General features: G+C 37.2%; 5 protein-coding genes, 2 long non-coding RNA genes and 3 pseudogenes across 8 annotated transcripts in view; 3 read left to right on the forward strand and 7 right to left on the reverse strand.

The window, feature by feature from the left end:
• Nucleotides 1–4,281: 4,281 nt before the first annotated feature.
• Nucleotides 4,282–9,056, reverse strand: LOC131786250 (uncharacterized). The gene is made up of 5 exons (XM_066161500.1): nt 8,721–9,056; nt 8,444–8,599; nt 7,009–7,176; nt 5,114–5,700; nt 4,282–4,504 (listed from the first exon to the last, which is right to left on the reverse strand). The coding sequence occupies exons 1-5, from the start codon at nt 9,016–9,018 to the stop codon at nt 4,397–4,399; spliced, it is 1,317 nt and encodes a 438-aa protein (XP_066017597.1). The 5' UTR covers nt 9,019–9,056; the 3' UTR covers nt 4,282–4,396.
• A 5,085-nt stretch (nt 9,057–14,141) lies between these two features.
• Nucleotides 14,142–18,353, reverse strand: LOC131787246 (uncharacterized; annotated as a pseudogene).
• Nucleotides 18,354–20,423: 2,070 nt separating this feature from the next.
• LOC136278032 (neogenin-like) lies at nt 20,424–23,992 on the forward strand (annotated as a pseudogene).
• Nucleotides 23,993–32,246: 8,254 nt separating this feature from the next.
• Nucleotides 32,247–37,198, reverse strand: LOC131786244 (uncharacterized; annotated as a pseudogene).
• Nucleotides 37,199–41,708: 4,510 nt separating this feature from the next.
• LOC136278033 (uncharacterized) lies at nt 41,709–43,192 on the reverse strand. The gene is made up of 4 exons (XM_066161201.1): nt 43,036–43,192; nt 42,806–42,903; nt 42,458–42,524; nt 41,709–41,864 (listed from the first exon to the last, which is right to left on the reverse strand). Exons 1-4 carry the CDS (start codon nt 43,111–43,113, stop codon nt 41,709–41,711), a joined length of 399 nt encoding a protein of 132 aa, XP_066017298.1. The 5' UTR covers nt 43,114–43,192.
• Nucleotides 43,193–48,122: 4,930 nt separating this feature from the next.
• On the forward strand, nt 48,123–49,363 carry LOC136278089 (uncharacterized). The gene has a single exon (XM_066161337.1). It carries the CDS (start codon nt 48,238–48,240, stop codon nt 49,249–49,251), a length of 1,014 nt encoding a protein of 337 aa, XP_066017434.1. The 5' UTR covers nt 48,123–48,237; the 3' UTR covers nt 49,252–49,363.
• A 6,190-nt stretch (nt 49,364–55,553) lies between these two features.
• Nucleotides 55,554–58,571, forward strand: LOC136278156 (uncharacterized). The gene is made up of 3 exons (XR_010716223.1): nt 55,554–55,647; nt 56,008–56,089; nt 57,554–58,571. It is a non-coding gene; the product is annotated as an uncharacterized lncRNA (long non-coding RNA).
• Nucleotides 58,572–60,896: 2,325 nt separating this feature from the next.
• Nucleotides 60,897–62,044, reverse strand: LOC136277949 (uncharacterized). The gene is made up of 3 exons (XR_010716111.1): nt 61,954–62,044; nt 61,616–61,682; nt 60,897–61,024 (listed from the first exon to the last, which is right to left on the reverse strand). It is a non-coding gene; the product is annotated as an uncharacterized lncRNA (long non-coding RNA).
• A 6,980-nt stretch (nt 62,045–69,024) lies between these two features.
• LOC136278195 (uncharacterized) lies at nt 69,025–71,185 on the reverse strand. Of its 2 annotated transcripts, none has more exons than XM_066161619.1 (5): nt 70,884–71,185; nt 70,464–70,626; nt 70,252–70,349; nt 69,906–69,972; nt 69,025–69,408 (listed from the first exon to the last, which is right to left on the reverse strand). In XM_066161619.1, the coding sequence occupies exons 1-5, from the start codon at nt 71,075–71,077 to the stop codon at nt 69,301–69,303; spliced, it is 630 nt and encodes a 209-aa protein (XP_066017716.1). In that variant the 5' UTR covers nt 71,078–71,185; the 3' UTR covers nt 69,025–69,300. The 2 variants fall into 2 exon arrangements, with proteins under 2 accessions (XP_066017716.1, XP_066017715.1); XM_066161618.1 differs by having other exon boundaries at nt 69,025–69,503.
• Nucleotides 71,186–71,536: 351 nt separating this feature from the next.
• LOC136278209 (uncharacterized) overlaps nt 71,537–71,679 on the reverse strand; it is a 7,890-nt gene continuing 7,747 nt past the window's right edge. The window contains exon 5 of the mRNA XM_066161670.1: nt 71,537–71,679. This exon is cut by the window's right edge and continues 117 nt beyond it. Coding sequence (XP_066017767.1) covers nt 71,564–71,679 — 116 coding nt within the window. The 3' untranslated portion in view covers nt 71,537–71,563.

Raw genomic sequence — 71,679 nt, forward strand, 5'->3', positions numbered from 1 at the left:
AAAATTTAAAACACAAAATAAGTAAGACATAGTGTAAAACTTGAGGTAAAAGTCACTTTTCCTCATAGGTATAGGTTAATCAAGATTAATTGATAGCAGAAGTTAATTATTAACATGTCAGCAATATTTCCTGAAAATGTGAAAGAAAAAGAATAAATAATGATTTTTTTATGAATTTTTATGTGTACCCGTGTCATTCCAAAAAAATTAACAATAATTTGTCCACATTCAGTTTTTAATTCATATCTCAACAAACATTTACAGGAATAACGCCTACAATATTTCATTTTAAAGTGTATAGAATGAGCTTCTCAGGAAAAAAAAAATTCATCATTGAAATCCAGGACTTTCCTAAAAAGTAAAATTTAAAAAACAAAGTAAGTAAGACATAGTGTAAAACTTGAGGTCAAAGTCACTTTTCCTCACAGGTATAGGTTACTTAAGATTAATTGATAGCAGAAGTTAATTATAGAGCCTCATCTGAATCACGCGTGTGTAAGCGTGGTTATAATCAAACTTCAATTAAAAGAAATCCATAACAACGTTCATCTGTAAGGAAAACTGGGTAACTCATCGTTATGACGCGTTTACATATCATGATCTTAACTATGGAAATTGCAAAGTAGCATTTTGTCATGTCAAAAAAAAAAAAATGATGTTCACTTAATCGGTAAATGAGCTCTTACTCTTGAAAAAAAGCGACATCATGCGAACGCTATCTAACATTTTCTGATAGGACAATCCAAAATCTCCCGTTGCTTTTCAGTCGGTGGTTAAAGTACTACGTTCCATTATTCGGCGGTTTTCCTTTATAGATGATAACGTCAACAGCGCGATTGAAAGCCGGCGAACAAATTTGTTCAGTCAACTCGAATTCTTTTCCCGCCTTAAGAAGGTTTTCCGCAGGGGATACATTTCATCAAACTGCGGCTACCTAATTTTCAGAGAAAATTTTCTATCGGCAATGATATTGTAGCCGCATATAACAACAGAACAAGCAGGATGAAGCCGGTGTCTCGTTTGTTTTGTTTTACGAACTGAAGCGCGTGGTTCATTAAAATGGCATTTGGAAGTCTTGCCATATTGGAAACAAAAATCTTCCGTCAGCTCTGTTCCTTAAACACATTGTAAAATTTCGATTTCAATAGCAGTGAAGTATCTTAAATTATAGGAATAAGAGATAATTTCTCTTAATCATTGATAAATATTGTCTATTTCAGTTCAATATCACTCCGCACGATGATTGCTCACATCGCTTGAACGCATTGTTCTATGAAGTAGCCCAAAAAAAAAAACCAAAAAATTAAATGGCAAGGAAACAAGGTCTGTTAGTAACCAAAGCTTTGAGAAAGTAGAAATTAAGATACGGGTCAAGTTATGCAGCGATAAAACTTTCAGGGTAGAGTTGGACATCTTCATAAAACTTGATGGCATAGGAGATGTATATGGCCATACATCCAAGATAATTCAATATACAGCATCTACCGGGCATGATCGACTTGAACTGAAACTGTGGTCAAGGACTTTCATTTTGCGCTGCCCCTTGCTAACAAAACACTGTATGTCAATACGCTGTAGTATCTGCACTAAATGGCTCTTAATTAGTAGAAACGACATGCTTTTGTTAATTAAATATAGGTCAGCTGGTGTGGGCGAGTTCTTGGTGTGACGTGATATAGCATGTAAGGGTAATCACATGAGTGTGACCATTCTAACCATTGTAACCATTCTGCAAAATTAAACCAGATTTAGATGTGGTAACGATAAGTATGTTTATATTCTTTTCTTTATCAATACCCTCATTAAATATAGTTTCATAAATTTCTGGCGAAAGAAAAGATGTCAGGAAGTCTGAAACTGATGAAGAAGGCTGATGCTTTTCCAATTAGAAAATTTTTGTATCCTGGCACATTTTTTAAAATAGATGGGACGATTAAATGCAAATACAAGTCCTGAAAGTATGAGTTATTAACTGTTTGATATTGCTTGAGACAAGAATATTCGAACGAGTCAAGGGAAATTTAAACCTATGTGCATATGGACATGTATTTGAAAGTGATTGCGGTCACCTCGTCTGTAAATTGGGTTTCCGCCTGACTATCGCTTAAGCGATGATAACGCTTGACAAAAAAAAACAAAACAAAAAAAAAGAAAAGTATAAATAAATAAATAAATCGATGCGTAATATGATTTTGATGAATTAAAGCTTTCAATCGAGTAAGATATTTACATACAAGCTAGATTCAGGAATTTGGGGCGTTTTTCAGTTGACATAAGTTCAGACTTCATGATTTTCAATCAATCTTAATAAAGTCACGCAATCCATGTATTTATTCAATTGCATACAAATCTATTTTTTATATATTTCTCTTACCCCATTTTCTGGAAATATTTGGGTCAGAGACTCTTTTCCCGAAAGATTGTACAATTTATGTCGTGTTCGAAATTCTTGTTAAGATTCAACACTGAGTTAACCAGATTTAGATCTTCAGCCAGCCATCATAATAAACGAAGAGTGATTTGTCAATCTAACAAAAGTCATTTTGTGTCTCACAGGAAAGCGTTTTACGAGGCATACAGTAGAGCGAGGCAAGTGATCGGATGATTCCTATCGGACTCTGAAAAATTTGGTCGAATGAATGCGATCTCGACTTACCCACGCCTCAAATCTCGAGAAGTATCTTTTCTCACTAATTATTTAGCCCGCGTGATACGATGATTCATTTCCTTATGTTGAGGTCCTGATCATATCTGTCTACTTCTCCCCGGGATTTCTGATTTGTTGTGTAACGTTGTTAACTGATTTAGGATGTGCTTTGAAAAGGCTCCACCTAAGTCTGACGTACTAAATTTTCTATTTTTGTTTTCTCCGATCTATTGTCCTGGTTGTTCATAATCCTTGCAAGTTGCTGGCGATAACTTGAGAAAAATGAGTTTTTTTGTTTTTTTTTTGAGAAAACGGTAAAATTAGCCATGGACTAGAAACAGGGATGTAGGTGGCGAGGTCAAGCATTGGAAGAGGGTAAAAACGATGAAGAGTGTTTTTTTATTTGTTACGAGAAAGAAAGAAATATGAGTCCGTATTGAGAAATCGGCTGAGCAACAAAGAACTTGCTAAATGGGCTGGACCATGGAGTTTTCACGAGGCTCGCATTCACATTTTTTGCAACATGTTCGTGATAGATGAATAGCATTTTGTTCTATTATTCCAAAATCGAGTTTGAAATTTCCCATGACCCAGAATCTCTGATCATTGGCTCGGGCTTATCCATCGATAAACCATTGATGATCGATTATAGTTGCTATTTTGCCATCCAATGGTTAATTTCCTTCCTTTTCATGATGATAAAATGAAAATATTTTTACTGTGAAGGATATTATATCAACTAACTACTATTTTTAGGCGGTTAGAAGATTTCCATGAACGTTCAATATTCTTTCGCCTATTTTGCAGGACAGCAGTTGTCTTTTTAAGTTGTCCTTTGAAATTTTGAGCTGGAATTTGGCGCTCAGCCGGCGAAAATTGATCTCTTACACGTACCAGACGTTTAATTGCCGTGTTACTCAAGCCGGTTACCCGATGTCCTTTACACGAATAGTCAGTTTGGAAGATAAATGATCTCTGATCTCGAGCTCTTTTACATATAAAACACATAAAACATTGCCGGAGTACCTTTCCGTCCAGAATTTACTAGCAGATAGTTGTGTTGTTTTATGGTACACCATGCTATGATCTTTGAAAATACCAACGTTAAAACGAATATTACAATTTGACATATTTAACGCTGCAGTTTAATTAAAAGTCATCAGTCCTTGAGAATTTATAACTTATTTATAAAAGCGAAAAGAAATTAACGATATTTCAAAGTTTTATACTTTACCAAGCAATTATAGTCTCTTGAATTCATTCGATAGTTTGACTGTACAAAGAGAAAGCTTCCCTGGTACTTAACTTAAAACCAAGTTCACAATACTTTGAACTTTTGAAAGGTTGTCCTTCAGTACGCCCTGGCGCAGTAGCTGGTCTCCAACTAATCGCTATACAAACTTATCCCTTGTGAGTAACACTGGTTTTTTTTCGGTATTCCATGTACCTTAAAGTGAATTATCCTAAATATTCTAGTACACAATATTTCATATTTTTACAAATATCACAATACCATCCATTTAAATTATTTTGACTTAAAAGGCCGTTATTTGTAATGACAGAACAAATGATTACCGATAACTGTTTCCCCGAAAATTTATTATTTTTATTTAAGGTTTAAGTCAATTTTTTTATGTTCTTCATCAAGTTATTTTAGGATTGAAAACGAACAGAGTTCACTGATGTTTGCCTTTCTTTTTTTCCTCCAGATTCTACCGTGATATCATCACGCTTGCTGTCTCGGCGTCATCAAGTTGGGCGTACACTGTTTTGGGACTGCTCTTTGACAAGCTTTGCACTGCTTTCTCGGGAATGGACCAGACTTGTGTACACATGATCACTGTATGGAGGGGGCATCTAGATCAAACATAGAAAGTCGATGATATCTTATAAGCAATTCGTGATACCAGTGACGCTAAATAACTTTAGCAACATAGCAGCTAATGAGGAAAAAGCGAAATGAATACAATATACAGGATCAGTCTTGCCTTTTTGCTATGATTTGTTTTAGGTCTTATTTTTGTTCGTTTGTCTGTTAGTTTTGATATACTTTTTCAGTTTTTAAAGAAACCTTGACATACTTAAAAGCAAGTCAAGCTGCCGTATTTCAACTGCTCGCTTGACGTCTTCGCTTTATATTTTGTTTCAAGATCAGTTCCTATTTCAATTCACGATTCATACACAAGAGTCGGTGTGCAGCTCGAACTAGGAGCCCGGGTATTTAATGCCGTCCGACAAAGTCAAACCTTAAATACGCTATACAACAAAAGACTCAATTAACACCATAGCGGCCCACGTGCTAACACACCAATAGGAAAATATTTATATTCTTTGTCACTGCCACTTACAGTTTAGTTTTGCCGAATGCAAATCCATTTTTTGGTAGATTAAACAGCACTGAATGCAAAACAGAAAAACAACAACAACAAAAAAGTTTTCTTAGGATTTGTGAAATGTAATTATTACCTGTGGCTTTTTCCTCTTCTTTTTTGTCTTGTCAACAGCTGCATACAAATAGTCGATGCTCCCGCCAGGCTGAAGTCTCTCGCTCTCTGCAGTGTTTATGTTGTTTTGGAGCCCTGAATCAGTTGGATGCGACGAACGACCGATACAATCGACACAGGACCCCCGGTTCAAAGGTAACCCACTTGTTCCTTCCTGAGGGCGGTCTGATGATTTTTTGAGAGTGCTTGCTTCAGAACTGGCTCTACCTTTTCTTTCTTTATGAACAACAGCATAAACATGATCCTTGTTCTCTCCTTTTTTATCGCACAAAGCGGGTGGCTGCTCTAATCCTTTCTCACCACTCACCAACACTGTGTTGACTGACCTTGACTTTCGATTAGTCTCATCTACGTCATCATACTCGCACTCTTTTTCGCAGTCGCTCAATGTCTCACAGATGGCCGGCCTAAATTCCGTTTGCGAAAGGGTTAAGTGTACAGTAAGCTCGGCAGAGCTCTGCATTTGTTGAACAAGCACAGGATCGAACGATTGCAGTTCGGAACTAATGGGCATCTCGTAGGTGCAATTGACCCGATCGTGAAGGTGATCTGAAGGTGATCTGTAAGTAAAAATGATATTTTCTATCACTTAGCGGGATAAGGATATATTAGGATATATTTATAAAGCTCAAATTTTTGTAGTTTTGCTTTAGTGTAGCGTCGTATTCTGCCCTCGAACGTAGATTTCAGGAAAGAAGTAACATACTGTTAAGGATCTAAATCATATGCACACTTTAAAGGAAATTGCACAGTTTTTGTCTGTGTTATTTTAACGATAATCTTAAAATCCAGGGCAACTTTGACTCAAAGCCCAAATAGAAAGTGTTCTGACATCACTTAAAAGCTTATCATGGACACTTAATTTTCCGGATGATTTATTTACGATTCCCTTGGCTTTCCACGTTTAAAATCTGGAGGAATAGGATTAATAAGTTTATTAAAACACAACAAAACAAAACAAAACAAAACAAAAAAAAAACAAAAAACAGTTAACAGAGTACTTAAGATTAACGTGCACTACTATATACTACTTGCCGTGATGTTATTTCCATGATAAAACACATCAATATCGTCGTTGCCGTTGGAAAAAAAAAGGAAGAACGTACACGTTAATAACAAGGGAAGATATCATGTAAACAACCCTCAGATCTACAATCTACGCACCCTCCCCTCCCAAAGTGTAACAGGTAGGGGACAGGATCTTATATCCAAGTGGGTGTAAGGTATTTTGTTCCCCCTCGGATACTCTTACCACTTTCTCTGGAAGATTTTGCCTAATATGTTAACTGTTTGTTCAAATTTTTACCATATTCACTGAAATTGATCAGAAAACTAGAGGTATTAAAAGACCTCGGTGAGTTACCTATAACGCATGCACACAGGGAATCAAAATCTTAAAAAACTATGGTAACTACTCCACATTTTCTATCTTCCGAAAAGCCGAAACACAATAAAATGCTTGTTGAAGAATTCGCCTTAAACACAAAGGATCAAGGTAAAGTCAAAACAACACTTAAAGAAAGGCGAACGAGCCGGCGAAATGCGAGACAAAGGCACATTCTATTATGCCATTTTTGAAAACTGAAATCTCTGTAGGAGGGGGAGGGTATAGATAAGGAACGAGTGTAATGAGGATGCATTCCGTCATGAAAATTATGCCATTTGATGGAAGAACTAGCCTAGCTAAAGGCTTCACATCAACTAGGAAGTGCACTATACCAGACAAGGGAATAAAATTCCACTTTGTGCTTCGATATTCGGCTCATCATATTAAAAAAATGAATAAATAAAAAATTTAAAAAAAGAAAAAAAATATATATATATATTGCAAATAGGCAAATAATTCAAGAAACTTGCCTCGGTTCTTACGACTTTGGTATCGCCGAAAAAACAATATTCCGAGTACGACTGCAATTGCCAAGAGAAAAATGACCAGAAGCGCTATGATGATCCACACCAAGTTTAACTTGCCAGTTGAAACATTTCGCGGAGAAGATTCACTGACGGTATTCTCAAACGTAGTCCCTGAACGAGAAAAAAAAAAGGAAAAATATCTATCTAGCTTTTTTTGAGAGGGGAAGGCTGATTGAACCCAAAAAGGTTCAAATGGACACTAAAACGAAAAAAGAAAAAAAGGTAGATAAAGGAACGTTAATAACCAAGTGAAGTAGAATGTTGCTTTTCACGAACTGTGATCGATTATTGAAATATCAAAGGTTCAAATTTTCTATAAACTACTGAGTTATTAATTGTAAAAATCGTTACATTCAGAACTACCCGCGAACCTATTAAATACCTCAATTTATTTCACTTCTATATGCTCACAAAATACCAATAGATCGAAACCTAATTGTTTGATCTTATATTTCTTTACCTAACACTCTACGAAGTGACTCTCCTTATGATGTCGTTTATATCAAGGTGGTATATAAAGCCTTACGCCTTTTTCGGGAGTTAATTAAATCGCATTGGATGCTGTCTGTATTAAATTGATAGCGAACAAGTCTCCAGTAATTACATGTGGCTGGAAAATAATAAACAGCAGTAAGGTAGATGTATGCACATTTATTGCTATCGTGTAATCCGATGGTCAGATTCGAGATGATCGCAAAAATGATCTTAGAGTTCTTCACTAGCTGGAACGGAGTTTCAAGTGATAAGTTAAACCTTTTACGATTACATTATTCAGTAGTCTTTTGATCCACTTAAACGCCAGACGTAAATGTTACATAGTCCTAAAAAGGGAATTCTTTTGATTCTCTAGTGTCGCTGCACATTTCACCTCAGCATATTTCAAGTAAGGTTTATTGCGACAAAGCGGCTATACGTGTGTCGCAAGTTGCACTCAGAAGTAGTTTTCGTCTCAAACAAAGAAAGAAACATGTACTTGTACTATGCTGAAAGTCGCCAGCAGAAAACTCAGACGCGATTTAACCTGTGCATAGTAAAATACTCAACTGACTTTGTTCTAATATCTCCATCAAAGTTGCCTTTAACAAGCTGCTGATTTAGATTTTCTGAAGTACTTTGAGATCTCTATATGATATATCATGATTAGGGTTACAGCTACTGCCAAACATAAAGAGGGAGGGCTTGAGTATTTGCCAAAAAGCTCCAAGGATTTCCCCCTCTCTCATCCTCCTCTAATAATATAAATTATATATATCTAATGTTTCCACTCTCTTAAGGTGGGCAGAGAGGGGAGTTTGGAAGGCGACATCAGACGAGTGCTACGCATCTAATATGGCTAGATTCATGTTAAATGTCAAATTTCCGTCGAAGTAAACCTTACCTACTGGAAGCAGCTTATTCTGAGTATGCGTCGATTGAGTTCTGAGTAAGGTGGACGTTGTCTTTGTCGTCAACGGCTGGGTGGTTGATCGAGATCTCGTTGTTCTCTCACTGAAAATATCATCATTTTCTGAACTGTTAGATATGGTGGAACAATCTAGCAAGAAAATATGAATACGAGTTACTCGCCTCAAAATAAAAGTTCACTTACACCTTTTTTTTTTCTTACTGCGATTTTTAATTGGGTCAACATAGATTCGGCATGATCATGAACTTACTGACTTGATTTTCACAGATGTATCCTGGATCGTCAGCATAACTAGATGCTTGGCACTTAATGTTGTTATACTTTCCGTTTTTCCACATCTCTACGCAGTGTTCTGTTTTAAAATTGTTTGGTTCTCCATTATTCCAACGCCATGTTCCAGCTGACGTCCCGTTGACCCAGGCAATTCTTTCATTCAACCAGCTCCACGTATGAGATCCATCAAATGTTTTCAAGCCAATGAACCAACGTGGCTTTGTTTGATTTTTGGTTAAGTTATGAACAAAGTGCCATTCTTTTTCAGTTTCCATAGAGACAAGTAAACCATTCCCTTGATCCCTACATTTTCTCCTGGCTATACTCCAGTCTTTTAGTTCCTGGTGGAAAGTATACTTGGAGCAGACCGTAACTATGGGAGGCCGACCAATAAAAGAGAAAAAAGACAAACAAAGAAAACGGTCTATTTACTTATCTTTTACTTGCTTAATTTTTATCATTCAAGAATTAGAAGATGTTACAACCCTCGGACACACACAAAAGTTAAACGTCTGTCATGGTGCAGTAGGGATTGGGTGAACAAAACTGTGAATTTCCAAGATTAGATCACTGCATAAGTCAAAATCATCTGAGGGGGTGGCACCCACTTTCCCATCCCCTTCAGTCCTATGTTTACTGACATAAAGGTGAACTTGCAGGGGGTTATCCATTAAATCCTGTACGTAGCTAAATACTACGGCTTTTATGCCATAACATGACTGCGCGTTAATCTAACTCCCAGAAAGACAAGTATTTAGACGAAAAGATGGGTAGGTGTGTAAATATGATTCGACTGAAAATAAATAATTAATACGAATATCTAAGTACAAAACTTACTCGAAATAGAAATGAACTTAAAGTATATTGCGTAGCCAAGTCCGGAAGTAAAACACTTTGACAAAAGTAGCACGTGGCTAGAGAAAACTAACGAAATGACTGACTTAGTTCAAATCCACTAGCAATGGAAATTATCTAACGAAAACAACGCTTAAACTGGCGAGAAATAAAACGCTACCGGCGTAACGTAATTCTTACATAACCTCACGACAAAACGCGAACTTATTTGAATAGAAATATAGCGTACAACGATAGTTCAACTGGAAAAAAAAATATATGTATATATATTACGATTTCGCAGTTACGCGGCAATAAACAGACATGCAAATTCTAGCTGCCACAGTGTAAAGCTTTAACTGTTCCATCACAAATGATATTTTTTTGTTTTTTCCCGTCGACGCCGGTCGCTTTTTCTTGCCAAATATGTACAAACCTAACGTACTTTCAAATAAAAGCATTGAAACGGCCGGAACGGAGTCCCCAAAAGAAAGAGACATTTTTACAGTGTACACGTTTGAGGGCGTTTAGTTCATATTTTACGAGGATGAATTCAAAGTATGTTTAAATACGTTAGAAAAAATTGGGCTAACCATTGGTGACATAGTCTTCAGTAACATTAGTAGCACCAAATGTAAAAAGAAATATGATACAAATAGTATATTCCAGATTAGCGCAGATGTGATTGAAAATATTCAGTGAGGTTGAAATTGAAATTTTTTAAGGTGTTTAAGAAACAGAGCTGACTGAAGCGGAATGAAGCTGATCTGTAGAGTATCAAGTTATGATGATCAACTCATATCCCTTGAAAGTTTTTTTCCTAACCATCTGTCGACCCTGTTCGCTTTTCCTGCCAAATGTATACAAACCTGACCTTCTTACGAAGGAAAGCATTAAGGCAATCGCAGCGAATCCTCGTAAGAAAGATACATTAAAAGTGTACGCGTTTGATTGCCTTCAGTTTATATTTTACCAAGATAAATTCAAAGCATAATAATATACTGAAGAGTGAGTGTGCTTACCATTGGTGACTTGGTCTTCTGTAGCATTGGCAATACCAAATGCAAACAGTAATAAAGTGCGAGCGGCGGTCCTCATAATATTCCGCAGAATAAAATTGCTTAGGGTTTGCGCATATACGGTCCAAACATTCAGTAATGTTAGAATCCTTTTAAACCAAAGTGATTCGTCTGAACACGTCAAGGCTGAAATGACGAAAATGAAATTTTATGAAATGTAAATGAAACAGCATAGGCATTGCACGGCCGTTTATTGGTTTCCTCAGCCATTTATTAAATTCGCTATGATTAATATTACTGATTAATATTGAGAAAACTGACTAAAAATTTTAAATGAAATTTGCATTGGATATAGGAAATGTTAACATAACGATTTTCAATTTGAAAATGTCAATTGTTAAAACGGGATTACTCGTAACAAAAATGTTTTTGGCCCCAATGAATGGCAAGTTAGGACGATACATTTTAGGAACTTTGATTTAGATAAAATTTGTCTAGACCGTACTTTCCCTTTAAATAATTTTTGCCTATTTCTTCGTGTCAAAACAAACAAAAAGCTGTGTTCAACTGATTGGAAAATGAGTTCTCACTCTTAGAAAAAGCGAAATTATGCGAACGCTTTCCAACATTTTCTAAAAGGACAATCCAAAATTTCCCGTTGCTTTCCATTCGGTTAATGGAAGTGTTTGTTCCATTATCTAGCAGTTTTCCTTCACAGTTAACAACCGGAAAACGATTGTTTCCTGTTAATAAAAGCGCGGTTAACATATTTGTCCAATCAACTGGAATGCTTTTTCCGAATTAAGAAGATTTTCCGCAAGGGAAACATTGTGTCACATTGCGGCTATGTACGTTAAAATTGTGGTTAAAGACTAATTTTCGGAGAAAAATTTTTTATCGGGCGATGGCAATGATTGTGTAGCTGGCTATAACAACAGAACCAGCGAGATGAAGCCGGCGTTCCTTTTTTTTTTTTTTTTTTTCTGTTAACATTTTACAAACTGAAGCGTGTGGTTGATAAAAAATGGCTCTAGGAAGTCTTGCCATATCAAAAACAAAACGCTTCCGTCAGCTCTATTACTTAGCACCCTATAAAATTTCGATTTCAAAATAAATGAATAAAAAACAAACAAAGGAAAAGAGACTAGCCGTTTATTAATTTGAGGAGTGATTTCGTCTGGAATTTTAAGCGTACATAGGTTTTTGAGCAGTGAGGAAAAACTGTGGACTCGATTGCCACCCATGAAATAAACTCCTCTCATGATCTAAGTGCTATCAACATTTCGTTTACTTCAGCTTTATAAAACTGGATTAACGATAAATTTCTAACAAAAAATTCACTATAACTTGTTACATTTTTTCTGATGGTGAAGTATTAACATACCCTTGAGCTGGTTTTAAATTCTAATATTCAATGTCTTTGGCCTCTCTTGTAGATTCATCAAGCGGCGCGTATGTTCGTGAATCATACCCTTCAGGTATCTGCGAAATAGACAGTTTTATTGATTAGCAAATTCTAATTTAATTTTTTGTTAATCAAAAATCACATTTGAATCATATTGGAGAATTTTCGTTTCATTTTATGTATAATTACCATCACTGACTGAGGACATAGTGCGGTATATACACCCTCCCGTTGGACAGACTGTTCACTTTGGAGCCTGTCATTCTTAGTTTCATTTCCCGCGGAAAAACTAGGCTGGGCACAGTCATTCAAAGTAATCAACGGCAAACCGTCTTGAAAGTCGCATTGATTTCTGTGGCGAGAGAGGTTACCAATAAACATACAAAAAGAAAACAGGAAACAAGAGTAGGTTAACTATAAATGGCATTTAACAATGGAATTACACTAACTGCTATCAGTAAGACAACGAAACAAAAGTTCAATAAACCAGCAGCAAACAGCTCGCCATATTCATTAGGCAACTAGGATGATATCAAATCGATTTGATTAAAAATCTAAGAGTAGCGTTTGAGAACCTCTTGCTGCAAGCTTTAGCGGCAGCCGATTACCCTTGTGAAATCAACAATTTTTTTCTGCTGTAAAATCTATTAGAATCATATCAGCGAAAACACAGAGAGACGTCTTGTTTTCGTTACTATCAAATGCTGTGGTTGATGCGGATATGACATTTCCTCATTTTATCTCATGCTCGCGGGTGAGGGAAGTAGTCTTGCCCATCAACAACAGTGATGGATGTTGTATACGTATCTCTTTGAATATCACTTTTGTTGGAAGTTACTCGGATCAAATTTGTTCTCACAAGTGCCTTTGTTGTTCAATGATGTTTGGCCAACTAACTTCCAAGAAATCAAGGGTTTTCACAAGAGAGTCATTGATTTTATGGTCTCAAATTTTCTAAACATTTTATTGGTAAAGCAGTAAATTCATGCTCCATAAAATTTGACCTGACGATAGCCCTAACAATTCTTCAAGGTTTTGAGATTAGGTAACAGCTCCAAGCCATGATTCGATTCAATTTTAACGGTTTTCTTTTTCAGGTAACCTCAATATAACATGCGCACTCTTTTGGTTAGACTCGGAGCATACGGGGTTCGTGCGTTGAAGGATTCGGGTCTGGAGGTCTAGGTTTGAGCTTAGAGAGATGCTTTAGAGTGGTGTTATCCATCCAGGAGTATAGATTGGTACGATCACGTTTAACAGGGGAACCTGAGAGGGAGGGGTAACCTTCCTATGGACTGGCATTTTTTCTAGGGAAGGAGGAAGTACCAATAATCATAGCAACAAGAAGATATGAATTTCAGCGCTAACTCGAATACTAGTTTTACCTAAACCACTCAATAAGTACCAGTAAGAAAGCGTTTCAGAAAAAGGAAATAGATACTTACGATGACTCTTTCGACACTGTGCTTTCTGCATCTAAAAAGATGTGCATTTAGGAAACATGACTTTGATTACACTGCATGTGAAACAGACAGGTTTGTTTCCTGCCACACTGTAACAGTGGCAAAAACAAAGCAGAATGTTTCCGTTATCGCAGAGATTTGTGTCTAAACATCGATCACCCGCAAACCTGTAGTTTCAATATCTGGCGAACATCTTATTACATATTCAGTCCTGCTTTCCATACGAAAGCACTTAAAAGCGCGACATCGGCAAAGGATATAAAATTTGAGAAGTCAAAGGCAATAAACTGTAATTAATGACTTTTAGGAAGAAGCTCAGGATCATGATTTCCATTCGCAAGGTATACAGGTAAATCAAATTTGAACTGCGATGATGTACGCCATTAATTTATGGAAACAAAACGGCCTCTTATGCATAAGCCAAGGATCCAATCGAAATTAACATGATTTGAAACTCAAGAAAAGGAGAATTTTTCCTAAAAAAAAGTTTTGATTCCGTTATATGGTGCGGTTTATCTTCAGTTTTCTTTTCGCAGACCCAATGAGTGTCACTGATTCAAAGAAGTCCAGTAAATGGCCTCCATGAAGTAGTGATATCTACGTCATCGTATCATTGCAACAATTTTTGGGTGAGGAAAAAAGTAATAATACGTATTTTTTTTTAAAACGCTTACAGACTACACACCTTTTCGCTGACGCCTCTTTCGCGTTAGCAATATAAGTGCAATGACAACGATCAACACTACGAAGAACACTGCTGCTGAGGATGCGGCTATTATCATGACTGTGGGGAAGGAACTGCTGTTGTCATCTGTGATTACCGTGGTGGGTATGAAGACAGTTGTTGAAGACCCCGGATTAAATGAATTGGTATTTTAAGATTTTTTATGACTTTAATTGTAAAAATAACCAAGATGTTATGATACCTATCCTAAGTAGTGCTCCTGTCCAGTCTTCAAGCGTAATGAAACGAAGGAAAACAAGGAATAACAATCTCAAATGTAAAGAGGTCCGATATGCTCTGCCACACACACAAAAACAAAACAAAACAACAACAGCAGCAAAACAAGCAGACAAGCAAAACAATCAAACCGACAAAAGCCAAAAACATGAAAAAGATAAGTCCAAGTGAAACAGGAACGGTTAAAAAAAACCAAAAAAAAACAAACAAAAAAAAAAAAAAAAAAACGAAACAAAACAAAGCAAAACAAAAAACAACTAGGCAAACAATTATGACAAAACAAGCCTTCAAGCAAAACAATCACACCAAATAGAAACCAGAAACATGAAAGACACAAGTCTAAGTGAAACAGGAACAGTTAAAAAAAAGAAACTAAGCAAAATGAAACAGATAAACAAACAAACAAACAAACTTCGGCTAATCCGTGGAAGTTGCTCTTTTACATATCCTTACATTGTCAAGTAATCGGCTATCCGACCTGACACGGCAGCAATATCCTATGCGGTTGAAGTCTTGCCTTGCGTGGTAACAACTTTTGTTACCGTTGTACTTCCAGGAGGATTTGTGCTTATTGGAACAGGATGGAGGAAACAGACTCCTTGACAATTACCTGTTAAAGGAGCATGACAACTGACATGTTACTAGCTAAAAAATTTGTGAAATAGCATTTCGATAAGGCGAAAATGTATTGTTTTGCCTATAGCCACGAATCAATACCTTTTGTAGGGAGATCCCCATAATTTATCTATATGGCTTTATAAAAGGGCTGGTATTACGGGAACTGTGCCCCCAAAGATGATGAGCCTTCATATGAGGTGGTCGCAGAAGGCGAAGAGGGTACGATGGGGAAAAGGAGAGATAAGGGGTGGGAAAGGGAGGGTAAAAGCAGCCTATGGTTAATTCAGATTCACGCATGATAATAATGTTTGATAAAGGTAAAATCATTTCTGTTGTCTGGTCCTGATCAACACCTGATTCTTTCTCGCAAATCCATCCTCTTTTTACGTTGCCTTTAATGGTGCTAAAAGATCCTTTAATTCCAACTGGAATTCCTCATGAATCAGCCCGTAAAAGTCCTTTGGGTCAGGACTTGACCTCTCCCATTTGTTAATAGTCAGAGGTTTGCCACTGACCCAAGTCCAGTTCCCTGTTGCTGTATCGATCACCAAACCAATAAACCATTCACCATATTTACTGCCTACTCGGTTTTGAATCACATTTTTGATAAATTCCCATTCCTGCTCCGTTTCCATCACCACAAGGTTTTCTTTGCGGTATTTACATTAACCATTTGCTTGTGGCCACCTGAAACCACTTGAGTGGTTATTAAAGCTGTAACACGAACAAAGCCGTTCTCCATCTAACAAGAAAAAAGTGAGTAAGCATAGATTACAGATTGAACATCTTATTTGAACTTTCTGATCTTAAAATTTACGGCCAGTTTTCATGAAACCAGGGATTACAACCGAACACTTGACTTGATAGAGGGTGATCATCACCATCATCCACCCATTAATCAACAAGGTCATTACCTACTCATATATCCATGTTTTTATTCCTTTTTTTTATTTCGTTAATCATTTGTAGTCTTAGTAGTAAGCAAGGCAGAAAGATTGAAAAAACCATTTGTTTGAAGAAGACCTGGGTTAATAATAATAATAATAATAGTGTCTTTATTGTTCAAAAGATAAAATTACATATCTTATGTTACATTAAAAAAAGGATGTAAATAAGCTTAGGTGTATCTAAATAAGATAAGTATATACGTGGAAACAAGTACAAAAGTCTAATACAGGAAGTACACTTTTACAAAGCTACATTGTACTTAAAAACAATTCTATTAAAAAATGTATTCTTAAAACGGTTTGTGCGAATGGCGGGCATGACAGGGGATTTATTTCTCAAATTATACCTCGTGATCTTGGTCTCAGGGAAGTAGGCTCTAAGAGGATGGCTCAGGATAGTTGAAACCTTGCGACAAATTTTGTGATCTTGCGTTTTAAGTAAGTCACCTATCACTAATTTCTTAGATATGTAACTACGTTTAAAACAACGATCTAAAAACTGCTGGGCTATAGTTAGCTCTGACTCAGAGGCCCCATGCACAGATAGAGCATAAGTAATATTAGGTAGGACAATGGAATTAAATAAAACATCTACTTCTGCTTGGCTACATCCTTCTTTGCGGAGGCATCTGATAACGTATAAACATTTATTAGCTTTACCTAACTTTTCTTTTAGGTGAGTACTGAATTTGCAGTTCGGCTGAAACGTGAGACCAAGAATGGTTATTGTACTAGTCTGAGGTATGCCAAAAATACTTTTGTAGGCCTCAGCAGTGTGACCTTTTTTATACATAATAAGCTCTTTACATTTAGTAGAATTTGAATTCATTCTATTTTGGCTTGCCCACTGTAAAAACTGATTTATTAAGTCTACAGAGTGATCTTTATAATAATATACCGGAGCAATAATCGTACAGTCATCAGCGTATTTGAAACCAAGTGTCTCGTTCCCTAATTTAATTTCCAGATCGTTAAGAAATATATTGAACAAATAAGGTCCTGAAACACTACCCTGGGTTGTGCCCTTGTTAACTGTTTTCCAATTACAGACATGATTCCCGAAAATAACTCTTTGTTTTCTATCTCGCAAAAAACCTAACCACCAGTTTATGATATACGGGTTAAGTGGTAGACTCTTAAGTTTCTCAGCAAGGAGTTGATGGCTCACAGAGTCAAAGGCCTTACTGAAATCCATCTTACATGAAATCCATCCATCGGGTTATTTAGGTTTAGAGGGAATAGCAGAAGAATCACGGCGATAGCACAACCTCACTCAATACACACTCCAGCAATCTCAAAGCCAGATCTTATCATATAACTGAAAAAAAGGGTTTACAACCACATGGCCTTGGAAAGTCTAGGCACAAGACAACCACATCAGATAAAAGTCCGCTAGCAAAGCCGGCGATCACAATGAAATGTACAGTACCGTTCAATATATGCTTCCTCGAATATTTTAAATTTATAATTAAATTTTATAGCTTATCTATCAAACCTTCACGTTTTTCACCCGAAATGTTTGAGACGATGGTATCATCCCGCTATTACGTCACATACTGCTACCCACATGACGTCATTTTGTCACGCCAAGAACATGATCCGTGATTCATTATTCAATTTTCTCAACTTCATTGCGACAACTAAATGAAAGCTGGTCGAGTTTGCTTGATGACAAGTTGCATTTGATTAATAATGCATGTGTTTCCTCTTCATTCCATTCGACAAGCCTTGCTCATCATGGGCTGTGTTTAGGTAAATTGCGTGAAAAGTATTCTTTCTGAAAAGTCTCGTAAAAATTCGCAGTTAAGATAGATTGAATTTTTATGTAGCATTTGATTGATGACAAATTTGTCACACCATGTTCGACAACGATCGTTGCACGACATTTTCAGTGATCAATAAAGGAAGCTTTCGCGATGTACATAGCCACAACTATATGAATGCTTTTCACAGTTCAAAATTGGAGAAAGTCGAACTTAAAGGAAACATGTTGCAACGAATCGATAAAATATGGATCTATTTCTATATTGGAAGCTTGTACTTCATTTTCAATCCAAGCGACTATCATTGTGAAGTGTGAACTGCATTAAGGTAAACTGCGAGAGAATTCTCCTCTTTATACATCAAAATCTAATTTACCGATCATTTTTTTATAAATGTAAGTCATTTTGGTGGTAAATTTTTCAGTTTGTACCGTTGGATGTGTAAGATATAAGATTTGATCTTTAAGTTTCAATCTCGTACAAAGAAAACTCATGAAGTCTTTAAGGGTTATCTTCGATTTATTTTCACTTACCAATTCTCGGAAGTAATAAATCAATTGCAAACATGCTCAGTACCTGAATCCTCACTAAAGTCGTCATCCTACTAGGCCTAAACGTTTTGGGTGAGAACGTTTGGAACGCCACGAAAGTAAAAGTTGCACTTGGACGACCAGTTAAAAGTTATTTCCCATCACTCAAGGTGTGACTAGGGAGGAATCAGTGGAAGTTTGGCAAGAAATCAAGCTTCAGGGATGGGTGAGTAATTACCATGACTCACTTGTGAATTAGATAAACAAGGTCAAAAACACTTATGTTATTTCAGTCACTTATTTATCTATATTTCTGTACACAGAAAAAATTGTTCTCTTAATATCGATCCCGTAATAACGTACTATACGGGAATGTACTAACGCACTAAAAGGGAATTGAAGCCGTAGTTTTCTATTACGACAAGAAAGTCAAACAAATCAACCAGACTAAAAATTCTGCAAAAAGAGAGAATATGAACTGTGTGTAAGATTAATAGAGCTGTTGTATTAGATCAAGAATCAAGAACAAGAGAATGAAATACAAAAATTTAGGATGAGGAAAACAACTCAATCTCCTAGCTTTTCTCTTTAGCTTTAGATTATTAAAGGCGAAAAAAACGTGCTCTGGTTTATTTCAGATAAAGTAGGAGTGTATTTCGTACAAATTCGTTGGAAATTTTTTTGGAATGTTCCTTCAAAGCTTTTCTGGTGGGATTAAGGTCGTCAGGGTCAGGCATTGACTTGGACATTTTTCGACACGCTGAACGAAAAAGCTTTGGTCTGTGGCCTTTTGGGTAGTTTGGCATATTTTAACTGCAGTTAGTTTCGGATGGATTCGGATCCACTCAAGCATTAACATACTTAGGAGTAGGTAGTTGATTCACATATTCGATTTCACAGTCTAATTATCTAACAACTGTTTTGAATCTTTCCAATTCACTTAGTTTTCACTTGATCAAAGAAGTGTTATAAATTAAAAGCGCTGAATAAAGTAAAAGTCAATACATTGTGTAAATCCATCAATTTTGTCATGCAACACACCCATACTGACGCGATATACAGAAGGGAAACAGCTTTAAAGCTACAACTAGATGAAAGCTAGTAGGAGATGTGGAGTTCTTTGATATGATTGTTAAACCAACATTATTCAAAATACATAAATTTGACCATTACCATCTACTGATTCCTTCTCGGAAAAAAAAAAAAAACGAAAAAGATATAGATGCCATCATTGTCCGTCGCTCTTGATAAATGTTTGTTATTTATCTCGCAATTCTCATAATAAAATAAAACTAAAATAAGTTCCCTTTACCTAGAAACAACTAAATAATGAAATTAGACATTCGAAAATGAAATAGAGAAATTTAATTTCCTCTTTAGCTTTAGATAATTTAAAGAAAAGTAAATGGCTCTGTTTTATTTCAGTCAAAGCAGGTAGTCAGGGTCAGGTATTGTCTTGGACACTTTGCGACACAATTAAGGAAAAAAATTCAACTCAAGATTTTCCCTTCATTCATTTTCCTTTCTCTCTTTTATTCATGTATATATGATCTGTGGAATTTCGGATAGCTTGATATATTTTAACTGCGGTCATTTTCGGATGCATTTGGAACCGATAAGCCAATAAGATAATCGCCTTGATATATCTTATCTTTATTCGAGAACTAACCGAAAAAGAGCGAGAAAAAAAAGAACAACTCATACCTAAATCCTATCTAATCATAAGCAATTAACTTCGTGATACAGGGTAAGTAGAAAATAACAACCGTGTTGATAAGACGAGCTGCCTCACACCATCGAACCATCCCTGCTCTCAAACATATGTGCATGTGCAAAATGGAGACAATCGTTATCATCTTCATTCTTCCCTCTGAAGCGAACCTTATTTCACAGAAGGAGGATCTGGGGAATAGCGACCATATTTTAACCTTCTTTAAATTCACACACATCCACAAGTAATACGGGCGCTAAAAGTTATATTATCTAAGACAGAAGCTCATCACTTGGAGCCTTCCACTCCCATAATGGGCCTATGTCACGGCGTTTTCACAGAACGGTTTATTTTAAGACAATCTTTTCGCGGGAAGTAGGCTACTCGAGCTCACTTAGGTAATACGATCCATGAAACGCGAAAAAAAAAATGGCGGCCCTATGTGGGGCCGTCTTCATATCAAAACTACACAAATTCTGCCGTTCTTTTGCTGTATTCCTTATATATCCCACTATCCTTTGCAAACTTTTCACACTCAACGAAAGAAATTTGCAGGAGTGCGGATCATCGTTGTATTTTTATTTCGTGTGTATCAAAGGTCATCCATCTTCTGATTCTGGCCCCTCTGAAGAAAATTTTATGAAAAGAGTCCAAATTCAAGACGATGAAGAAGCGAAAGAAAGAGAGCGCAAAAACAAAAAACTGTGTGAGCAAGCTGTGTGCGAGTTGTCTTCATCTCAAGAATCTTCATCCACACAGTCCGCAAAGGAAATTTTGCGACGCAGGATTGAACAGAAACGGCTGCAACAAAATGGAGAGCGTTTTTCTAGATCGTAAGGTAATGCTACTCTTTCGAATTGAGCTTTGATCTTGTCAAATCTTGGTTATTTTTGTGAAGTGCGGTCGATAATTGCCGCATGCTGAAAAATTTACGTTGCCCATTGTGGCTTTGATCATTGAACAGTCAAGAGTCAGGTTCACCTTCGTTAGAACTTTCCAAGGAACTGCTGCTTCCCGAGGTATTTTCAAAATATTCACACCACAAACGTCCCAAGCTCACTGCGATTCCTGTTATAAGACGAAGTCAACGCTGCGCACTTCGCTTTCGACCGTTGTATAACGGGAGTAACAGTAACGGCAAAGTAAGCTAAAAAAGGCAGAGAACGCCGGAAACCACAACGGACACAAAAGACGTAAGTAAATTATATTGATTTAGCGAGTAAAATGTTCGTATTTCGAAATATTTATCGTTGTAAATCGACCATATTTCGTTCCCCATGCTATTCCTTAAAAAATGTTTAAATTCTCGATGGTTCCTCCCGTAAGTTAACACCGAGTCACACAACATGTGACGCTTTCATGATTTAATCGTTTGCTTCTAACCGAGACGTGAGCTTGGGACGCCTTTATTCACATGAATCTGCACTCGAACTATCGCAAGAAGCCTTGCATCTCTCTGCTGTTTTTCTTTCGATATATTAACGAGTAAAGTTAGAAATTAACCAGGCGCTGATCTTCATTGGTCGATGTGCTCTCGTGGGGATTGAATCGTTGTAATTCATATGGTTTTCAAGCTTAACAAGCATATGGTTTTCAAGTTTAACAAGCAAAGAGTGTTATATGCTAACAACATTGTATAAAGTAAACGTCGGTACATTTTATAAATCCATTAATTTTCTCATGCAACACGCCTGGGTTCTATTTCACCAAACAAAATCGTCATATCATGGAACTCTCCTACTAATGTAGGGGATGGAATAACAGAATACTCTGTTAAGTGGCAGGCTACTGGAATATCCAAAATTCAAGAAAAAGTAGTTGCAGTGGGCAGATCTGCGACACTGGATAAGCTAACTCCACACACATGCTTTGACATCCAAGTTAGAGCAGAAAATGATAAGGGAGATGGCCCCTGGTCAGTCACACTGAGAGTAGGAACTGAAGAGTCAAGTGAGTAATGGAATTACCCATTAACACGCAAAATAATAACATGTTACATGTTAATTACCATTAACATGTAAAACAATAATAAGACAGGTTACTCAAACCTTCTACCCCAAAGAGTGACAAGCTTTTTATTTCTCCCAACAATGTTACCCCTGAATCAAACATGAAGGTCACGAGAATAGAGGAAATATCACTTAATAAAAGAAGCTCTTGATTGTTAAACAAAATTCTTCTCAACACCTTTGAAAACTTGAAAATGTATAGAGAACAGTGTGGAGAATATGGAAACTGTTGTTAAGGTGTTCAGGTGTGTTAACTCCCAGGATCTTATTAGTGATTCTCCTTATTATCTACCATTCAATTCTGATGATGCTAGTCCAGTGAATTTGGTATTGGATCAACTAATAGTCCCCTAACTGATACTCCTCTTTATCCTCTTCATTTGTCTTCTGTATTATACTTATATTGTAGGGAGAAATTATTTCTTGGTTACCTATGGGAGTTAAAGTGTTAATCAATGTCGTCGTTTGTTTTCCGAATTGAGCGCACAACAGTTTCTACGTACAAAGTTTGTTAGCAGACCAATAGGGTTCTTGTTCAGAAGTTATTCTATTTGATTCATGGAAAATTTAGGTGTGGGCATTGTGTTGTCCACAAGTGCTTGTATACTCAGAGATCCTTATGGGCACTGTGCATGCGAGTGTGCATGTATGTATGTTGGCTCATTGAAAAGCTGCCAAATCATAAATGTTTTGTGCTCTTGCTCTTGCTTACATGTAAGCAAGTAGGCAAGAAATTTGAAGAAAAGTGCATTTTCCCTGTAGATACATGTACTGACAATCCTGTTTTAAAAGTGGTACACATTCAGTAGGTCCTGATTTCACATTGCGTTCGCTGTATGGCTTTTATAAAATTTTTGACCTGAATGCCATCTTTCCCAGAAAAAAGCGTCCTTCTTCTATTAAGTGCCCTCCGCAAATAAGCCCATCCCCCCACCCCCCTCCCTTAGGTCATAATTTCAAACAAGTTCCCCTCTCGAACAAGCTTCCCTAATCTCCCGTACTTCCTTGAAAAGTAGGGACCCAAGGAAAACCCAAGACTATTGCCAATTTATTTGTGACTTTTAAAGTTTCAATAACTACATTTAATTAAATATGTTGTTATTTCTCTCATTGATGTTGTTGCTCTTCTTTTAGAAGTGACAGTCGCATTTGTTTGTTTATTTCCAAAGCTCCCTCTGCTGCACCTGGAAACTTTTAAATCAGTTCTAGTTCCTCTCTTGCATTGGACATATCTTGGGATGCCATTCCTACAAAAAATCAGAATGGAGAGCAGTTGGGTTACCATATTTACTACAAGGTAGATGGATCTGCAATAGAGTATAATAAGACTGTTGGACCTGATAAACTGTCAGATCAACTTACAGGACTTGAGTTTACAATCTATGTTGTTCGAATGGCTGGGTACACTGCTGCTGCTGTTGGTTCGTTTACTAGATCTGTGAGTAGACAGCCATATGAAGGAGGTAAGGGAACTATTTTTTTACGAGTTTGTCTGTACAATTTAGTTAAAGAGGGTTTTTTGGTTAGATTAGCTTTCAAATGCTATGATTATTAAAATTTTTGCTTTTTTAGTGTTTGAAGCAAAAAAAGAACACTTTGGTATGAACATAATTATACATATACATAGCACACATTCTTTTAGCTTGGATACATGCAGTATTCCAATGAGACTACTGACATGAAATATTACATTTGACTTTTTCCAGCTCCTACAGCTCCTAGGAATTTAAAGTTGACGGCCGAGTCATCCACAGTAATTAAAGCATCGTGGACTGCGCCTTCGAAGCTTAATGGTGTCTTAAACGTTACGTGGTGAGGTATGGTCTATCAAAGGATAGTATGAATACCCAGGTGTATCCCACAACCACAGAGCACTCACTGACCCTACTGGATAAGTTCTCTACTTACTATGTTCAAGTCCATGCCGAAACGGCTGTTTCCGGGCCTGCCTCAAGAATTCTTTCGGCAAAGACAAAAGAAGATGGTTAGTGCAGTTATAGGTTTTTGTTGTTGTTGTTGTTCATTTTGGTTTTGGTTTTCGTTCGTCAATGTCTGCAGGAGGCAGCCACATACAGCATCAATTAAATAACTTAAATGTACCACGCGACACATTCAATTTTTGCATCACTTCGTGTCACAGCTGTTTATTATTTTTGGTTAACGAATGTTGTCTCCTCGGATGTATTGAATTTAAATAAATTCAGTAGATGTTTAGAACCAAAGCATGAGCACAAATAGAAGATAATGAGTTTATGAACATTAGCTATTTGCCTTTGAGAATGGTGACATATTAACAATAAGTCATGCTTAATATCGCTTATCAATTGTCCTAAATATAAAATTCACATCTAAGTTTAATGAAGATGTTAGCTGACACAGATTCACTAATTCTGACTTGCAACTACAGCTCCCAGTTCCGCTCCATTTATTGACAAACAAGAAACAAAGGCCGAGGATGCGCACACCATAAGGGTCAAGTGGAATGAAATTAAAAAGGAGGATCAAAACGGCTTCATACAGGGATATGAGGTTTTATACAAAGAAAAAGGAACAGAAAAAGTGTTTAGTTTTAATGCAACAAATACAACACAATAATCACGCACTTGAAGCCAAATACGTTATACTGCATCCAAGTTAGAGGGTTTACAAATGTTGGAAAGTCACCACTGAGCCCCTGCTTCAATGTCAGGACACTGTATACTAGTATGTCGTCATTGAACTTAGTTTGATTCATTATCATACTTGAATTAAGGAAATGTGATTTGAGACGTTTCTTGGTCGGGAAAAGAAAAAAAAAGGGCAACAAAAAAAAAATAGTTATATCACTGAATGAGACTTTGATCGGTTTAAACCACACTTAATTTCTGAAGAAAAACTTTTGTTTCTGTTTTTCCAAGGGTAGTTTTCTCGAGGTGTGAGTGGCACATCAAACTCTCTAATCAAAAATAGCCTAAAATCTGCTGGGTTTTTTGTTTTTGTTGTTGTTTCACTTTATTTTGTTTGCTTGCCTGTTTGTTTTTTTCCTTTTTTCTTCACTGTGTCTATTTAAGCCACTGAATAATAAGTTCCGTACTATGGCTATTTTGAATAATTTGAGGCAGTTCAAACTGTTCTCTGAAAATATTTAACCTCTCAAACTTTTTCAAATATTATACTGTTACTTATTTTAAAAGGTCCAAGCCATCCACTCAAAGTTAAAGTTCAGGCCGTCTCCTCTGTTTCTATTCTTGTAAAGTGGGAGGAACCAGCTCATCCTAATGGAGCCATAAAAGAGTATATAATATTTTACGGTACCAGTAAGGACGTACAGAGTAATGTGCGAAAAGTGACTGGAAGAAGGAAGGAAAGTCTTGTAGACGGCTTGAAAAAATATACCATCTACTATGTGAAAGTCACGAGTAGTACAAAGAAACCCGGAAATACTTCCAAAATATTCAATGTTACAACTTTCGAAGATAGTAAGTAAATACTAGTGATTCAAGGTTTTCAATTGTTACTTGTATTCCGGGAAACGTCTATTCAACCATGTACTAGATTTTTTCATGTTCTAGAGCGTCGGACGGCCGAGCGGGAGATCGAGGGTTCAAGTCCCAGACTTTTACTTACTGTAGGAAATAATTGGAAAGAATTAGTTTTTAATTAAAAGAAAGAAGATGCAGCGACTACCGGCATGGTCAATTGTAGTAATGAATTATGATCAATTATATTATTGATTCCATCATAATTTTGAAGTGGTTAATGACAATGAATTCTGGAAAACAGTTAATGGTTCGTGAAAAGCTCATCAGTCGCCTGTGATTCGTGATTTCCATGCTTTTTTCGTTCTCTTATATCTTCTTACTATCGTATTCTGTACACTAAAAAAATTGTAGAGTGAGAACTCCGTCGCATAACTAACTGATTGCATGGTCATTTGTTTCGATTGATTGATTGAATATTTTTGTTTCTTCTAATCATTAATTTAATCTATTCTTTTTGCATCCTAGGTCCTGGACCGCCAAAGGAGTTTAGGGCTCAGGTCATAACAGCTAATGATGTTCATCTTACATAGAAGGAGCCTGATAATTCTAATGGAATTGTAAAGTTCTATTACATTAAGATCTATAAAACTAAAACCGGCCTACAGGTCGGAAACGTACGTAACCAGAGCGCTGACGAGGAGTCAGACATGCAGCAACACAATAAACTGATACCAGGTATCGAGTACTATACGAATTACACGTTCACAATCCAGGCCGCCACAATTAAACCTGGGGAAATGGCTTACGCCACAGCAAGAACAGAGGAAGGAGGTATAGTCCTTACCTTTTCATATGTATAAGCCTGATGGGAGATTTTCTCTCTTCCCTTTTTTACTCAATAAATGGGACCATTTTTTATATTAGGATCTTTAATATTTAAATCATCCTATTGGCTTCTGACAGTAACTCTGTGGCTACAGGCAAGAGGCGTAGTACACGAGTATGAACATCATAAGCAGCACACGAACGATAAAGGCGACTATTTAACACAACGGTGACGAGAAACAAGAATAAACAAGTTTAATGAAACATACTTGTTGATGCCGTGGGGATTGAGTGCCGATTTGAAAGATAAATAATAAATAAACAATTTATTCTTGTTTACTCGTTACCATATTCCCACCAATAGCGTACTTCCAATTTCTGCATAATTATATACACGCACAACCCACAGTTCCTCCATTCGCTCTGATGTAGGGCTAACGCTCGAAACGTCAGCTTTGAAACTCTTTATGGTGGCCAATTTAAGTTATAAGCTTAGTTGATAATACTTAATCACCCTCTTATACGTTCTCACGGATCCAACACCATAGTTTCTTCAGAAACGTACCCTTTTTTAGCAGTCAGATGTTAGGCATGCCCAGGTGTTAAACTTCTGAGGAAAACATAAGAAACAACAACTGTCTCACAAAATTGACACGTTCATAGAAATATATACATAAAAGGAAACAAAAGAAGGCAAAAGGAAAATATGAAATTTTTCAGACACAAAGTTTATTCATTTATGGGTATCCTGTTGATTTGCAAAACCATTATGCGCCTCTAAAACACCGTGACTTACTGGCTGGTGTAGCTGTTTAAAACTTTTCAGATAAATTTAGGTTTTGACAGCCTGGAAGCACTTCATCCAGTCATTTCAGCGTTCGCACACGCGTACACGTTCGACCGCTTTGTTCTACTCTTTCATTGCCACCACTCAGTGTGCGTCTGTTCCGCGAATTTTACGGGCATGGGAATGCTAACATTTATGTATATTCACACCTATTACCATTTAACTCCTCTACAGACGTTGCACATCTTCGTTATAGATGTTTTGCTCTCAAAATGATTGTTACGATTAATTGTAGCTCCAAGTCAGCCTAGAGATGTCACTGCGAAACTTGACAAAGGGGATATTTTTTGTTACTGTTACATGGAAGGATCCCAAAGACCACAATGGAATTATCACCATGTTCACGGTGAGCAACGCTGCAGAACTCCGTTCAATATCAAACCTAAATTGTTTGAATAGGCGTACTAATTATCTCGAAGCGTGCAAGTTTGCATTTCAGTCTTAGCTTAAAATGTCCTTTCCTTTTTTTTCAGAATTTTTACAAGACACATGAGACCCAAATAACAGAGCTAGCCAGAGCTAGCGTCCCCCTCCCCCCCCCCAAAAAAAAAATATATATATATATATTTTAAAAAAAATTAGCCGATCAACCAAAATTTTGCACCGGAAATTGCCACATTAAGTCATTTGAATTTTTGAATTTGTTTTGTCTGTTGTTTCGTCTTGTCTCTATTTAGTGTTTGTTTGTTTGTTAATTTGTTCTTTTTTCGAGCTTTTTTTTTGAGAGATAATGCCATAGTGTTAAGCACGATTTGGATATTTAAGGCTCTATCATCGGCTGCCATGGCTGATTTTTGTTATGTTATTTGCAATAATGACATATATAGACTTTCAAATGGAAAAAAAAAAATAAGGAAGCACTGCCTATTTCCAGCCTCTGGAACCCTTATAAGTGTGTGCATTTTGTGTGAATTCAGAACGAATTTTCCCCATCTCAATGGCGCTGCATTTGTTTGTCTTTCTCTGAAATGTCGCATCCTCCTTGATTTTCAGGTATACTTCGAGGGTAAAAGAGCACAGAACACTTCCTTTCAACATAACCACGAAATAGTATTAGATAAAAGCTCTCGGAGCACTGAGATACTAATGGAAAAGTTGAAGCCTGGTACAAAATATTGTGTTTATGTTAAAGCAAAGACAGCCAAAGGATATGGAACCGCCAGTGATCCTGTGGTGCTGGACACACCATCAAAACGTATGCGAAAATGTTTTGTTTGTATTTGTGAACCATGTTAGAACTGAAGTTCAGCTTGCAGAACATTGGCCTAGTGCATCAATACCAAGTGCACCCATGTCCTCTACATAATTATTGTTTGATAATTTGAATGGGGTCAGCGAGCAGTTCGCTTAATCTTTGACTAGTGAGTAAAGAATAAGACAAGCAGGATAGATTTAAAGTGACATAAAGTGGCACACGAGGCGCAGCCAAGTGTGTCACTGATGTTCTTACCACATTTTGACGTCCTCTGTGATCTATTATTGAACAGACGCACGGCAACTTGGAATCTATTTGTTTTATATAATAAAGAATTAAAACATACGGAAAAAAAGTTTTAATGATGACGTCATCTATACGTCTGTCCTCCAATAGATCATAGGTGAGAACCAATCAGAATGCGTGCATAACTGAGCTTATTATATAAAGATAGATAGATAGAGAGATAGAGAGATTAACAGACACATTGATAGACAGACAGATAGACAGACAGATCGACGAACAAATATGCAAAAGTAAAGATTTGAAAGTTACCTGGGATGTGTAAATCGGGCTACCACGTCATCTGAAAGGATTGCAGTGATAATATATTTGTTTGATTTTTACTTTTGTTCTTTTGTTTACAGGTCCTCCTCCTCCCAAACTTCCCCAAGTTGTCAATATTAACATCGAGATCAACTTTAATTATACAGGCCAGCCTATCATCAACATTATAATAGACTGGTTTCCAGTAGGGGGCGTGAACTTAGTATAAAAGTTAAAAACTACATAAAATAGAAATTAAAAAAAAACAAAAAAACAAAAAAACAAAAACAAAAACAAAAACAAAACAAAAAAAAAAATATATATATATAAATGTATATCTATACAAAAATATCCATGACTTAAGCTATAAATGCATTAAATATAATCTTAAAAAATACATTAATATATCACATTTGGTCTTTAGCTTGAAATAAACTCATCAAACGTAGCCAAAGTTTTAACACCACATATTTCATTCGGTGGGGAATTCCAGATCTTAGCACCTTTATTGCTTGGGCAATGGAACGACCAACTTTTTATCAGCGTTCCTTAAATGATTGTTGTTGGCCGAACACGAGTCTGTTAATATGTTCAAGTTCGAAAGTCTCGCAGGTGCCAAGTCACGGAGAACCTTAAACATTTGTCCTGCCTTAATATGAATTTTACTTTCGCTTGGTAAACTCCAGCGAAGATGACGTAGGGTGAATTCAGACTGTCCAGCCTCGTTTTTGTAATACATAATTACCCTAGCATATTTCTTATGGAGTTACTGCATACTTTCGGCTAGTACTCTTCCTAATGAGTCCCGAACCTCACAACAATAATCAAAATGAGCCATAATTAGTGCATTATAAACTGAAACAAGTACATCTGGACTCTGAGCCATTTTAAAGCATTAATTCCTGCTGTAATATTTTTAGTTATCTCTTCAACAGGCTTGCTCCACGTAATAGATTCATTTAGACTAATCAACCTAAACTCCAAGGATTTTGGTTTATTTGACTTTTTTGATCGGATCTCTGCCAAAGCATACATTTGGTTATAGGGAAAGCTTAGACAATCGTTGACGTGAGCCGTTGAGCATTCTGTCTTCGTAATATCAAGGCTGAACTCATTTGCTTGTAGCCATAATCTAATATTATTTAATTCTTCATTTGCTGTTAATTTGGGAGAAAAAACGGAGTGGGATCAGTCGTCATCAACATTAGAGTATAAAGGGGGAGTATACAAAGCTCACTGCCACAACTGAGGGGGGGGGGGGGGGCATAGCCTTACTGGCGGATCAGGAACATTTTATCCTGACACTATCAGAATCCTTCGACTTTCTCTTTCCCCCTTCCTCCTTCTCCCCCCCCCCCCCCGCTTTGTTTTGTTTTGTTTTGTTTTAAAGTATGCTTTTGTCATTCAATAACACCATCTTTCATTCTGTGATCGTTAGGACATTTTAAAAGTTTAGTATATAGAAAGAGGGCTGAACATTTCATGAAACACTGGTCAAACTTCGTGCAAAGACTGATTGAATATCTGACTGTCGTACCGTAACATCATTTAAACTATTGAACATCATTTAAACTATTGAATCCACACGCCTTCGATTTTCCAATGGTGAATAAGTTAAACGCGGTTGAATCTGCTGTATTTTTTTTTAAGTTCTCTTAAAGTTAACAGGAAAATGAAGGAAAAACAAACAAACAAACAAACAAACAAAAAAACAAACAAAAAGCTATTTACTTCATTACACTGAAAAACTATGCACGACCTCCTTATTCTATACTTCCTTATCGATGCAACGCAAAATTTGCATTAATTATTTGCAAAAATTTATTTTGATAAAGACAAATTTCCTTCAAAGGTCGAAACTCATCTAGGCTACTTCTTAAGGAAAAAAGGGGGCTGCATTACGAAACTGAAAATTCTGCCATGCTATGAATATCGAGTGATATGAAATCATTCTACAGAGCTGGTATAGCTCCCATCGTGGACATCCTCAATGAAAGCAGGACGCAAGTATCAGTCAATTTGATTGACAGTTTGTCAAGGCAATTAAATTATGGTTTCTTCGTTAACTTTTCGATTCATCCAAATATTAGATAACTTCGAGGTCAAATATCTATCCTTTCAAAAAGCTATAGCAGTAATTTAATTCCAACCAAAAACATTTTTGGGTACCACCATAATTTTGTGTTGGATGCCAGTCAAAATCTTCGACTGTGACAGGCTTCTCGGCAACCATACCTGTCGTTCAATTCTGGCTCTAAGCGGTCACTTACGCAAATAAACCTAAATTTTATATCCCCTTACATTATACAAGATAATTGATCAAGGAAGCTAAGAAATGTGAACAACTTTCAAGAAATTTTGTTGGAATGCAAAGTTGAACGTTTCGGAAGAAGCGTGTAAGTGAAATATTGATAGGAAAACCGTAACGTTTCCTTCTTCTGTCGTTTATTTCTTTAGAGATTTGTTAAAATCAGCAAAAACGGCAATTGTACGGCACAAAGCATTCATTAGTCTATAATTTTATTGTTTATTATCATTATCACACAGTTAACAATTAAGAAACTGTAACAGGAGAGGAGATTTGTAAGTCACATGTCGCGTGCTCGTTGGCATACAAGTTTCCGTGTGTAACAAGTTTGGCTTTTGCAGACCGTGGATGACGAGAAACTCTCCCCTCTCGCTTGAAAGGAAATATCAAAGTCATAAACTGCGGGGCCTTTTGCCAGAAAATAAGCCTGGGAAATCTTGTCTCCACTTTTCTCCATCAAGAAATTCCACGCAGAAATAGTATTTGTAGTGTGACCGTTTGATTCCAAGGTAACACTTCTAGAAAGTTCTTAAACCCTCTGTTATTTAATTTCCCTGTTTTTTTGTTATTGTTTTTTTTTTGTCGGTTTATTTGTTTGTTTGTTTTTTCCCAGCAATTATCATCTGCATTTACCATTTTTTTAGCTAAATTTCATGGCCTTTTCTGTCTGCATGTTCAAGCCGGTTGGTACCTAGCACTATTGCGAGTTTCATTAAGTGCGTGCATATGGGTGTGGGAGTGCTTCAAAAGATCTCTGCACTCTGCAAAGGGGCCGGCAACGTGTTTTCCTATATTTCTCCTTTACATTTATTTTCTTTTCTGCATTGTTATACATGGATATTTTTTTGGTTCCCTCAGCGCGTTCGCTCAGATTTGGAAGTAAGATATGAAAAGTCAATGTGGACGATACCATCCCATTTAAATTATTTCTACCAAAATAATCCGTTATATGTAATGACAAAAAAAATATATTACTGATAATTTAATCATTTTTATATGTGGCGTTAGTTAATTTTTATGTTCTTCATGCAATTACTTTTAGGGTTGGAAACGAACAGAGTTCAGTGATGTTCGCCTTTGGTTTTTTTCTTCAGATTCTACTGTGATATCATCACGCTTGCTGTCTCGGCGTGATCAAATTGGGCGTACACTGTTTGGGGACTGTTCTTTGACAGGCTTTGCACTACTTTCTCGGGAGTGGACCAGACTTGCGTACGCATGATTACGGTATGGAAGAGGCTTCTAGATCAAACATAGAAAGTCAATAATATCTTATAGATCATTCGTGAGACCAGTGACGCCTAATAACGTTAGCATCATTGAAGCTAATGAGGAAAAAAACGAAACGAATACGATAAGCTGACAAGGTCAATCTTGCCCTTTTGCTGTGACTTGTTTTTGGTTTTTTATTTTTGCTCGTTTGTCTGCCAGTTTTTATATACCTTTGCAGTTTTTAGAGGAACCTTTACATAACTTAAAGTAAATCCAGCTTCCGTATTTCAGCTGTACGCTTGACGTCATTGGTTTATATTTTGAATCGAAGAAGTAAATGTGTCAAGACTTTTTCCTTAGATTAAACAGCATTGATGGTAAAACAGGTCTTCATGACAAAAAAAAAAATCAATAAATAAAAAGAAGTGTACTCAGGATTTGTGAGATGTATTACCTGTGGCTGTTTCTTCTCCTTTTTTGTCTTATCAATAGCTGCGTACAGATATTCAATGCTCCCTCCAGCCTGAGGTGTCTCGCTTTCTGCAGCATTTGTGTTGTTGTCGAGCCCTGATTCAGTTGGATACGACGAAAAATCAGTACAATCGACACAGGACCCACGGTTCACAGGTAACTCACTTGTTCCTTCCTGAGGGTGGTATGATGAATTTTTGAGAGCGCTTGCTTCAGAACTGGCTCTGCCTTTTCTTTCTTTATGCACAACAGCGTAAACATGATCTTTGTTTTCTTCTTTTTTATCGCACAAAGCAGGTGGCTGTTTCTTCTTGTTTTTTGTCTCGTTAACAGCTGCGTACAGATATTTAATGCTAGCTCCAGTCTGAGGTGTCTCGCTCTCTGGAGCCTCTGTGTTGTTGTCGAGCCCTGATTCAGTTGGATGCGACGAACAACCGATACAATCGACACAGGACCGGCGGTTCACAGGTAACCCACTTATTTCTTCCTGAGGGTGATATGATGACTTTTTGAGAGCGCTTGCTTCAGAACTGGCTCTGCCTTTTCTTTCTTTATGAACAACAGCATAAAGATGATCTTTGTTTTCTTCTTTTTTATCGCACAAAGCAGTTGGCTGTTGTTTTCCTTTCTCACCACTTACTACCACTATGTTTTCTTGTGCGCTTTCGTGAATATCCGAATATCCCTCACTTGCTGGCCTTGGATTTCGATAAGTCTCAGCTATGTCATCATACTCGCACTCGTTTTTGCAGTCGCTCACTGACTGATAGGTGGCCAGCCCAGATTCCGTTGGTGAAAGTGCTAAGTGTGCAGTAAGCGCGGCAGAGCTCTGTATTTGTTTAACATGCACAGGATCGATCGATTGCAGTTCGGAACTTGGGGGAACCTCGTGGGTGCAAGTGACACGATCGTGAAGGTGATCTGAAGGTGATCTGTAAGGCAAAATGATATTATCTCTCACATAGTGACATTTATGTTATCTTTTGCACTTTGTTTTGGGGTGGCGTCACATTCTGCCCTCGAAATTAGATTTCGGGAGAGAAGTAACATACTGTTAATTATACAGGTCAAACGTATACTTTAAAGGAAACATGATGTATTAAATAAAAATAACACTGAGATTTCCATTGAGAAAAGGTGATAATGGTACGGTAGAAATGAGGTTTAGAAGGAAAAAATATATTGTCTAAACGATAAAAATAATTGTTCTTATCATTTGGTAAGTACCACTTAAAAAAACGCAGATAGAACTGGACAGATTTTGTCTGTGTCGTTTTAATGACAATTTTAAAATCCAGAGAAGCTTAAACTCAGAGCCAACTTGGAAATGTTCTGCCATCACTTTTAAGCGATCACCTAACCTAATTTCCCGGATAATTTATTTACAGACCCCTTAATGAGTTCATTAAAAAAATATCAGTTAACGGAGTACTAAAGATCCACGTATACTACTGTAAAATACTTGCCGTAATGTTGTATTCATGATAAAACACATCAATAACGTCGTTGCCGTTGGGAAAAGGGAAAACAAATAAAAAAAAGGGAAAAAGGTTCATGTTAATAAAAGCGAAGATAACATAAAAACAACCTTCCGATCTACAATCTACAGACTCCTCCCCTCCCCTGCCAAAGTATAACAGGGAAGGGAAAGAGACAGAAACAGAGACGGGCACACAGAGAATCAAAAACTTGAAAAACTTCGAAAAAGCCAAATGCACCATAAAATGCTTCTAACTAACCTGAGAAAATGCAAGACAACGGCACATTCTGTTTTGTCACTCTCGAAAACTGAAATCTGAATTGGGGGGGGAGGGGGGTATAAATATTGAACGAGTTTAATAAGGGTGCATTCCGTCATGAAAAATGAGCCATTTGATGGAAGAACCAGCTTTGTAAAGAAGCTGAAGTTTTCACATAGAGCGACTTCCACTTTGTGCTTCAATATTTCATCGGCTCATCATATTAAAAAAAATTATAATAACAATAATAGCAATAATAATAATAATAGTAATAATAATAGTACTAATGATAATAATAATAATAGTAATAATAATAGTACTGATGATAATAATAATAATAGTAATAATAATAATTATTATTATGATAATCAGATAAGCAAATAGGCAAATGTTGCAAGAAACTTGCCTTGGTTCTTACGACTTTGGTGTCGCCGAAAATACAATATTCCGAATACGACTGCGATTGCCAAGATAAAAATGACCAGAATCACGATGACGATCAACACCAAGTTTAATTTGCCACTTGAAACGTTTTGTGGAGAAGATTTACTAACAATATTCTCAAACGTAGTCCCTGAAAAAAAAAAAAAAAAAGAAAAAGGAAAAATTTTCACCTAATTGGTTTTCTGAGAAACGAAGGCTGATTAAACCGAAAACGGTAAAGAAAAGGCGGATAAAGTTAAGTTAATAACCAAGTGAAATAGAATGTTTCCTTTCGCGAACTGTGATCGTTCATTAGGATATTAAAGGTTCAAATTTTCTATAAATCAGTGCGTTACATTTCTATTCCTCCCAGCCTGAAACATTTTTATTAAGATCTTCAGTTTTATATTAAAGTTCACACGGCAACCAGGTGGACAATCAGACATAGTTTGAAGCTACACTGGTTTGCAGATTTAATGAATGTAACCGAAGAAGTTACAATTCATAGACCCAACGTTTCGACACTCCTGTCTAGTGCCTTCATCAGGGGTGATCTAAACGTTGCAACAAGAGGTCCTTTTACTGGTTTTGCTGTTATTCCTTACATACAGGGTGTTACTGAACCCATCAAGAGAATTTTGAATAGCCACAACGTTAAAGTTGCTCAAAAACCTTTTCAGACTTTGGGGCATATTTTCGCCAAACCTAAGGATCCTGTCACGAAAGAACAACGAACCGACGCCATTTATTCTATTCCTTGCAATGACTGTGATAACGAATACATCGGACAGACCAAACGCCAGTTTGGTACACGGTTAAAAGAGCACCAAAAAGCGGTTTTTCTTTGCAAAAAGGAAAATTCAGCTTTATCGGAGCATACTTGCCTAACCAACCATACAATTGGGTGGGAAAATTCTAAAATTATCACTACTAATCGGCGTTACCACCAGCGCCTTTGTTTGGAGGCTTGGCACATTAACTCCGCCCACGCTCCTTTAAATCGTGACGATGGCGGTCTGCTTCCTGACGCCTATTTACACCTCGTCAGAAAAAAGGCCGCTAATTAGTGATCATATAAAAGGACCTCTTGTTGCAACGTTTAGATCACCCCTGATGAAGGCACTAGACAGGAGTGTCGAAACGTTGGGTCTATGAATTGTAACTTCTTCGGTTACATTCATTAAATCTGCAAACCAGTGTAGCTTCAAACTATGTCTGATCTTCAGTTTTGTTACTCTCGTGCTTCATTTGAAGGTATCAATCTTTCAAAAATAATATTGCCTGTTTTTTTGTTTTTTTGCTTATTTGTTTTTTTTTTTCATGAAATCTTCTACTTGATTTAACTCAAAAGTCTCCACTTTAGCGGGAAATATCGAAGAAAGTCGCAAGTAGAAAATTCAGGCAAGGTTCAACCTGTACAAAAGAAAACTGTCATGCTACCGATACGCTCAAAGAAAAAAAAAAATCAGCAGGTTTTGCTGAATATTTCCATCAAAGTTGCATTTAACAAACTACTGATTTAGATTTTCTGAAGGACTGTGGTATCTCTATACCATATATCCTGATATGGGTCACAGCTACCGCCAAACATAAAGAGGGAGGGTAGAGTATTTGCAAAAGAGCTCATAGGATTTTCCCCTTTCCCATCCCCTTCATATAAATGATATAAAATACATATTTAGTGTTTCCTCTTTCTTAAAGTGGACAGGGAGGGGAGGGGAATTTGAAGTCCGATATCCGACAAGAACTGCGCAGTAGAAAAAAGGTCATATTAGATGTCAAATTTCCGTCCAAGTAAATCTTACCTTCTGAAGTCAGCTTATTCCGAGTATTCGTCGTTTGAGTTCTGTGTGAGGACTTTGTCGTTGTCACCAACGGTTGGGGGGTTGATCTAGGTCTTGTTGTTCTCTCAAAGAAAATATCATCGTTTTCTGAATTGTTGGATATGGTGGGACAATCTAAGAAGATAGTATATGAACACGAGTTACTCGCTTCAAAATCAAAGTTCGCTTCAACTTTTTTTTTTCTCACTGAGATTTTAAATTGGGATAGCATAGATTCGGCATGATCAAGAACTTACTGACTTGCTTTTCACATATATATCCTGGATTATCAGCATACTTGCGTGCTTGGCACGGAATGTTGTTATACTTTCCGTTTTTCATCATCTCTACGCATTTTTCTGTTTTAAAATTGTTTGGTTCTCCTTTATTCCAACGCCATGTTCCATTTGACGTCTCGTTGACGCAGGCGATGTTTTCACTCAACCAGCTCCACGAATAAGATTTATTAACCCTTTCCAAGCCAATGAACCAACGGACCTTTTTTCGCTGGTTTTTTTTGGTTAAATTATGTACAAAGTGCCATTCTTTTTCGGTTTCCATAGAGACAAGTGAACTATTCTCTTCATCGCTACATTTTTCCCTGGCTGTACTCCAGTCAAATGTTTCCTCGTGGAAAAAATACTTGGAGCAGACCACAACTAAGGTTTTAAGGGAAGCCGACCGATAAAGAGAAAAAAGACAAACAACATGAATGCACGTTTTATCTAACTCCCGGATAGAAAAATATTAAGACGTATAAATATGTCAACGTGACTCGAATGAAAATAAATAACGAATACGAATATCTAAGAGCAAACATAACAACAACAATGACGACAAAGCTACATGAAATAGAAACGAACTTACAATTTTTGGCGTAACTAGCTCCAGTAACAGGGCGCTAGTAAAAACTAACGAAACGACTGACGTAGTTGAAATCAGTTAGAAATGGAAATTATTTAACGAAAATAATGCGTATACTGGCGAGAAATAGAACGCTTCCCGCAGCGTTACATAATTCTTACACAACCTCACGTAAAAACGCGAGTTTAATTGCATACAAACATAACATCCAATGGCAAAAAAATGAGAAAATCGATATAAAATAATTTCGCAGTAGCTTGAAGATAAACCAACATGCAAATTCTTCTTACTACAGTGTAAAACTTTCACTATTCCCTCGCAAATGGTATTTTTATGGCCATTTCGCTGGTTTTATAGGTGGCGAGGATTAAAAATATTTTCGTGTAGGTTCTTCAAAGCATTTGTAGACCTTTGTAGAGCATTAAGAAATGATAGTCGACTCATATCCTTTGCAAATTTTTTTTGCAAAGGATATGACTTGTTCTCCTATTCTTGCCAAATGTGTGCAAACCTAACGTACTCTCAAAGAAAAGTATTGAAGCAATTGTAGCCGAGGATATGACTTCCTCACTTTTTCTTGAAATCAAAACTTTGTGAGGTGTTTAAGAAACAGAGCTGACGCAGGCTGAGGGAAGCTGATGTGTAGTGTATCAAGTTATGGTAATCGACTCATATCCTTTTCAAATTTTTCCCAAACCATTCGTCGACTCTGTTCGCTTCTCTTGCTAAATGTATACAAACCTGGCCCTCTTGCAAAGAAAAGCATTGAAGCAATCGCACCGGAATCCCCGAAAGAGAGATACATTTACAATGTACATGTTTGATTGCCTTCAGTTTATATTTTACCAAGATGAATTCAAAGTATGATTATATACCTAGGGATGAATGTGCTTACCATCGGTGAATTGGTCTTCAGTGGTATTGGCAACACCAAATGCAAACAGTAAAAAAGTGCAAGCAGCAGTCCTCATGATCTGATATCCTGTAGATTCCACTTTAGCGCAGATACGAACGATCGAAATGAAATCCGTTTGGCCAACGTGATCCGACTGAATACGTTAAGGCTGAAATAAAGAAGAACGAAACTTTATGGAATGTAAATAAAACAACTCAAGAAGAGCTCACCGTTTGTTGCTTTCCTCAGCCATTTCTTTAATTCGTTCATTTTAATATTACCGTATGTATAAAAAGCCTCATCTAATCACGCGTGTGTATGTGTGGTTATATTCGTCGAGAAAACTGGCTACAAACTTCAAGAGAAATTTGTATTGAATATAACAAAAGCTATCAAAGCGATTTTCAATTTGAGTTAGGACAATGTTATTTAGGAACTTTCTTTCCAGTCGGTCAATGATAGTATTCGTTCCATTATCTGGCGGTTTTCCTTCACAGTAAACAACCGTAAAACGATTGTTTCCTGTTCATAAAAGCGCAATTAACAGCCGGCAAACAACTTGAATGCTTTTTCCGAATTTAGAAGGTTTACCGCGCGTAGCCGCAATTTGATATAATGTTTCCCCCTACGTTAAAGTTGTGGTTACTTACTAATGTTCAGAGAAAAATTGTTATCAGTCGATGGCAAGGATTATGTAGCTGGCTATAACAACAGGACCAGCGGGATGAAGCCAGTATTTCGTTTGTTTTGTGTCGCTGTTCATATTTTACTAACTGAAGCGCGTGGTTCATAAAAAATGGCTTTAGCCATATCGAAAACAAAACGCTTTCGTCAGCTCTGTTACTTAGCACCTTATAAAAAATCGATTTCAACATCAGCAAACTAACTTAAAATATAAGGAGAGCTGATTCATGAATATTGTCTATTTCAGTTCAAGTTCAATGCGCGTAGTCGCTCCCATCACTTGAGTGCATCGGTCTATGAAGTAGACCAAAGGAGGAAAAAATAATAATAATAGCAAGGCAATTAGGTCTGTTAATTTTGCCGAGAATTGAAAGCTCTGAGAATGGAAATATGAAGATATGTGGTCAAGTTAGTTAGCGATAAAAATTTTAGGGTAGAGTTTGGATCAGATATCTCCATAAAACGCAGTGGCGTAGGAGTTGTATTCGGCCATGTGGTGGAAACTGTACGATGCGTTAATTATTCTTAATTTGATTAACATTTAAAAGTGATTTCGTTTATCTATGCATAACCAAACAGACATATATGCGGCACGTGTTTTATCGTCCCATATATGGCACTGTTCCACATGCTTACAACTGGACGTTTAAGCCGAGAGTCAATAAGGAAGCGTTGTACAGCTTTTTTACGTTTTTGTCACGTGTATTCAAGATAATTCTATGTATAATTGCACCACAACTCGATCATCAATCTGGGAGAGCAAACTAAACTGTTTTTGAAATCTCACTCACAAGAGTGAAAACTGCTTAGCGAGAGTGAAAACTGCTTAGCGTAAATACTGCAAGCTTATAAGCAGATAACAATAGAGAAACATGTGTCCTCGAGTTGAGCGGAAATCAAGGTCAAGGACTTTTTTCATTTGCTACCCCTTGCGAACAAAACTGTACTACGTCAATAATTATACCGTAGTATCAGCACAAAATGGCTCTAAATTAGTATAAACGACATACTTTTGCTAGATAAATATAAGCCAGCTGGTTTCGTCGAGTTCTTGGTGTGACATGATATAGTATGTATGGGCAATCACTTGAGTGCGTGGTAAGAGTCGTCTCTTTGCTCGTAACCATTCTGTCATGTCGCAATATTAAATCAAATCTAGATGTGGTAATAATAATCATGTGGATATTCTTCTTTTTTTTTTTTTCTGTTTATCAATGCCCTCATTAATGGAAGTTGTATAAATTTCTAGCGCAAGAAAAAATATTTGTGCGGTCTAAATACTTCAACCAAACGTCCCCAAAGTAAAGTCACTCATATTCTCCTCTTTCATTTCCACCATTAATTTGAATAAAACACAGAACTAATCCTACTTTCTCTAATTTTATTATGTTTGGTAATCCTTGATTTATCACAATACACACGACAATGATGTGGTTCAGAATACACTAAACTGACACCAGATAATACAAAGACTTAACCAAGCGTAAAAGCGGAGCTCTAGTTGGTTTATTTTCCAGCCCTTCATTACAATAAAAACTGTAATAAAACTCTTCAGCACTGGCTGTAGAAAAGTTTCTTTAAGGGGATTTAGGGACCAGTCCGGAGGTGGGGAGGTGGGGAGGGGGAGGGGGAGGGGAAGAATTTACGAGGTCTGGAACGATCACCTTAAAAGTCTATTTTTAAAAAATTCTAAAAAAATTTTTTAAAAAACCTCGTACTCGAAAAAAGTATCGATATGTCAAAGCTATGAGTCTTGAGCTAGCAGGCGAGCTCCTTCACCCATCACACATCTCTGTTCTCAAACATATGCACGTGCGCAGATACAGCTGCCTGGCCTTGTTCTACTTTATTTTCTCCAACAGTGATTACAGTATTATGAATCATCTAATGCTTTTTGTTTGTTTGTTTTTTTCCTTTGGGTTTAGTATCCACTATACAATGGAATTTAACTGGTATGTAATGTTTCTTAGGCTTGCAAAATTTCATTTTGAAAACATACTTAATGATAATGACGAATTGATAGAATTTATATCGATATATTACTATAAAAGAAATGTTTTGAGTTGTTGTCTCCTTATTTTCATTATTATTATTATTAATATTATTATTATTATTATTATTATTATTATTGTTTTTATTGTTAGTGAATCGCGAATCTGCTGCAAGTTCCAAGAAATAGTAACAGCGAGTTTCACATCGTCAGGCGCAGCATGCATGAACAAAAAAGGTTGAGACAATGAAATAGCACAATTTACAAGGAGTGGGTTTCTAAAACCACGATTGAATTAACCCAGTGTCAACGGAAATTCTCTTTTTCCCTTTGTGGCTTTGCTGGGACAAGAACTATTATTACATTGTTTACATCAGCTTTATTATCTTGGATAAGCGCCGATCGTCTTACGAACAATCCACTCAAGCGTTAACATACTCAAGAGAAGTTATTTGATTCATATATTTAGGATCAGGTATTTGATTCACATATTCAGGATTCGGCATTCCAATCACATATTCAATGTCGCTGTCTTCCACTGTAGATTTGCAAGTTCGGGAATCCTCTCCTTCTGGAGCCTGTAAAAAATATCCAATTTTATATGTGAGAATACTGATGGTTTTATCGACATAACAGACAAGGTTTATCGAATTGTGCTCTCGATACCTTTGATAATTGCTGTTTGCTTGACTAAGCTCTTTATTGTCAATAAACAAAACTGAATGAAACAATAAACGCAGCCTATGCAGCGATAAGTCGATCGTGTCAATTGTAAATATTATTTTCTCCTTATCGTGTAAAACAACTTTGCATTTAAATGATATTCCTATTCATGCCATGTTGTGCTAACTCTTAATTAAGGTCGTCGATTAATTTACGACGTCTTCTGGTAATATAGATTCTTTAATTTGCATAAATACGGCTAAAAGATTAAACTAGTGGTCTTGAAAGGTAATGCCTGTTTCCAAATGAGATCCCTCTACCTTGCAAGAATGTGATGTGTAAATAGATATATAGAGGAATAGATCGATCGATAGAGCTGGTAGTTTGAAAACTCTTTAACGTATCGCAATTTTTTTTCATTCCATTCTTTTCGTGATCTAATGTGGCAAAACCATATGGGCCGGATCACATTGAATAATTTAAATTCATATTTTGCGTAATTCAGTACCATCATTGGCTCTGGACACAGCGTTGTATATACACCCTCCCGTTGGACAAACGGTTTCTGTTGGATCCTAAATAAATAAATAAAAAGTAAAAAGCACAAAAAAAAAGAGGAAACAATTAGCTATTAATTAGTGTGAGGAATGATTTAAACCGGAATACATAGATTTTCGAGCAGGAAGAAAAATCTGTGAACTTGATTGCCACCCATAAAATAAACCTCTCTCAAAATCTAAATGCTATCAACATTTGCTTACTTCAGCTTTATAATCCTGGATCAACGCTAAATGTCTAATAAAAAATCCTCAAAAGCTTTTGACACGTTTTCTGATGGTGATATATCAACATATACCTTTGAGTTGGCACTGGAATCTCATATTCAACGTCCTTGGCTTCTCTTGTAGATTTATCGATCGACGCGTACGTTCGTGAATCATCTCCTTCAGACGTCTGCGAAACAGACAGTTTTATTTGTTTGGAGGATTTGAAGTTAATTTTGTTGTTGTTGTTGTTGTTTTTTTTTTTCCAAAATTATATTTGGATCTTATTGGGTAGTTTTGATTTTAATTAATGTATAATTACCATCATTGACTGAGGACACAGCGAGGCGTACAAACCCTCCTGTTGGACAGGCGGTTCACTTTGGAGCCTTTCGATCATGGTTTCATTCTCCGCAGAAAAAATAGACTGGGCACATTCATTCAAAGTAACCAGCGGCAAATTGTCTCGAAAGTCGCGTTTTTTTCTGTGTAGAGACAGGTTACAAATAAACATTAACAAAGTCCAACCCTACGTCCTCGTCGTGAGAGGTGGAAACAGGTAATGCTGGCTAACAGGGCTCTGGTGAAGCTGCATAGGCCAATCCACCGTGCAGTGGATGTAACGGATTACAGAATCATTGATCAATTTCAACTTAACCATCGACTTGGGGACAGGCCATCAGGACGACGGAGCACCACACACTGAGGGTGTCGCATTCATGTTAACATCAGAATCTCGTAGAGCCATGATCTCATGGGAACCTATAAATTCTAGAATTATCACTGCCAGGTTCAGGACCAAACATAAGAAGATAACCGCACATATTATCCAGTGCTATGCTCCCACAAATGATTCAACTGAGGAGGACAAGGATGATTTCTATGGTGTGCTTACTGAAATAGTTGACAAAGCGAAGGAAAGAGATCTTGTAATGATAATGGGTGACTTTAACGCAAAGATAGGAGAGAATAACAGAGGATACGAGCAGATTATGGGTAAACATGGTCTGGGGACAATAAATGAAAATGGTGAACGTTTCGCAGACTTCTGCGCAGACTGCAACCTTGTCATCGGAGGAAGCTTGTTCCCGCACAAAACAGCACACAAGGCAACATGGGTATCGCCTGACCACGTAACAGAAAATCAAATAGACCATATATGCATCTCACAGAAGTTCAGGCGATCTTTATTGGATACACGCGTCAAGAGAGGTGCAGACGCTGCATCAGACCATCACCTCCTAGTTGCCAGAGTCAGATTAAAGCTGAAGCGTAACTATCAACCACGGAATCCAAGGATAAAGTACAATGTGCACTACCTCATGGATAGTGATACAGTACAGAGCTTCCGGTTGTCGTTGTCTAACAGATTTCAGCCCCTACAAGATCTGAATATAGAGGATGAATGGAGTGACATCAAAGTGAGTATTAACAGAACATGTGTAGAAGTATTAGGGACCAAGACAGCTGAGCACAAGGAATGGATTACACCAGGAACCATGGGGTCTATCAGCAAAAGAAAACATCTGAAGGAAGAGTACAACAGAAGCAGGACAAGGAGAGAAAAGGCAGAGGCACACAAGAGGTATGAGGCAGCAAACAGTGAAGTAAAGCGTAAGATCAAACAAGATAAAAGGGAATATTATGATACCCTAGCGACGAAGGCAGAAGAGGCTGCAGCACATGGCAATATGAAGGACCTTTATGATACCACCAGGAAGTTGGCGGGTAAATTTCAACAGACTAGCAGCCAAGTAAAGGACAAAGAAGGTAATATCTTGACTAGGGAAGATGAGCAGCTTAAGCGGTGGGCACAATACTTCAATGATCTCCTCAATCGTCCTCCCCCGCCAGAACTTCCAATAATACCGGAGGCTTCAGCTGAGCTGAATGTGAACTGCGGGAAGCCATCCAAAATAGAGATTGTGCGCTCTATCAAGATGCTTAAGTCAGAGAAAGCAGCTGGCCCAGATAACATACCTCCAGAGTCCCTGAAAGCTGACCCCGACCTATCAGCAGATATCCTCTATGGCTTGCTTGGAAAGATATGGGAAGAGGAGTAGATGCCCTAGGACTGGAACGAGAGCTACATTGTAAAACTGCCAAAGAAAGGTGACCGCCGGGAGTGCAAGAATTACAGAGGTATATCCTTGATGTCAGCGGCAGGGAAGGTGCTGAACAGAATTATCTTGCTTCGTCTTCAGGGGGCTGTGGATGCTACACTGAGAGATCAGCAGGCTGGCTTCAGGAAGGACTACTCCTGTATCGACCAAATAGCCACACTTAGGATAATCATTGAGCAGTCAATTGAATGGAACACTTCTCTTTACGTTAATTTCATCGACTTTGAAAAGGCTTTTGATAGCCTCGATAGAAGTGTTCTTTGGTGCCTTATGAGACACTATGGCATACCGGGGAAATTCATTCGAATCATCAAAAATTCCTATGATAAGATGACTTGCAGAGTCCTTCATGCTAGTGGATTGTCAGATAGCTTCACGGTCAACACTGGGGTCAAGCAAGGTTGTTTGATGGCACCGTTTTTGTTTCTACTTGCTATGGACTGGATCATGAAGGAAACAACTAGAGAACAGCGAAATGGGATCCAGTGGAACTTATTGGAGTAACTTGAAGATCTAGAGTTTGCTGATGATATCGCCCTGGTGTCAAGTAACAACCAACAAATGCAGGACAAAACAGCACGGCTAACAGCTAATTCCATCAAGTTAGGCCTGCATCCGAATGTGAATAAGACCAAGGTTACGAAGGTCAACTGCACCAACAACAGACCAGTTAAAGTGAGGGATACCATCTTGGAGGAAGTAACATCTTTTGTCTACCTAGGCAGTGTAGTCAGCATTGACGGAGGTTCCGATGAAGATATCAAGGTCAGGATAAACAAAGCCAGAGTAGCTTTCAATATGCTGAGGAAAGTGTGGTCCTCCCATGTCATCTCACGGAGAACCAAATTTAGAATTTTTAACACCAATGTCAAAGTAGTCCTCCTCTATGGCTCAGAAACGTGGAGAACAACTAAGCAAACGTCCCAGAAATTGCAGACCTTCGTCAATATGTGCCTTAGGCGAATTTTAAAAATCAGTTGGACTGACAGGGTAACGAACGAGATGCTGTGGGAATTAGCAGGCGAGGAACCAATCATAACTCAGATCTCAAAGAGAAAGTGGAGATGGATAGGTCACATCCTAAGGAAACCGGCTAACAACATCACCCGGCAGGCACTACGTTGGAACCCCCAGGGCAAGAGAAAGAGGGGTCGTCCCAGGAACTCCTGGAGAAGAGGTGTAGAGTCCCAAATGAGAAACTGGAGCCACACTTGGGACACTTTAGGAAGATTTGCCCAGGACAGAACCCGATGGAGGACGGAAGTGGTTAATGGCCTATGCTCCAACCGGAGCTAAGGGAATATATATATAAAGAAACAGGAAACAAAAGTAGGTTAGCTATCAGTGGCATTCGACAATGGAAACACGATGACTGCAAACAGTAAAACAACAAAACAAAAGTTCAAAACACAAGCAGCATACAGCTCGCCGTCTTCATCAGGCAATTAGAAAGATTTCAAATAGACTTGATAAAAAACCTAAAACCACTTAATAAGTACCACCAGGAAACCGTTCCACAAAAAAGAAATAGACACTTACGATGATTCTTTCGACACTGTGCTTTCTGCATCTAAAAAAGATGTGCATTTAGGGAACATGACTTTGGTTAACACTGTATGCAAAACAGACAGGTTTGTTTCCTGCCACACTGCAACAGTGGCAAAAACAGAGCAAAACGTTTTTGTTATCGCAGAGATTTGTGTTCAAACAATGAACACCGGTAAACCTGTAGTTTCAATAATTGGCAAACTTCTTATTACATATTCAGGGCTGCTTTTCAATACGGCAGCGCTTGAAAGCACGACATCGACAAAGGAAATAAGATTTAAGAAGTCAAATGAAATAAGCTGTAGTTGATGAATTTTTAGGAAAAAGTTCAGGATCGTGATTTCCTTTCCCGAGGTATACAGGTAGGTCAAATTTATGGAAAGAAACCGACCTCTTATGTATATGCCAAGGATTCAATGTGGTTAATCTTCAGTTTTAATTTCGCAGACTCAATGAATGTCGCTGAGTGAAAGAAGGCCAATAAATGCCCTCCATGAAAAAGCGATATCTAAATAACCGTATCATTGGTATAATTTTAAGATAACCAAACGCAAATAATGCAAGAAACTTGCCTTGATTCATACAACCTTGGTGTCGCCGAAAAAACAATATTCCGAATGCGACTGTGATTGCCAAGATGAAAATGGTCAGAAGCACTATGACGATCAACACCAAGTTTAACGTGCCGGTTGAAACGTTTTGCGGAGAATATTCACCTTCAGCAGTCTCAAACGTAGTCCCTGAAAAAGGAAAAAAAACATTTTCGAATTGGTTTTCTGAGAAACAAATGCCGATTAAACCGAAAAAGGTTCTAATGAACACTAAAACAATTAAAAGGCTAATAAAGATACGTTAATAACCATATGAAATATAATGTTGTTTACACGAACTGTGATCAATCGTTAAAATATTAAAAATTCTAATTTTCTATAAACTCATAAGTTACATTTCTCCTCCTCCCGGCCCGAAACATTTTTACTAAGATCTCAAGAGTTAATGTCAGCATGCATCAGACAAACAGCGGCAAGTCACCCAAAATTTGCTTTCACTCCTATTTTCATATTTTGTAGCCCAATATGTTCTAATAATTGTGTTTGATCAGCAGGGATTTGCTAAAGCAAAGGCATAGAAAAAACCAGGAAAGATTTATTACTCGACGTTTCGGGGTCATCGTGACTCCATTATCAAGAGACTAGTTTAAAAACATGCAAATAAGGAAAGGTACAAGAATAGCATAAATTAGAATGAACGGCTTAAACAAACACCTTGGCGCGGATGGAATCCGTTTGCACGTTCAGTGTTGGCTTACGCATGCGAATATACAACATTTCATTAACAAGGCAATCAAATTTGCCGTTACATTTCGCGATGACGTTGAATTGCTCGATCAAGCGTTCAGGCATTTCACTATTGTGCTGGAGGTGGTAGTGTTTGTAGATAGAAGATGATTTCCTTGTGTGCCCTTCTACGCGCTCGTGTAAGTGACCACGAGTATAGCCCACATACCCTGCATCACACAGGTTACATTTAAATTCATAAACGATACATTGTTGGTTAACAATAGGGGGCTTAATTTCGTGTTGCTTAAGCTGTTGATCGAGCTTAGGGCTAACGAACACTGGTTGGACAGTCACGCTTAACTTCGAGCTTAGACTGTTCAGTTGTTGTTTAACATGATTAAGAAATTAGGAATACGGATCTTAGCTGAAAAAGCCTTTGCCCAGGATTGGTTCAACGAGACGCACAGCTTGAACATCTCTAAAGCGGACCTAATCGACCTCCTCCGAGCAGCTACGAAAAACCAGCTTTTCCAGTTTGACGGTGCTTTATATGAGCAGACAGATGGAGTCGCTATGGGTTCTCCCCTTGGACCGTTGCTGGCTAACGTCTTCATGTGCTCGATTGAGGAAAACCTCGAACAACACGGTCAACTTCCGCGCTATTACCGGAGGTACGTCGATGACACCCTGACCGTAATGCCTGATAGGGTGACCGCTGGCCAGTTTCTAGACACCCTTAACTCTACCCATCCCTCCCTCCAGTTTACCATGGAAGTCGAACGGGAAGGATCCCTTCCCTTTCTAGGAACTGAACTGCTTAACCGTGCACCAAAGATTGAGAGCAAGGTCTACATCAAAAGAACCAACACGGGTCTCCTTCTGCATTTCCAGAGTCATGTTGACATTAAGTACAAGCGCAGCCTAGTTAACACCATGGTGGATCGCGCTTATCGATTATCTTCTAACTGGTCTTTCTTCTCCGAGGAATGTGACCGCCTTAGAGGGGTTTTTCATAACTTGAAATACCCAAAGCCACTGGTTGAAACTACAATCAAGCGGTTCGTTGAGAGAAGGATTTCATCTGCAGAGCCCTGTCCATCACCAGACGTACCATCGGAGATTGTGAGATTAGTGTTACCCTTCAAGGACCAGTCGTCAGCTAATCATGTTAAACAACAACTGAACAGTCTAAGCTCGAAGTTAAGCGTGACTGTCCAACCAGTGTTCGTTAGCCCTAAGCTCGATCAACAGCTTAAGCAACACGAAATTAAGCCCCCTATTGTTAACCAACAATGTATCGTTTATGAATTTAAATGTAACCTGTGTGATGCAGGGTATGTGGGCTATACTCGTGGTCACTTACACGAGCGCGTAGAAGGGCACACAAGGAAATCATCTTCTATCTACAAACACTACCACCTCCAGCACAATAGTGAAATGCCTGAACGCTTGATCGAGCAATTCAACGTCATCGCGAAATGTAACGGCAAATTTGATTGCCTTGTTAATGAAATGTTGTATATTCGCATGCGTAAGCCAACACTGAACGTGCAAACGGATTCCATCCGCGCCAAGGTGTTTGTTTAAGCCGTTCATTCTAATTTATGCTATTCTTGTACCTTTCCTTATTTGCATGTTTTTAAACTAGTCTCTTGATAATGGAGTCACGATGACCCCGAAACGTCGAGTAATAAATCTTTCCTGGTTTTTTCAATAATTGTGTTGTAGTTTTTTTTGTGAAAAACTATTTTCGTTTCGAGAAATGATATTTTTCGTTCAACCGCTCAAATATGCAAATTTTCACCGTGAATAATACCCAAGTTGTGACCTCATGTAACGAATATACTTGATCTCCGGTATTTCTGTCAACATAATCCTTTGTTTTATTATCTAAAATTAATCCCCTGTCATTATTGAAGCTGGAAAAGTAATATTTATTTTTTGGTGAATATTTTTGTCCGACACACTTTTATTAGGTCGAAAAGTAACATCAAAACAAAGACAGTTTTAACAATAGCCGATATGACAAAATCTACTAAGCTTCGAGCTTTTAAAAGACAAAAGGATGGTTAAAAAGTTACAAAGCCGAAAGCCAAACGGCGGGAAGCCAATAAAGTGATTAGACATTAGCATAGGAAACTCCGTCTAATAGTCCATTAAAACGCTCAAAACATCGCTTCTAATTTGTTTTATTCTTACCCAATAGGCGAGTTTACCATCTTTTGCATGTTTTAATGCTTGATTTATAGTAATAGATCTTCTAGTCCCAGTGTCACATCGCACTTTTTTTTCCAGGTGCTGCTAACGAACTGGAATCCGTATTAATTTTGTTAATTCTGTATAGTTTAAATTTCCGTCGAAGTCAATTTTACCTTCTGAAAACTTCTTGCGAGTATTCGTCAACCGAGTTCTGAGTGAGGTGGACGTTGTCTTTGTGGCCAGCGGTTGGGGGGTTGATCGAGGTCTTGTTGTTCCCTCAATGAAGATATCTTCTTTTTCTGAATTATTGGGTATGGTGGAACAATCTAGGAAGAAAATATGAACACGAGTTACTCGCTTCAAAATCAAAGTTCGCTTACAACATATTTGTTTTTTCTTACTGAGATTTTTAATTGGGATAACATAGCTTCGGCATAATCATGAACTTACTGAAATGCTTTTCACATATGTATCCTGGATTATCATCATACGTGTGTGCTTGGCACGGAATGCTGTTATACTTTCCGTTTTTCCACATCTCTCCGCATTTTTCTGTTTTAAAATTGTTTGGTTCTCCTTTACTCCAACGCCATTTTCCAGTTGACGTCTCGTTGACGCAGGCGATGCTTTCACTCAACCAGCTCCACGAATAAGATTTATTAACCCTTTCCAAGCCAATGAACCAACGGACCTTTGGTCGCTGGTTTTTTTTGGTTAAATTATGGACAAAGTGCCATTCTTTTTCGGTTTCCATAGAGACAAGTGAACTATTCTCTTCATCGCTGCATTTTTCCCTAGCTGTACTCCAGTCAAATGTTTCCTCGTGGAAAAAATACTTGGAGCAGACCATAACTAAGGTTTAAGGGAAGCCGACCGATAAAGAGAAAAAATACAAACAACATGAATGCACTTTTTATCTAACTCCCAAATAGAAAAATATTTAGTAGGTAATTTAGTATTAATAACTGGGTTGAAAACGTTAATTAGCCACCGTAAAGGGTAAAAAAACTGAGGTTTCGAGCGTTAGCCCTTCTTCAATCGCTCTGACGAAGGGCTAACGCTCGAACCGTCAGCTTTTTTAACCTTTACGGTGGCTAATTTACGTTTTCAACCCAGTTGTTAACACTAAATTACCTGCTATACTCTCCCACCGACGCAGCACCACAGATTCTTTAGAAACTCACCCCTTTAGAAAAATATTTAGACGTATAGAAGTGCAAATATAACAACAACAATGACGACAAAGCTACATGAAATAGAAACGAACTTACAATTTTTGGCGTAACCAGCTCCAGTAACAGGGCGCTAGTAAAAACTAACGAAACGACTGACGTAGTTGAAATAAGCTAGAAATGGAAATTATTTAACGAAAATAACGCGTATACTGGCGAAAAATAGAACGCTACCCGCAGCGTTACATAATTCTTACACAACCTCACGTAAAAACGTTAGTTTAATTGCATAGAAACATAACATCCAACGGCAAAAAAATTAGAAAATCAATATAAAGTAATTTCGCAGTTGCTTGAAGATAAACAAACATGCAAATTCTTCTTACTACAGTGTAAAACTTTCACTATTCCCTCGCAAATGATATTTTTATGGCTATTTCGCTGGTTTTATAGGTGGCGAGGATTAAAAATATTTTCGTGTAGGTTCTTCAAAGCATTTATAGAGCATTAAGAAATGATAATCGACTCATATCCTTTGCAAATTTTTTTTGCAAAGGATATGACTTGTTCGCTTATTCTTGCCAAATGTGTGCAAACCTAACGTCCTTTCAAAGAAAAGCATTGAAGCAATTGTAGCCGAGGATATGACTTGTTCGCTTTTTCTTGAAATCAAAGCTTTGTGAGTTGTTTAAGAAACAGAGCTGACGGAGGCTGAGGGAAGCTGATCTGTAGAGTATCAAGTTATGGTAATCGACTCATATCCTTTTCAAATTTTTCCCAAACCATTCGTCGAATCTGTTCGCTTCTCTTGCTAAATGTATACAAACCTGGCCTTCTTGCAAAGAAAAGCATTAAAGCAATCGCACCGGATTCCCGAAAGAGAGATACATTTACAGTGTACATGTTTGATTGCCTTCAGTTTATATTTTACCAAGATGAATTCAAAGTATGATTATATACTTAGCGATGAATGTGCTTACCATCGGTGAATTGGTCTTCAGTGGCATTGGCAACACCAAATGCAAACAGTAAAAAAGTGCGAGCAGCAACCTCATGATATCCCGTAGATTCCACTTTAGCGCAGATACGAACGATCGAAATGAAATCCGTTTGAACCAACGTGATCCGACAGAATACGTTAAGGCTGAAATAAAGAAGAACGAAACTTTATGAAATGTAAATAAAACAGCTCAAGCAGAGCTCACCGTTTGATGCTTTCCTCAGCCATTTCTTTAATTCGTTCATTTTAATATTACTGTATGTATAAAAAAGCCTCATCTAATCACGCGTGTGTATGTGTGGTTTTATTCGTCGAGAAAACTGACTACAAACTTCAAGGGAAATTTGTATTGAATATAACAAAAGTTAACAAAGCAATTTTCAATTTGAGTTAGGACAATGTTATTTAGGAACTTTTGATTTAAATAAACTTTTTTCTAGACCGTTCTTTCCCTTTAAACAATTATTGCCTATTTCTTCATGACAAAACAAATAAGAAAAATGTTGTTCACCTGATCGGAAAATAAGCTCTTACTCTTAGAAAAAGCGACACCATGCGAACGCTTTCGAACATTTTCTAAAAGAACGATTTAAAATTTTCCGTTACTTTCCAGTCGGTCAAGGAAAGTATTCGTTCCATTATCTGGCGGTTTTCCTTCACAGTGAACAACCGTAAAACGATTGTTTCCTGTTCATAAAAGTGCATTTAACAGCCGGCAAACAACTTGAATGCTTTTTCCGAATTTAGAAGGTTTACCGCGCGTAGCCGCAATTTGATAAAATGTTTCCCCCTACGTTAAAGTTGTGGTTACTTACTAATGTTCAGAGAAAAATTGTTATCAGTCGATGGCAAGGATAATGTAGCTGGCTATAACAACAGAACCAGCGGGATGAAGCCAGTATTTCGTTTGTTTTGTGTTGCTGTTCATATTTTACAAACTGAAGCGTGTGGTTCATAAAAAATGGCTCTAGGAAGTCCTGCCATATCGAAAACAAAACGCTTTCGTCAGCTCTGTAACTTAGCACCTTATAAATTATCGATTTCAACATCAGCAAACAATCTAAAAATATAAGGAGAGCTGATTCGTGAATATTGTCTCACAGGACGAAATTGCAAGAATCCGTAAACGGAAACGTGGCAGAAACATGTTAAACCGTTCTGGAAACACGACGGATAACCTGTGTTTCCGTTACCGGTTTCGTGACGTTTTCTCGCGTTCCCGTTGCTGCGTATACAACGGAACCGGACCACTTTTTGTGCATGTTAAACATAACGGAAACATGGAGTTGCATGTTTCCGCCACGTTTCAGAAATACGGAAACATGTGATTTCGTCCTGTGTCTATTTCAGTTCAAGTTCAATGCGCGTAAAATTGCTCCCATCACTTGAATGCATTGGTCTGTGAAGTAGACCAAAGGAGGAAAAAAATAATAATAATGGCAAGACAATTAGGTCTATTAATTTTGCCGAGAAATGAAAGCTCTGAGAATGGAAATATGAAGATATGTGGTCAAGTTATTTAGCGATAAAAATTTTAGGGTAGAGTTTGGATCAGATATCTCCATAAAACGTAGTGGCATAGGAGTTGTATTCGGCCATGGGTTGGAAACTGTACGGAGCGTTAATTATTCTTAATTTGATTAACATTTAGAAGTGATTTCGTTTATCTATGCATAACCAAACAGACATATATGCGGCACGTGTTTTATCGCCCCATATATGGCACTGTTCCACGTGCTTAAAACGGGACGTTTGAGCCGAGAGTCAATAAAGAAGCGTACGTTGTACAGCTTTTTTACGTTTTCGACACGTGTATTCAAGATAATTTACTGTATAATTGCACCACAACTCGATCATCAATCTGGGAGAGCAAGCTAAACTGTTTTTGAAATCTCACTCACAAGAGTGAAAACTGCTTAGAAGAGTGAAAACTGCTTAGCGTAAATATTGCAAGCTTATAAGCAGATAACAATAGAGAAACATGTGTCCTCGAGTTGAGCGGAAATCAAGGTCAAGGACTTTTTTCATTTGCTGCCACTTGCGAACAAAACTGTACTACGTCAATAATTATACCGTAGTATCAGCGCAAAATGGCTCTGAATTAGTATAAACGACATACTTTTGCTAGATAAATATAAGCCAGCTGGTTTCGTCGAGTTCTTGGTGTGACATGATATAGTATGTATGGGCAACACTTGAGTGCGTGGTAAGAGTCGTGTCTTTGGTTGTAACCATTCTGTCATGTCGCAAAAATAAATCAAATCTAGATGTGGTAATAATAATCATGTGGATATTCTTTTTTTTTTTTATTTTTCTTTTTTTTTCTTTTTTTTTTATCAATACCCTCATTAAAGGAAGTTGTATAAATTTCTAGCGCAAGAAAAAAATATTTGTGCGGTCTAAATACTTCAACCAAACGTCCCCAAAGTAAAGTCATGCATATTCTCCTCTTTCATTTCCACCATTAATTTGAATAAAACACAGAACTAATCCCACTTTCTCCAATTTTATTATGTTTGGTAATCCTTGATTTATCACAATACACACGACAATGATGTGGTTCAGAATACACTAAACTGAAACCAGATAATACAAAGACTTAACCAAGCCTAAAAGCGGAACTCTTGTTGGTTTATTTTCCAGCCCTTCATTACAATAAAAACTGTAATAAAACTCTTCAGCACTGGCTGTAGAAAAGTTTATTTAAGGGGATTTAGGGACCAGTCCGGAGGTGGGGAGGTGGGGAGGGGGAGGGGAAGAATTGACGAGGTCTGGAACGATCACCTTAAAGCCTATTTTTAAAAAAATTCGAAAAAAATTTTTTAAAAAACCTCGTACTCGAAAAAAGTATCGATATGTCAACGCTATGAGTCTTGAGCTAGCAGGCGAGCTCCTTCACCCATCACACATCCCTGCTCTCAAACATATGCACGTGCGCAGATACAGCTGCCTGGCCTTGTTCTACTTTATTTTCTCCAACAGTGATTACAGTATTATGAATCATCTAATGCTTTTTGTTTGTTTTTTTTCCTTTGGGTCTAGTATCCACTGTACAATGGAATTTAACTGGTATGTAATGTTTTTTAGGCTTGCAAAATTTCATTTTGAAAACATACTTAATGATAATGAGGAATTGATAGAATTTATATCGATATATTACTATAAAAGAAATGTTTTGAGTTGTTGTCTCCTTATTTTCATTATTATTATTATAATATTATTATTATTATTATTATTATTATTGTTATTCTTTTTATTGTTAGTGAATCGCGAATCTGCTGCAAGTTCCAAGAAATAGTAACAGCGAGTTTCACATCGTCAGGCGCAGCATACATGAACAAAAAAGGTTGTTGAGACAATAAAATAGCACAATTACAAGGAGTGGGTTTCTCAGGTTAATTAAGGCCTGGGTCAAAAATGATTTTCGCCTCCAGTGCCCCCCCCCAGCAAGGTTCGCGGAATTCGCGTGGACTGCGCGAGTAACCATAGTTACTTGGAATCAAAAGCGCGTAGTTCGTGACGGCATCCGCCATTTTGAAGTGTCGGCTTTGTATTGGTTTTTCCCATTTTCGCTGGTGAATCCGACAATCTAGAGGAAGACATCAAAAGAAGGTAATAACATTTTCTTTGCTATCTTCATTTCCTCAAAAAATGGCATGATGTCGCTATCTTAAAGCCAAAGAGAACCCTTTTGAACCTACGAAGACTTCTAAACACCGCTCTCAACATGTTCATTGATTTCACTGCAAATACAATGCAACATGAATTTATAATATAGCGCTCATTTCTAGAGCTCAATAGCGTTTTACAATGTTTGTAACCTTTGCATAGAAAAAAGTACTATGTTTTGTAACAAATGCATAGAAAAAAGTTTCATTGTGGATATACCATTCAATTTTTAAATTAAATTTAGCTTGATAAATCCTCTATCACATCATGATGTGTAAACTTATGGTGTTTATCAAAATTTAGGCTTTTGAATGCTTTGGAAACAACTTCTCCAAGAAGCAGATGAATTTACTGACAAACGTAATCCCCCAAAGCAGTTGTATAGGTAAGTTTAATTGCTGACATGTAAGATGCAGATTTTCTTGTCATAAATTGTCCCTTGAAAACTAAGAGGAAAAAAGCTGTACTAATGTGTGTTAGTTTATTCCGAGGTCCCTTACTGAATTGCTATAAATATATAATAATAATAATTTTAATTACTCACACAGAAAACCAGCCAGCCCTTGCAGATTCCAAAGGGAATCTACTTGATTAAAACCAGTTTTATTTACTGTTATCCCTATTTGTTTTCTTGAAGAGGTCCTTCCAGTTATTCCACACAACTAATTTATTACAAGCATGTTAATGGTGTTATTTATGAGGCATTTGTTTGGTTTTTAAATCATGTTATATCAGTTTTAATTATAGTCAACAGTTTGGTTTTTAAGTTTTGACCAGTAATAATTTGCAACAATCACTGTCAATGATGGACTTGTAATTGATATATGTGTCTATTTGAATGTAAATATTCTACCCACTACACCAGTGGAGTATCTTTTAATTCAAATGCATCACAAAAGTTCTGATACATTCATATGATTCTGACCATAGCCTTCTCTCTTTGTTGATAAGACATGATTAATTACCAGTGCTTACTGTTGCCTCAAGTGGGGCACTGTTTTTTTTTTTTTTTTTTTTTTTTTTTTGTGACAAGAGCAAACACAAACTGGTATAAGATGTGTCATCTTCTCAGCCCTACTCATAAAAGATGTGCCATCTTAAGAGCAGGATACGTTGCCCTTATTACAAAGTCAGAAAGGAAAATTTTAAAATTATATTTCTTGCTTTTTTTGTTGCTCTTCCAAGTCAATATTCCTGTTAGAAGGCTATGGTGGCCTAACTGGTTAAAACTCTGGTTTATAATTTTAAGTTTGATCTGCCAGTTGCTTGCCTAAATTCAATTTCATAGATCAATAATTGGCAGGAATTGGGAAATAAATCGGTACATGTATGTTATCCAGCAGCAATGTAAAATTATAGACATGAGTATGACCTATGAAGTAATTTGTACCTGATGGACCCTAGAGCACCTATGCATTATTAAAAATGTCCCTCTAACATTCATTCACAATTCGTAAAGCAGAAGTACAAAATTAGTTTAGACCAAGAGCACACATAAACTTGCTAAAGACATGCACATACATTGTAATTTTAACCTTGCAAAGCCCAATAAAAAGACTCTTGCCGTGACATGGCTAGGGTCACTTTACCTGATTCGAGTGTTAATTATTACTTTCTTAAGCAGAGGTTTTATTAAGATTTTGAGGTGATGGGAAATGTACAAGGGAGCAGGCAAAATATGTTTTGATTCTGATTTATGTCAGTCACAACATGCAGGAAAAATTATGTTCAGCCAGTCAATTTGCCCAGTGTCAGGCCCGTGAAACCCCTGCTTAAGCTTATAGTATTCAGTGAGATATTATGGAAGCCAGTGTTGCCATAATGCCTGTTGTTGTTGGTCTTCTTACAGGGCTGGCATCCAAACATTCTTGAGCCATGGAAACAAAAAGTGGAATGTTTTGCTTAACGCCTACTTTGAACAGAATTTTACCAAGGGAAAAAATATCACTGGCTTCATTAATTCTTTGCAGGAGGAAAGGAGCTGTCACATGCTTTTCCAAAATCGATGATGTAGCCATGTTTGTTACTCACAAGAAAATTATTAGCCTTCAAATCACAGTGAAGAAAGCCTTTTGTGTGAATATGTGAAAGGGCTTCTGTCAAATCATGTGAAATAATTAACCAGTCACTTGTTATGAGTGAGCTTTGCACATTCTGTATTGTTGCATTGTTTTTCTGACAAGAAAATAGTTTGCTTATTGTTACAGATGTATTGTCTTCCCCTTTAAACTCCATTATTAAGGAAATGGGCTGCTTTTGAAGCTGCGCACCTATTATGGTTGGGATATTTTTATGTGCGAGTGCCTCATAATGTGAGCCTCCTTCATTATCTCTGTGGTGTCCTGCATCAGAGACTGTTTTTCCACAACCTTTATATCAAATCGTGTGTACTGTCTCAGAGGGCATCGACCATAGGATCCTTCTCCCAGTATTATATTCTCTCCATTGGTCGGAAGAAGTTCAGTATGATTGATTAAGTTTACAGTGGATTATTTGGTACTTGCATTCCTTTTAAAAAACTGGAAAATGAAGGCAAATATATTATAGAGAGTGTGCTTAAATAAATACTAGATTGCAACACAAGTAAAGGTGAAGATTGTTGATCTCATTGTTTGGCATGCAAATTACTGCAAAGTAACTAGAAACATTACTCCTCCTCCAGATAGAATAGACATTAGCATTGGATTTTATTTTTTTCTTGGCGTGCTCTCCCTCGACGCTGCCGCTTTTTCTCAATTACGTCTTTCTTTTTTTGGAGCTGAAGTTCCTTCATTTTTTTTTGTGCTTCAGCAAAGCTTATTGTAAATGTTTTCTCAAAGTGGCCATGCACTTTTGAATAAATGTGTTTTACAGCAGTTTTAATGGCTTTTTGCGTTGGATTCACTTTACTTTGTGTCTTCACCCCACTTTCAAGAGGGGCCTCTTAAAAGTTTTCGGGTTTTGAAAGTTTTTCTACTAGGGAAAAAATTATGGATGGCATAATAGTGCACTTGACAACCTCCACAATTTGACAGTGTGTGCTGTTTCTTCTGCGCTGTATTAAGAGCTTTCCAATTTACCATTGAAAACGTGTCTTGGTACTGAGTTCATCTTTCGGAAAGAGCTGTAAATTGCTTTGGATTTCTTGACGTAGGTGGAACGTTCGACCGCAAAGACTTCCTGACTGTCACCCTCGAACGCTGCAAGATAGTTCTTCCACTTTTCACTAGGGTTAGTTTCAACCGAAGCACTTCCAACCTTACGAAAGCTCTCCTTTACAGCAACTCTTGCAAATCCACAATTAAAAATGACAGACATTTTCGTTTCACACGAATACACTTAGCTCGTTATCGAGTAGTACCGTTGTTAGGGAACAAAACCTTCTAGAGTTTCAAGGAATCAGTGCGATAACTTTCAAGTTTTGCGCCAAAATTGTAATTCAGTCTCGTTATATGATACTACTTGGGATAAAATTACAAACGTTCTTTATTCTTACCGCCCAAATTTGCAATTGTGTTTTATTAGAACTGTCAAATTCGATCTAACCCTGGATTTACAGAGATGCAATCGACCTCAGAAAACGAGAAAAAGAAATAAATATCATCAAAAGTATATAAAGTTTGCCTGTATTACTTCTGAGATTGCTCCAATTAGTATTTGGTAGTGTATCAGCCGTTAAATTATTGCTTCTGAACACTCGCGTGACTCGCGTGTCAAAATGGCGGACACTAAGGCCTAGTTCAAACGTCGATCTTTACATGTACCGAACCTAATTGCAATTTGGGTCGACTCAAATAATTAAGAGCGGCGGTTGATTCAAACGTCGATCCGAATTTAGTCGAACCTAATTGCAAAACTGAACATAACTCCATTGTAGTCAGCGGTTAATGCCTACCAAAATGGCGGAAAAAAATGCGGGAAGCACAACTTGTGGAAATGAAGAGCTTGTTTTTCTTGCAAATGCGATTAAGGAGGGTAGAAAAAGGCGACTCAAGATGCAGTTAGCATTAAACAACCTTGCTGCCAGGAGAAGACGAGTTTTGAATTTGGCTTGCCTTCTATTATTGCTTATTTCCCAAAGGAACATCACAGTTCCTCGTCGAGTTCGTTCGTGTCGTCGACTGAAAAGAAATTCTGGCTGGTGGGAAAATGTTTGCAACAACTATTCAGACGCAAGGAGCCTTCCTCCTTTCCCGCCATATTGTTTGAATGGTTCGAAGGCTTTCGCGCATGGCACGTAAGCGAACTTTCTTGAATTGTGGGTAAAACATAATTATTTTAACGTATGTATAATGTATGCATTAAGTTCGGTACATGTAAAGTACGACGTATGAATCGATGCCGATCTTTTACCGTTCTATCCGACTAGCCGAGTCGGATAGAACGGCACTGTCGATCCGAATACAAATCTGCCGATCCTAATTGATTCAAACGTCGATCTTTACATATACTTAATAGAAACGTTAGGTTCGGTACATGTAAAGATCGACGTTTGAACTAGGCCTAAGTTGAATTACGTGACTGCGAGTTTTCAAAATTCCCACCTCTTAAACATTTTTAATTTGTCTTTTTTCCAAATAAATAGGAACCTGTGGGATTACTTTCGTTGATAGCGGTTGGAACCAGGTAAAGGCTAGGATGTTTTCGGGCGAAAACCATGATAGAGGAAGCAGCTTCGCAGAGACAAAACTTGATTTAATCTGCCTGGCACATCTCTCTTTTTTTTGGCAGCCATTCCAAGAGGGAAAACAATGAAGAACGTCTCAAATATTCATAGCGATAACTGCATTTTGATTTGCCTTGTGTTTAGTGGTGGGAATTTGCTCAAGAAAGCAACCGACGAATTTGGCGCCTAAATTAACTGTTTTTGGCTGTTGAGAGTATCATATTACGCTGCCACAATTCAGTCCGAGAGAGATGGTAGTGATACACATTTCTGCCAAGTATGAGAAAAATCCCTCGCAAAATAGCTAAGTTATTTTCAATTTTGTGAAAATATGGGTTAAAGACAGGGTGACCCAGGCCTTAATTAACCTGAGTTCTCAAACCACGATTGAATTAACCCAGTGTCAACGGAAATTCTCTTTTTCCCTTTGTGGCTTTGCTGGGACAAGAACTGTTATTACATTGTTTACTTCAGCTTTATTATCCTGGAGAAGCTCCGATCGTCTTACGAACAATCCACTCAAGCGTTAACATACTCAAGAGAAGTTATTTGATTCACATATTTAGGATTAGGTATTTGATTCACATATTCAGGATTAGGCATTTGATTCACATATTCAATGTCGCTGTCTTCCACTGTAGATTTGCAAGTTCGGGAATCCTCTCCTTCTGGAGCCTGTAAAATATCCAATTTTATATGTGAGAACACTGATGGTTTTATCGACATGACAGACAAGGTTTATCGAATTGTGCTCTCGATACCTTTGATAATTGCTGTTTGCTTGACTAAGCTCTTTATTGTCAATAAACAAAACTGAACGAAACAATAAACGCAGCCTATGCAGCGATAAGTCGATCGTGTCAAGTGTAAATATTATTTTCTCCTGATCGTGTAAAACATCTTTGCATTTAAATGATATTTCTATTTATGCCATGTTGTGCTAACTCTTAATTAAGGTCGTCGATTAATTTACGATATCTTCTGGTAATATAGATTCTTTAATTTGCATAAATACGGCTAAAAGTTTAGACTAGTGGTCTTGAAAGGTAATGCCTATTTCCAAATGAGATCCCTCTACCTTGCAATAATGTGATGTGTAAATAGATATATAGAGGAATAGATCGATCGATAGAGCTGGTAGTTTGAAAACTCTTGAACGTATCGCAATTTTTTTTCATTTCATTCTTTTCGTGATCTAATGTGGCAAAACCATATGGGCCGGATCACATTGGATAATTTAAATTCATATTTTGCATAATTCAGTACCATCATTGGCTCTGGACACAGCGTTGTATATACACCCTCCCGTTGGACAAACGGTTTCTGTTGGATCCTAAATAAATAAATAAAAAGTAAAAAGCACAAAAAAAAGAAACAAACCTAGGTTAGCTATTAATTAATGTGAGGAATGATTTAAACCGGAATTTTAAGCGTACATAGATTTTCGAGCAGATTGCCACCCATAAAATAAACCTCTCTCAAAATCTAAATGCTATCAACATTTGCTTACTTCAGCTTTATAATCCTGGATTAACGCTAAATGTCTGACAAAAAATCCCCAGTAGCTTTGACACGTTTTCTGATGGTGACATATTAACATATACCTTTGAGTTGGTACTGGAATCTCATATTCAACGTCTTTGGCTTCTCTTGTAGATTTATCAATCGACGCGTACGTTCGTGAATCATCTCCTTCAGACGTCTGCGAAACAGACAGTTTTATTTGTTTGGAGGATTTGAAGTTAGTTTTTTTTTTTGTTTTCGTTGGTGTTTTTTTTTTTTTTTCCCAAAATCATATTTAGATCTCATTGGGTAGTTTTCATTTCAATTAATGTATAATTACCATCAGTGACTGATGACGCAGCGGGGCATACAAACCCTCCCGTTGAAAAGGCGGTTCACTTTGGAACCTTTCGATCATGGTTTCATTCTCCGCAGAAAAAATAGACTGGGCACATCCATTCAAAGTAGCCAAAGGCAAACTGTCTCGAAAGTCGCGTTCTTTTCTGTGTAGAGACAGGTTACAAATAAACATTAAAAAAGAAACAGGAAACAAAAGTAGGTTAGCTATCAATAGCATTCGACAATTGAAACACAATGACTGCAAACAGTAAAACAACGAAACAAAATTTCAAAACACAAGCAGCAAACAGCTCGCCGTCTTCATCAGGCAATTATAAAAATATCAAATAGACTTGATAAAAAACCTAAAACCAATTAATAAGTACCACTAGGAAACCGTTTCACAAAAAAGAAATAGACACTTACGATGATTCTTTCGACACTGTGCTTTCTGCATCTAAAAAAGATAAGTATTTAGGGAACATGACTTTGGTTAACACTGTATGCAAAACAGACAGGTTTGTTTCCTGCCACACTGCAAAAATGGCAAAAACAGAGCAAAATGTTTTTGTTATCGTAGAGATTTGTGTTCAAACAATGATCACCGGTATTGCAGTTTCAATAATTGGCAAACTTCTTGTTATATGTTCAGGGCTGCTTTTCAATACGGCAGCGCTTAAAAGCACGACATCGACAAAGGAAATAAGAAATAAGAAGTCAAATGCAATAAGTTGTAGTTGATGAATTTTGGGAAGAAGTTCAGGATCGTGATTTCCTTTCCCGAGGTATACAGGTAGGTCAAATTTATGGAAAGAAACCGACCTCTTATTTATATGCCAAGGATTCAATCGAAAATTGAAAACCATTGATTTGATTCCTCTATACAGTGTGGTTAATCTTCAGTTTTACTTTCGCAGACTCAATGAATGTCGCTGAGTGAAAGAAGGCCAATAAATGCCTTCCATGAAAAAGCGATATCTAAATAACCGTATCATTGGTATAATTTTAAGATAACCAAACGCAAATAATGCAAGAAACTTGCCTTGATTCATACGACCTTGGTGTCGCCGAAACAACAATATTCCGAATGCGACTGTAATTGCCAAGATGAAAATGGTCAGAAGCACTATGACGATCAACACCAAGTTTAACGTGCCGGTTGAAACGTTTTGCGGAGAATATTCACCTTCAGCAGTCTCAAACGTAGTCCCTGAAAAAGGAAAAAAAACATTTTCGAATTGGTTTTCTGAGAAACAAATGCCGATTAAACCGAAAAAGGTTCTAATGAACACTAAAACAATTAAAAGGCTAATAAAGATACGTTAATAACCATATGAAATATAATGTTGTTTACACGAACTGTGATCAATCGTTAAAATATTAAAAATTCTAATTTTCTATAAACTCATAAGTTACATTTCTCCTCCTCCCGGCCCGAAACATTTTTACTAAGATCTCAAGAGTTAATGTCAGCATGCATCAGACAAACAGCGGAAGTCACCTAAAATTTGCTTTCACTCCTATTTTCATATTTTGTAGCCCAATATGTTCTAATAATTGTGTTGTAGTTTTTTTTGTGAAAAACTATTTTCGTTTCGAGAAATGATATTTTTCGTTCAACCGCTCAAATATGCAAATTTTCACCGTGAATAATACCCAAGTTGTGACCTCATGTAACGAATATACTTGATCTCCGGTATTTCTGTCAACATAATCCTTTGTTTTATTATCTAAAATTAATCCCCTGTCATTATTGAAGCTGGAAAAGTAATATTTATTTTTTGGTGAATATTTTTGTCCGACACACTTTTATTAGGTCGAAAAGTAACATCAAAACAAAGACAGTTTTAACAATAGCCGATATGACAAAATCTACTAAGCTTCGAGCTTTTAAAAGACAAAAGGATGGTTAAAAAGTTACAAAGCCGAAAGCCAAACGGCGGGAAGCCAATAAAGTGATTAGACATTAGCATAGGAAACTCCGTCTAATAGTCCATTAAAACGCTCAAAACATCGCTTCTAATTTGTTTTATTCTTACCCAATAGGCGAGTTTACCATCTTTTGCATGTTTTAATGCTTGATTTATAGTAATAGATCTTCTAGTCCTAGTGTCACATCGCACTTTTTTTTCCAGGTGCTGCTAACGAACTGGAATCCGTATTAATTTTGTTAATTCTGTATAGTTTAAATTTCCGTCGAAGTCAATTTTACCTTCTGAAAACTTCTTGCGAGTATTCGTCAACCGAGTTCTGAGTGAGTTGGACGTTGTCTTTGTCGCCAGCGGTTGGGGGGTTGATCGAGGTCTTGTTGTTCCCTCAATGAAGATATCTTCTTTTTCTGAATTATTGGGTATGGTGGAACAATCTAGGAAGAAAATATGAACACGAGTTACTCGCTTCAAAATCAAAGTTCGCTTACAACATATTTGTTTTTTCTTACTGAGATTTTTAATTGGGATAACATAGCTTCGGCATAATCATGAACTTACTGAAATGCTTTTCACATATATATCCTGGATTATCAGCATACTTGCGTGCTTGGCACGGAATGCTGTTATACTTTCCGTTTTTCCACATCTCTCCGCATTTTTCTGTTTTAAAATTGTTTGGTTCTCCTTTACTCCAACGCCATTCTCCAGTTGACGTCTCGTTGACGCAGGCGATACTTTCACTCAACCAGCTCCACGAATAAGATTTATTAACCCTTTCCAAGCCAATGAACCAACGGACCTTTGTTCGGAACTTGGTTAAATTATGGACAAAGTGCCATTCTTTTTCGGTTTCCATAGAGACAAGTGAACTATTCTCTTCCTCGCTACATTTTTCCCTGGCTGTACTCCAGTCAAATCTTTCGTCGTGGAGAAAATACTTGGAGCAGACCATAACTAAGGTTTAAGGGAAGCCGACCGATAAAGAGAAAAAAGACAAACAACATGAATGCACGTTTTATCTAACTCCCGGATAGAAAAATATTTAGACGTATAGATATGTCAACGTGACTCGACTGAAAATAAATAACTAATACGAATATCTAAGAGCAAACATAACAACAACAATGACGACAAAGCTACATGAAATAGAAACGAACTTACAATTTTTGGCGTAACCAGCTCCAGTAACAGGGCGCTAGTAAAAACTAACGAAACGACTGACGTAGTTGAAATCAGCTAGAAATGGAAATTATTTAACAAAATAACGCGTATACTGGCGAGAAATAGAACGCTTCCCGCAGTGTGACATAATTCTTACACAACCTCACGTAAAAACGCGAGTTTAATTGCATACAAACATAACATCCAACGGCAAAAAAATGAGAAAATCGATATAAAATAATTTCGCAGTAGCTTGAAGATAAACCAACATGCAAATTCTTCTTACTACAGTGTAAAACTTTCACTATTCCCTCGCAAATGGTATTTTTCTGGCTATTTCGCTGGTTTTATAGTTGGCGAGGATTAAAAATATTTTCGTGTAGGTTCTTCAAAGCATTTGTAGACCTTTGTAGAGCATTAAGAAATGATAGTCGACTCATCCTTTGCAAATTTTTTTTTGCAAAGGATATGACTTGTTCTCCTATTCTTGCCAAATGTGTGCAAACCTAACGTACTCTCAAAGAAAAGTATTGAAGCAATTGTAGCCGAGGATATGACTTGCTCACTTTTTCTTGAAATCAAAACTTTGTGAGGTGTTTAAGAAACAGAGCTGACGCAGGCTGAGGGAAGCTGATGTGTAGTGTATCAAGTTATGGTAATCGACTCATATCCTTTTCAAATTTTTCCCAAACCATTCGTCGACTCTGTTCGCTTCTCTTGCTAAATGTACACAAACCTGGCCCTCTTGCAAAGAAAAGCATTGAAGCAATCGCACCGGAATCCCCGAAAGAGAGACACATTTACAGTGTACATGTTTGATTGCCTTCAGTTTATATTTTACCAAGATGAATTCAAAGTATGATTATATACCTAGGGATGAATGTGCTTACCATCGGTGAATTGGTCTTCAGTGGCATTGGCAACACCAAATGCAAACAGTAAAAAAGTGCAAGCAGCAGTCCTCATGATCTGATATCCTGTAGATTCCACTTAAGCGCAGATACGAACGATCGAAATGAAATCCGTTTGGCCAACGTGATCCGACTGAATACGTTAAGGCTGAAATAAAGAAGAACGAAACTTTATGAAATGTAAATAAAACAGCTCAAGAAGAGATCACCGTTTGTTGCTTTCCTCAGCCATTTCTTTAATTCGTTCATTTTAATATTACTGTATGTATAAAAAGCCTCATCTAATCACGCGTGTGTATGTGTTGTTATATTCGTCGAGAAAACTGGCTACAAACTTCAAGAGAAAATTTGTATTGAATATAACAAAAGCTATCAAAGCGATTTTCAATTTGAGTTAGGACAATGTTATTTAGGAACTTTTGATTTAGGTAAACTTTTTTCTAGACCATACTTTCCCTTTAAACAATTATTGCCTATTTCTTCATGTCAAAACAAATAAGAAAAAAGTTGTTCACCTGATCGGAAAATAAGCTCTTACTCTTAGAAAAAGCGACACTATGCAAACGCTTTCGAACATTTTCTAAGAGGACGATTTAAAACTTTCCGTTACTTTCCAGTCGGTCAATGAAAGTATTCGTTGCATTATCTGGCGGTTTTCCTTCACAGTTAACAACCGGAAAACGATTGTTTCCTGTTCATAAAAGCGCAATTAACAGCCGGCAAACAACTTGAATGCTTTTTCCGAATTTAGAAGGTTTACCGCGCGTAGCCGCAATTTGATAAAATGTTTCCCCCTACGTTAAAGTTGTGGTTACTTACTAATGTTCAGAGAAAAATTGTTATTAGTCGATGGCAAGGATTATGTAGCTGGCTATAACAACAGAACCAGCGGGATGAAGTCAGTGTTTCGTTTGTTTTGTGTCGCTGTTCATATTTTACAAACTGAAGCGCGTGGTTCATAAAAAAATGGCACAAAACGCTTTCGTCAGCTCTGTTACTTAGCAAATTATAAAAAATCGATTTCAACATCAGCAAACTATCTAAAAATATAAGGAGAGCTGATTCATGAATATTTTCTATTTCAGTTCAATTTCAAAGCGCGTAAAATTGCTCCCATCACTTGAATGCATCGGGTCTAGGAAGTAGACCAAAGGAGGAAAAAAATAATAATAATGGCAAGACAATTAGGTCTGTTAATTTTGCCGAGAAATGAAAGCTCTGAGAATGGAAATATGAAGATATGTGGTCAAGTTATTTAGCGATAAAAATTTTAGGGTAGAGTTTGGATTAGATATCTCTATAAAACGTAGTGGCATAGGAGTTGTATTCGGTCATGTGTTGGAAACTGTAAGATGCGTTAATTACTCTTAATTTGATTAACATTTAAAAGTGATTTCGTTTATCTATGCATAACCAAACAGACATATATGCGGCACGTGTTTTATCGCCCCATATATGGCACTGTTCCACGTGCTTAGAACGGGACGTTTAAGCCGAGAGTCAATAAGGAAGCGTTGTACAGCTTTTTTACGTTTTCGACACGTGTATTCAAGATAATTCACTGTCTAATCGCACCACAACTCGATCATCAATCTGGGAGAGCAAGCTAAACTGTTTTTGAAATCTCACTCAAAAGAGTGAAAACTGTTTAACAAGAGTAAAAACTGCTTAGCGTAAATACTGCAAGCTGATAAGCAGATAACAATAGAGAAACATGTGTCCTCCCGAAGACCTCCGCTTGCCGACAACCGTCACAACATCTATCGGGCGTGATCGAGTTGAGCGGAAATCAAGGTCAAGGACTTTTTTCATTTGCTGCCACTTGCGAACAAAACTGTACTATGTCAATAATTATACCGTAGTATCAGCACAAAATGGCTCTTAATTAGTATAAACGACATACTTTTGCTAGATAAATATAATTCAGCAGGTTTAGGCGAGTTCTTGGTGTGACATGATATAGTATGTATGGGCAATCACTTGAGTGCATGGTAAGAGTCGTGTCTTTGCTTGTAACCATTCTGTCATGTCGCAAAATTAAATAAAATTTAGGTGTGGTGGTAATCATTGTTTATCAATACCCTCATTAAAGAAAGGTTTATAAATTTCTAGCGCAAGAAAATATAAATTGTCCGGTTTGAACACCAAACGCCCCCAAACTACAGTCACGCACATTCTCCTCTTTCATTTCCACCATTAATTTGAATAGAACACAGGGCTGAATCCCACCTTCTCTTATTTTATCATTTGGTAATCCTTGATTTTTTTTACAATACACACGAAAATGATGTAGATCAGAATACACTACACTTGCACCTGATAACACGAAGATTGAGCCAAGATTGATTGGGATTGACGAGGTCTGGAACGATCACCTTAAAGCCTTTTTTTCTAAATTCTAAAAAAGAAAAAATAATAATCTGCTAGTTGAAAAAAAGTATCGATATGTCAACACTATCAGTCTTGAGGCGAGCTCCTTCGACCATCACGCATCTCTGCTCTCAAACATATGCGCGTGCGCAGGTACAGCTGCCTCGCCTTGTTCTACTTTATTTTCTCCAACAGTAATTACAGTATTATGAATGATCATAATCATGTTTTTTTGTTTGTTTTTTTTCCTTTGGGTTAAGCATCCACTTCACAATGGAATTTAACTGGCATATAATGTTTTATTACGCTGGCAAAATTTCATTTTGAAAACATATTTAATGATAGCGGTAATGACGAATTTAGATAGCTATATAATTATAAAAGAAATGTCTTGAGTTGCTTTCTCCTTATATTCATTATTATCATTATTATTATTATTATTATTATTATTTGATCACGAATTTGCGGCAAGTTTCAAGCACTAGTAACAGCGAGTTTCGCATCATTAGCTGGGTGCAGCATGCGTGAACAAAAAAGATTGTTAAGACTATAAAATAGCATAACCTACGGTCCATTTACAAGAAGTGGGTTTCTCAAACCACGACTGAATTAACACAGTATCAACGGAAATTCTTGTTTTCCCTTTGTGGCTTTGCTGGGACAAGAACTATTATTTCACTATTTATCTCAGCTTGATAATCTTGGATAAGCGCCAACCGTCTTACGAACAATCCACTCAAGCGTTAACATACTCAGGAGCAGGTATTTGATCCACATTCACATACTCAATGTTGCTGCCTTCCCTTGCAGATGTGTAGCTTCGGGAAACCCCTCCTTCTGGAGCCTACAAAATATCCAGTGTTGTTTGGGATTGATGACAAGGTTTATCGAACTCTGCTCTCGAATCCTTTGATAATTGCTGTTTACTTGGCTAACTCTCTATTGTCAATAAACAAAATTGAACGAAACTATAAACGCAGTCTATCGATAATTCGATCGTGTCAAGTGAAAATATTATTTTCTCTAGATCGTGTAAAACATGTATGTATTTAAATAATGTTTCTATTCACGTCTTTGTGACATGTTGTGCTTACTATTAAGGTCATAAATTAATCTACCACATCTTTCAGTAATGTTGATTCTTTAATCGGTAGAAATACGGCTAAAACTTTAGACTAGTGGTATTGTAACGTAATGCCTGTTTCCAAATGTGATCCCTCCGTATCGCATTTTTTTTTAATTTCATTTTTTTGTTTTTGTTTTTGTTTGTAATTTAATGTTGCAAAACCATATGGGGATCATATTAGGTAATTTAAATTCATTTTTTGCGTAATTCATTACCATCATTGGCTCTGGACACAGCGCTCTATGTACACCCTCCCGCTGGACAAATGGTTTACGTTGGATCCTAAATAAATAAATAAATAAAAAGCAAACAACAAAAAGAAGAAGAAACAAATCTAAGTTATATGTTAATTGATGTGAGGAATGAGTAAACTGGAATTTTAAGGCCACATAGGTTTTAGAGGAGAGAGGAAAATCTGTAGACTCGATTGCCACCCATGAAATAAACACCTCCCAAAATCTAAGTGCTTTACTTCAGCTTTATAATCTAAAATTATCGCTAAATGTCTAACAAACAATCCACCAAAGCTTTTGACACGTTTTACGATGGCGACTAACATACCTTTGAGTTGGTATCGGAATCTCATATTCAATATCTTTTGCTTCTCTCGTAGATTTATCAATCGACGCGTACGTTCGTGAATCGTTCCCTTCAGGCGTCTACGAAATAGAAAGTTTTATTGGTTTGGAAAATTTTAAATGGGTTCTTTTTGTTTTTTGAAAATAATATTTGGATCCTAATGGGTAGTTTCGTTTCATTTTATGTGTAATTACCATCATTGACTGAGGACACAGTACGGCATATAAACTCTCCTGTTGGACAGATGGTTCACTTTGGAGCCTCTCATTCATGGTCTCATTTCTCGCAGAAAAACTAGGCTGGGCACATCCATTCAAAGTAACCATAGGCAAATTGCCTTGAAAGTCGCGTTGATTTCTGTGTAGAGACAGGTTACAAATAAACATTCGAAAAGAAACAGAAAAGTAGGTTAGCTATCAATGGCATTTGAAAACAGAAAGACAACGACTGCTAACAGTAAAACAACGAAACAAAAGTTCAAAACACAAGCAGGAAACAGTTCGCCATATTCATCAGGCAATTAGAAAGATATCAAATAGACTTGACAGAAAACTGAAACCACTCAATGAGTACCAATAAGAAACCGGTTTCAGAAAAAAGAAATAGACACTTACGATGATTCTTTCGACACTGCGCTTTCTGCATCTAAAAAAGATGTGCATTTAGGAAACATGACTTTGGTTAACACTGTATGTAAAACAGACAGGTTTGTATCGTACCACACTGCAACAGTGGCAAAAGCAGAGCAAATTTGTCGGAAGACCGGGTCTTTGACTTTTAAAACATTTTTAGTGACACTCGAGTTCATTTGGTTTTGATTTTCTCCATTTTCCTCGTAAATTTTGAACTTCCATCACAGTTATCGGTTAACTGGATCAAATGTTCTCGCTCAAACCAAGCCATGAAATGTGGCGTGTTTTTGACCAGCCAGTGGGGACGTTTGGTTACTTTTTTTGTGCGTTGTGAGAATTTTGCACTCTATCACAATAAAAGGCTTCTTCGCGCAGATCCTTGTTGTCGCTCTGCTATAGAAGAATTTGCTCATGCTTTTAGCAGTGCGTATATTGAGTTATGGAGGCACTTGGGAAGTTTGGAGAGCATTCAGAAAGCTAGAGTTTCTCTCGGCTGCGCCTCAAGCTACTCTTACGCTTTTTTGTGCTCTCCAAATTTCCCGCGTGCAAACTCGATATACGCATGCTAAGCATGAAAAAATTATTAATTTTACTTTCGCAGACTCGGTGGATGTCACTGAGTGAAAGAAGGCCAATAAATGGCTTCCGTGAAGAAGCGATATCTAAATAAACGTAACATTGATATAATTTTCAGATGACCAAAACGCAAATAATGCAAGAAGCTTGCCTTGGTTCATACGACCTTGGTGTCGCCGGAAAAACAATATTCGGAATGCGA

This window comes from Pocillopora verrucosa, chromosome 14, assembly GCF_036669915.1.
Source record: "Pocillopora verrucosa isolate sample1 chromosome 14, ASM3666991v2, whole genome shotgun sequence".
NCBI lineage: Eukaryota > Metazoa > Cnidaria > Anthozoa > Scleractinia > Pocilloporidae > Pocillopora > Pocillopora verrucosa.

Excerpts from the sequence above, each read along its gene's own strand:
- LOC136278195 (XM_066161618.1), bottom strand. The coding sequence starts at position 71,077 with ATGAACTCGAGTGTCACTAAAAATGTTTTAAAAGTCAAAGACCCGGTC. Across the intron at positions 70,350-70,463 it reads TGTGTCCTCAGTCAATGATG|ACGCCTGAAGGGAACGATTC; the intron begins GTAATTACACAT and ends TCTATTTCGTAG. Across the intron at positions 69,973-70,251 it reads ATTCCGATACCAACTCAAAG|GATCCAACGTAAACCATTTG; the intron begins GTATGTTAGTCG and ends TTATTTATTTAG.
- LOC136278033 (XM_066161201.1), bottom strand. The coding sequence starts at position 43,113 with ATGATCGAAAGGCTCCAAAGTGAACCGCCTGTCCAACAGGAGGGTTTG. Across the intron at positions 42,525-42,805 it reads ATTCCAGTGCCAACTCAAAG|GATCCAACAGAAACCGTTTG; the intron begins GTATATGTTGAT and ends TTATTTATTTAG. Across the intron at positions 41,865-42,457 it reads TGTGTCCAGAGCCAATGATG|GCTCCAGAAGGAGAGGATTC; the intron begins GTACTGAATTAC and ends TATTTTTTACAG.
- LOC131786250 (XM_066161500.1), bottom strand. The coding sequence starts at position 9,018 with ATGGAAACTGAAAAAGAATGGCACTTTGTTCATAACTTAACCAAAAAT. Across the intron at positions 8,600-8,720 it reads CATCTGTGAAAATCAAGTCA|ATTGTTCCACCATATCTAAC; the intron begins GTAAGTTCATGA and ends TTTTCTTGCTAG. Across the intron at positions 4,505-5,113 it reads AGAAGAGGAAAAAGCCACAG|ATGCCCCCTCCATACAGTGA; the intron begins GTAATAATTACA and ends TGTTTGATCTAG.
- LOC136278089 (XM_066161337.1), top strand. The coding sequence starts at position 48,238 with ATGGGTTCTCCCCTTGGACCGTTGCTGGCTAACGTCTTCATGTGCTCG.